This window comes from Mobula hypostoma, chromosome 9 (assembly GCF_963921235.1).
Source record: "Mobula hypostoma chromosome 9, sMobHyp1.1, whole genome shotgun sequence".
Taxonomy (NCBI): Eukaryota; Metazoa; Chordata; class Chondrichthyes; order Myliobatiformes; family Myliobatidae; genus Mobula; species Mobula hypostoma.
This window is the reverse complement of record NC_086105.1, coordinates 26,807,282-26,879,370: the sequence shown is the minus strand read 5'-3', so window position 1 is coordinate 26,879,370 and position 72,089 is coordinate 26,807,282. Positions and strand designations below refer to the sequence as shown.

The 72,089-nt window shown below is 40.9% G+C and overlaps 2 protein-coding genes across 4 annotated transcripts in view; one reads left to right on the top strand and one right to left on the bottom strand.

The window, feature by feature from the left end:
• Positions 1–1,442, bottom strand: part of kcnq1.2 (potassium voltage-gated channel, KQT-like subfamily, member 1.2) — a 409,546-nt gene extending 408,104 nt beyond the window's left edge. The window contains 3 exon segments of the mRNA XM_063059641.1: positions 453–685; positions 772–962; positions 1,394–1,442. Coding sequence (XP_062915711.1) covers positions 453–685; positions 772–828 — 290 coding nt within the window. The 5' untranslated portion in view covers positions 829–962; positions 1,394–1,442.
• A 33,450-nt stretch (positions 1,443–34,892) lies between these two features.
• On the top strand, positions 34,893–65,811 carry mrps35 (mitochondrial ribosomal protein S35). Of its 3 annotated transcripts, none has more exons than XM_063057920.1 (9): positions 34,967–35,053; positions 37,206–37,255; positions 39,447–39,558; positions 40,743–40,910; positions 41,267–41,327; positions 46,034–46,173; positions 56,493–56,602; positions 59,063–59,132; positions 64,456–65,811. In XM_063057920.1, the coding sequence occupies exons 3-9, from the start codon at positions 39,493–39,495 to the stop codon at positions 64,732–64,734; spliced, it is 894 nt and encodes a 297-aa protein (XP_062913990.1). In that variant the 5' UTR covers positions 34,967–35,053; positions 37,206–37,255; positions 39,447–39,492; the 3' UTR covers positions 64,735–65,811. The 3 variants fall into 3 exon arrangements, with proteins under 3 accessions (XP_062913988.1, XP_062913990.1, XP_062913989.1); XM_063057919.1 differs by having other exon boundaries at positions 34,979–35,053; positions 39,444–39,558; XM_063057918.1 differs by lacking the exon at positions 39,447–39,558 and having other exon boundaries at positions 34,893–35,053.
• Positions 65,812–72,089: the final 6,278 nt, after the last annotated feature.

The window sequence follows — 72,089 nt, the reverse complement described above, 5'->3', positions numbered from 1 at the left end:
GTGGAGTTTCCAGTATACATATCAAGCAAAACAAAATATTAATTTAAAACTTTGGACAAGAAAACAACTTACAAACGTAACAGATTATTTAGTGCAGTATACGCAGTTATAAAATTACGGAAAATTCAATTTCACTAAATGTTGGAAACACACTTGACGGTCTTTATTCTCTTATAGGGCATGTATATGTTTGAAAAAGTATCTGTTGGGAGGGATAACAGACCATAACCGAAAAAAAAACAGAAGGGATACAGTGCTGCCCGAAATTCTAGTCTGACTGGATCCAAACATTTATTTTCGAAGGGGATTTATTTACACCAAAAACTTATATCGAACTCTTTTCCATTTGTTTTAGTTTCCCATAAATTAAACGAATTCCTAGCACAAGTATGTCATGCGCCGCGTAGTGATGTGATCTGTTTCAAATATACAGTATCACAGTTAATACTTACACAGAGAAATGATATAAAAAGCACTTCCAACCGCTGGGTCTTTCTAAGAAGTTGTACACATCTCCCTGCACGCTCGTCTTGGTCAAGTATGGTCGGTAAAAGCGGGTCGACGAATTACTTTTGACCGTCTCCGTGCAGGCAATGGGTGCACCATTTTTCCGAAGAGGAGAATTATTCACGTCAGCCTCGGGATTGCAAGGAATACCCGATCTATTATAAACAGTGGTGTCGTCCTGCTCAAATGAAACCAGAGAACAGCAACTGTCAGACCACTTTCTGCCCACTTCTAAAAAGCCAAGATATTTTTGGTTGCACTCACCTGTGCTTGCAGACTGTACATGGGAAACCCGTCAGCTTCATCTTTGGAGTACGACATGCCGTCCCTTTACCTTTGATCCCCAGAACATTTGTTAATTCAAGACAATAAATCGTTTACCTCCCGACTACACGTTATAACAGTGCTGGTTTGGAATCGTCACGAACCAGTCTTTCAAATCACACCTCCGTACCCTGAAAGAGAGATTTTAAAAATTAAAACAAATCTTACTTCATCCGCCAGTGATCACACAAGCAATTGAAAGGTCAGAAAGTGAAACGAAAGCAGCTGTTTCATTAAAGATTGGAATCAGATAAAACCTTAATCCGAATCGACGAGAAGAAAAGGACAACGTCGAAGACCTGACTACCAAAATTACATACAATTCACATCTTCTGTAAACGGATACGCTTTAACAAATCACTTAAATAAAACAAGCAATACATTCTTCAGGGGCGCGAGATACAAGTATCTGCGTGTGAAGAAACATTTCTCGTTTTGGATAACAGCATTTGCAGCAAAGCGCAAGTGTTTGTTTTAGATTATCTAACTCCGTTTTCATTTTTAAAAAAACAGCCGACTCTGTAAATTGTTATTCAGCGCGCACTTCCCTCTTTCACTATACCTTCTTTCAAAAGAGTTGGAAGGGACGCGAGTTTTCTGTCTCCGTCTCCGCTCGTTAGAGATGAGACCGACGATCCCATCGACAGCGAGGGGCGAAGTGCGCCCAGACCAGGCGCGCCCGCTCGCCGTCGGCACGCGCACGGTTGGTGGCTGGAGGCCGGCACGCGCACGAGCGAGCACCCGTTCCAGTCATCGACTCACGGCCCGCGCGGCAACAGGTCGGATGGTGCGCGTGCGCATCCCCTGGGTTGACGGGCCGTTCTGACAGCTCGGGGACAGAACTCCAGGGAATCCCGAATCCGTCCCTGGGAGCACACCTGTTGCAAACGCCCGCAGGACAAGAGTTCCGGCGGGAAGTTTGTTCATGCAGGTACACCTTGAAGATAGGCTTGCCGATGCAATTTGGACCAACTTCTGACTTCGAGTGCATTAAATAATTGTGAAGTTTGAAAAAGACTTTAATTGGGTTCAGAATCATAGTTTATCTTTTTGAGTGTAAATCTGATTCCGACGATCTCTCTCACGTTAGCCCCTGTATGACGAGTGATTCGCTGCATGACCAAAGATTCTGCAATCAGCGGTCTAGCCAGGTGAGAAGTTAAAACATGCAATTCCCAGACCGAAGAGCGATGATGCGGTTCCGGCAATAGACATCCAAATTGAACAGTAAAAGATGAAATCAGCCAAGATTTATGGTACAGGTATTGATTTCATTGCTGTAATTCCTGCCGGAAGCCTGTGTAATGTGCTCAAATAATTGTCGGACAAGACAGTATGGCAACTATGTTTTCTCTTGCCTTTACAAAGGATTTTGTTCTGTGATCCGAAAATAAAATTTTAAAAAACCGTGGCACGAAAAAGAAGTGCTGGAATGTGAAGCAAAAACAAATCCACGGAACATGTCGACGGGGCAAGCAGCATCTGTGGAGGCAAAGGGGTGGTTGATATTTCGGGTCAAGATCTCGCATCGGACTGAGAGTAAACAGGAAAAATAGCCAGTGAACAGAGCTTGATACGGGTAACATTAGAGGCGCAATAATCCGAAATGAAAATCAAAAGGAAAATAAACTTCGAACACTGGAAATCTAAACTAAATAGCAATTATGTTAAATATAATTGACTCAAAATATTGGCTGTTTTTTAATCTCTGTATCTGCTGCCTAAACATCTGAACATTTGTGAAAGGGGAAAGATTTAAAAGGGACCTGAAAGGCAACATTTCACGCAGAGGGAGGCGAGTACGTGGAATAACCTGCTATAGGAAATGTCAGGTACAATCGTATTATTTAAGAAGCACTTGGATATGTAGGCGGAGGGTTGGGGCACAGAGGGATACAGGCAGAAGTTGGGACAGCTGGCATTGGCTGGATGGGCTGAAGGGCCTTTATGCCTGTTGTACTGCTCTATAACTCTAATGCTCATATCTGAATTTACTGAACTAGCCATTGTGTCTGAAGTCCGTAATATGTCTGATCCGATTACTCTGATGCTGTGTCTTGAGCCCAGATCGAGCTGCAACGGTAATGGGGTCTCAACCATTTAAATTTATATAACTTGTTGTTGGGTCGGGAGGGCTTGGGTTATAAGGAGAGGCTGGATTGCTGGTTTGTTTCTCTGGAGAGGAGGCTGAGGCTGGCTTTGCAGGGGTTTATAAAATCATGAGGTGGATTAGGTGGATATGTCCACCCCAGGGCAGGGGAGTCTAAAACGAGAGGGCATAGATCATGAATAGGAAAGGTACAGAGGGGTTTGGGGTTAATGCAGGCAAATAGGATTTGTTCAGGAGGGCACCTTGTTCAGATTGGGTGAATTGGGCCAAAGGGCCTGTTTCTGTGCTGTAAAAACTCTATGAAAGTTGTATAGAGGGTATAAAAGTCTACAGTGATATAGGTAGTTGTGAGTGGGTAAATATCTAACATGTAAGTACATGTTCAGCACAGCATTGTGGGCTGAAGGGCCTGTATTATGCTTTCTATGTTTCTGTGTTTCTTTCTGAACGGAATATAATGTAGGAAAATGTGAAATTGCCCATTCTGCCATGTTGTGTATGTGGCCTGGTTACACAACAATGCTATTAATAAAAACGCTGGAGACGGGAGCTAAGTTTCATGGTTCTTTACTGGCATAATCCAAACTCGACACACCCGTACAGGTCAATATGCGCCTAATAGCGCATTCAACAACATGTCACTAAAACATAAAGTAGTCCCTTATTATACTGTAGGCTATACGATACACTCCTCCCCTTTTATTTTAATAGTGTATCAACTCATTTTTTAATGGGGCACTATGCTAAACAAATATCTTTACCCTTAACATACAAACACCGACCATTTGTTTACTTAGTAACTTAATAATATCAAATTATAACAAAGTAATGTAACAATATTAAATTATAACAAGCCTTTGTTTAACTTTTGGTCTAAGTTCCATTTATAACTCAAGTCTCTGTGGGGGGGGGGTCTTCTCTGCCTCTCTGGGTAACGTCTGTCACTAAACTTGTTTGTTTTAATACAGATTTCCATATAAAAGTCATGAAAAGTTGACTTCTGAGCATAGGGAGTTAAGAAGATGTGTGCCTCCAACTTGCTAAGAGTTCTAGGCAGCAGATCGCCTCCGTATAATGAAGACTCCTCTGTGCAGCTGTCCTAGTTATATACGCATCTTTGTGCTATCACTTGTCTTCCTTACCCATATCTCATTTGTTCCAACCGAGCTAATTACACAGCCAATCTTCGTATTCTCCTTAGATTCCAAATAGATAGCCTAAACTTTATGATACCATCTCTTATCGTAATATAACTTTCCATCTTCTATTCGTGCTTCATGTCCTTGTGCTGGTGATCCAGCAGGAGTGCTGGGAAGATGCTCAGGAGAAGACAGAGATGCTGGTCTTTTCGGAGATTTAAGCTTATTTCGAGTTCACAAATCTCCCATTATCTGTTCATCTGTTAAAAAGTAATTTAACTGCTCAGGTGCAGGTTTTCGTCTTTTGTCTGTAATTGGAACAGAATCATTAGGTCTCCTCCTTAGTTTCCTAGTCATTATTGGCTTTACCTCCATAGAATCTCCTGTGAGTTCCATTGTTAGCCTTTCATTCTCAATCATCTTTTTTCTTTTCTTCGAACTCAACCTTTTTATCTTCAAATTCCTTCACTGCTGCTTTCTTCTCTAGAATAATTCCTTTCCACTTGTTCTGTCTCCAGTTGCAGAAAAAGCTCTGCATTTCATGTTCTTCCCTTGTACTGTTGATCTAGTTTCTTCATCCTTTTCTAGTACTCCTGCAAAGTGCCTTCCTGTAACTGCTGTAACTGTCTTTTGAGAGATGTCAATTTCTCCTGGGTACATCTGCTCTTTTACTTCCAGGTAGTCTTCATCATCCTGCTTATTGGCAATATCGCTCTCACTTGCATTCTCTGTATCTTCATCCGAGTTGAGGCTATGGATACTGTATTCGTCCTCATCGTCAATGCTGTCTAGCTCCTTCTTGCCGTTGTAACAGTCAACAATGGGTGAGAGGAGATCTGTGGACATCTTCCCCACCGAGCTGCCCTCCTTTGTTGACACATCTAGTGCCTTGATGGTGTGCCAATCCAACTGGATTTTCTTGACCCATTCACGTCCCAGCAATGGTGGTCCTCCATTTTTCAGTACATAGAGGTTCAGCTGCTGTGTTTTGTCTCCATAGGTCACTGTAGCTTTAATTTTACCTTTGGGATGCATTTTCTGTCCCGTGTAAGTCTTTAGCAGTAGTTTAGTTCATTTCAGAAGTATGTGAGAAAACAGTCATTTATAGTTGTGTACAGAGATCACTGTTAAAGCTGAGCCTGTGTCCAACTCCATTTTCAGTCTCACGCCTGCCACTTGTGGAGTGATCCTTCAATCATCTGTCTCTTTCACACTGTGAAGCTGCAGACAAGACAATTCACTTTTGTCTGAGTCATTTTCATCAAAACTGCTTTCTTCAATTTTGTGTACATTGTTGTGTTTTCCTTTCTGGGTTTTTCTGTATTTTGTCCTTTTTCTGCTGTTTACTAGCTTTGCATACTCTGCCAGGAGTGGTCCTGTTTGCCACAGTTTCTGCATTGTTTGTCTTTAAACCAACAGTCATCAGGGTCATGTGACATGTTCCCACAACGGTAACATTTCTTTCCTTCATATCTGTTCAGTGACATTTTATTTGTAGCATATTCCAGAGATTTTTGTTGTATCTCTGAAGCACCCCGTGCTGCTATTTCCATTGATATTGCAATGTCCAGTGCCTTCTCTAATGTAAGGTCTCTTTCACACAGAAGCTTCTTCTGTGTGGTTTCACAGTGCATGCCACACACTAACCTGTCCCTCAATGCGTCCGATAGACCAGCTCCAAATTGACAATGTTCTGATAATTGCACAATTCAGCACAATATTCAGAAATGCTTTCATTTTTGCTCTGACTCCGTTTGTGAAATTTAAATCTTTCAGCAATGACCAGTTGTTTGGGGTTTAAATGCTGTTGGAGAGTGTCTACTGTTTGCTTGAACGTTTTGTCAGCTGGCTTTTCCGGGGTTAACAAGTTCCGTAGCAGCCCGTATGTTTTTGCTCCCATAATACTGAGTAAGACGCTGGCTTTCTTTTCATCATAAACACCGTTAGCCTCACAATATAACTCCACTCTCTCAATGTAAGTTGCCCAGTCTTCAATGCCACTATCAAATGCTGTAATGGTTTCAATCATCGCCATCTTTGTTATGTTAATTTAGCCCCGTTTTCCTCTTGTTTTCTTTTTGACTCACGTCCTTTTTGCTAGCACCACGAGCGCACTCCGTCTATATGTATGTGTCGCTCCTTTTTATCTATTGCTATTACCCATTTTTGCTATTGAGAAATGAACCCGGTCAGGTGTCAAATCTCTCAGCGGGAGAGCATTTTGGAGATAGTGATCATAATTCTATCTCCTTTACAATAGCATTGGAGAGAGATAGGAACAGACAAGTTAGAAAAGCGTTTAATTGGAGTAAGGGGAATTAAGAGGCTATCAGGCAGGAAATTGGAAACTTAAATTGGAAACAGATGATCTCAGGGAAAAGTACAGAAGAAATGTGGCAAATGTTCAGGGGATATTTGTGTGGAGTTCTGCATAGGTACGTTCCAATGAGACAGGGAAGTTATAGTAGGGTACAAGAACTGTGGTGTACAAAGGCTGTAATAAATCTAGTCAAGAAGAAAAGAAAAGCTTACAAAAGGTTCAGAGAGCTAGGTAATGTTAGAGATCTAGAAGATTATAAGGCTAACAGGAAGGAGCTTAAGAAGGAAATTAGGAGAGCCAGAAGGGGCCACGAGAAGACCTTGGCGGGCAGGATTAAGGAAAGCACCAAGGCATTCTACAGGTATGTGAAGAGCAAGAGGATAAGATGTGAAAGAATAAGACCTATCAAGTGTGACAGTGGGAAAGTGTGTATGGAACCGGAGGAAAGAGCAGAGGTACTTAATGAATACTTTACTTCAGTATTCACTATGGAAAAGGATCTTGGTGATTGTAGTGATGACTTGCAGTGGACTGAAAAGCTTGAGCATGTAGATATTAAGAAAGAGGATGTACTGGAGCTTTTGGAAAGCATCAAGTTGGATAAGTCACCGGGACCGGATGAGATATACACCAGGGTACTGTGGTAGGCGAGGGAGGAGATTGCTGAGCCTCTGGCGATGATCTTTGCATCATCAATGGGGACGGGAGAGATTCCGGAGGATTGGAGGGTTGCGGATGTTGTTCCTTTATCCAAGAAAGGGTGTAGAGATAGCCCAGGAAATTATAGACCAGTGAGTCTTACCTCAGTGGTTGGTAAGTTGATGGAGAAGATTCTGAGAGGCAGAATTTATGAACATTTGGAGAGGTATAATATGATTAGGAATAGTCAGCATGGCTTTGTCAAGGGCAGGTCATGTCTTACGAGTCTGATTGAATTTTTTGAGGATGTGACTAAACACATTGATGAAGGAAGTGCAGTAGATGTAATGTATATGGATTTTAGCAAGGCATTTGATAAGGTACCCCATGCAAGGCTTATTGAGAAAGTAAGGAGGCATGGGATCCAAGGGGACATTGCTTTGTGGATCCAGAACTGGCTTGCCCACAGAAGGCAAAGAGTGGTTGTAGACGAGTCATATTCTGCATGGAGGTCGGTCACCAGTGGAGTGCCTCAGGGATCTGTTCTGGGACCCTTACTCTTTGTGAATTTTATAAATGACCTGGATGAGGAAGTGGAGGGTGGGTTAGTAAGTTTGCTGATGACACAAAGGTTGGGGGTGTTGTGGATAGTGTGGAGGGCTGTCAGAGGTTGCAGTGGGACATTGTTAGGATGCAAAACTGGGCTGAGAAGTGGCAGATGGAGTTCAATCCAGATAAGTGTGAAGTGGTTCATTTTGGTAGGTCAAATATGATGACAGAATATAGTATTAATGGTAAGACACTTGGCAGTGTGGAGGATCAGAGGGATCTTGGAGTCCGAGTCCATAGGATACTCAAAGCTGCTGTGCAGGTTGACTCTGTAGTTAAGAAGGTGTACGGTGTATTGGCCTTCATCAATTGTGGAATTGAATTTAGGAGCCAAGAGGTAATGTTGCAGCTATATAGGACCCTGGTCAGACCCCACTTAGAGTACTGTGCTCAGTTCTGGTTGCCTCACTACAGGAAGGATGTGGAAGCCATGGAAAGGGTGCAGAGGAGATTTACAAGAATATTGCCTGGATTGGGGAGCATGCCTTATGAGAATAGGTTGAGTGAACTCATCCTTTTCTCCTTGGAGCGACGGAGGATGAGAAGTGACCTGATAGAGGTATATAAGATGATGAGAGGCATTGATCGTGTGGATAGTCAAAGGCTTTTTCCCGGGGCTGAAATGGTTGCCACAAGAGGACAGAGGTTTAAGGTGCTGGGGAGTAGGTACAGAGGAGATGTCAGGGGTAGTTTTTTTACTCAGAGAGTGGTGAGTGTGTGGAATGGGCTGCCGGCCGCAGTGATGGAGGCAGATACGATAGGATCTTTTAAGAGACTTTTGGATAGGTACATGGAGCTCAGAAAAATAGAGGGCTATGGGAAAGTCTAGTAATTTCTAAGGTGTGGACACGTTCGGCACAACTTTATGGGCCGAAGGGCCTGTATAGTGCTATAGGTTTTCTATGTTTCTATGTTCTATCTCCCTTCTGGGGCAGGCAGACCCTAAGCCCCTGGGGGTCAGCACCGGCTGTGGTCTCGCCTGGACGTGCTGTGGCTCTTAGTCTCCCAACGTTCCCGACCCTGGCTGTGCTCCCACTTCCTTTTGGACTCGCGGCCTCGCTCTGCCTCCTTTTCCCGCTCCTTGGCTTGTTCCTTGCGCTCTTCCTCCGAGTGTCGTTATCAACTAAAACACGGCATTCTGATAAGATGTAGGTTCATTCACCTCGTCGCCAATTTGTTGTGTATGTGGCCTGGTTACACAACAATGCTATTAATGAAAACACCGGAGATGGGAGCTAAGTTTCATGGTTCTTTACTGGCATAATCTGAACTCAGCACACACGTACAGGACAATACACGCCTAATAGTACATGCTCAATATGCGCCTAATAGCGCATTCAACGACGTGTTACTGAAACATAAAGTAGTCCTTTATTATACTGTAGGCTATACAGTACATGCCAAAAATATATATGTATAAATAGTGAGAGACTGCAGCGATGCGAGATAAGTGCTAGTGTCTTAGTGCATGATTTTCAAAAAGCTAGCATGTAGATACTGCAAGTAATTAAGAAATTTTCAGAATGTAATCACTTATTGCTAGGGAATTTGACTGTAAAAGTAATGAGTTTATGCCTTAAGCAGAAGATGGCGGCGCAACGCAGCGCGTGCGGCCGTTCCAAATGAATATCAATATGTGTAACTAGGGGTGCCGTGCATCAATCCGGATTTGATGGGGACAGCCGTGAAAGCGCAGAGGAATATCTGGCGTAACTTTTGAAATGCCTGCTTCACTGCCGCTGCTACTGTGCGATCGAGAATCTCCGGAGACGAAGGCCCCAAATCCTCGGCTTTGCGTATCGCCTGTTGCCAGGGCCGGGGTCGAAACGCTCGGCAGAGATGGTGCTCGGTGCTCAGTGTCGAATAGGTGGTCGGAGGCTCGGAGTTTTTCGGACGGACTCAGAGTCGGACTGTGGTCAGATGCTTCCGGGATGCTGCATTGGCAAGTTGGCGGTGCTGGGGGTTTACCGTCTGCGTGACATGATGGGACTTTCGAGAGTCTCTGAGATTTTTACCATGCCATGGTCTGTTCTTATCAAATTACAGTATTGCTTTGCACTGTTGTAACTATATGTTATAATTATGTGGTTTTTGTTAGTTTTTAAGTCAGTTTGTCATGTGTTTTCGTGATATCATTTTGGAAAAACATTTTTATTCTTTCTTAATGCATGTATTACTAAATGACAATAAAAGGGGACTGCGTGTCTCCATAATCATGTCATAATATTGCCTTTTTTATATACTTTTTCTATTTCCTGTTGTAACATCCTGGCTACTATTCAGAACCTTGTATATAACTCCACAAGAGACTTTTACCCTTGCAGTTTCTTAATTCTGCCCACAAGGATTCTACATCTTTTGATCTTATGTCACTTCTTGCTAAGGATTTGATTTCATTTTTTTACGAACAAACCACCTAACCTGTCTGTCTTTTCATTAGGATGTGTAACACGGAAGCTGTGATCTTCTTTCAGCCACAACTCTGTGTTGCCCAAATGTCATACCTGCCAGTTTCTAACTGCACTATAAGCCAATCTACCCTGTTTTGTATAGTGTTTGTATTCAAATATAACATCTTCAGTCCTATATTCACTGCCCCCTTCTCAAAATTGTCTTCATAGTTACTGAAATTAAATTCTTATCCCTTTGTAAACTTTGTTTTTTATTACTCTAGAGACTTCAACAACCTCCCCTGTTCTTTCTTTCACTTGTGCTTTAGCCATGGGTGCAGTGCTAGCCGGAGCACACCCGGTATATCTTTAAGAAAAAAGCCAAAATAAACAAGCTAATTAATTAGGTGCCACCCAGCACATAAATGTTGGCCCAGATCAGAGGCAATTGCTGATTTCACTTGCTCTTCGCGATGTTCACTCCTCTTTCCAGGGTGCTGGAGCCTTTAGCTGTTCCATTGTTTGGTCAATTTAAACGCCAGCCCAGACAGGCTGAAAAGACAGGGCTGTCAGGATCGAGGTGACATATTGACTCCACACAAACTTCTAATAAAGTATAGGTGCTGCCGTGCTTTCTTTGTAATGACAGTTACGTGCTGGTCCCAGGACAGATCCTCTGACACTTTTCAGAGAGAGAAACGTCAATCCTTAATGCAGAAGAATTTAAAATTATTGACCCTCTCCACCTCAGTTCCTCTAATGAAGACTGGCTTCTGGGTGGCACCTAATTAATTAGCTTGTTTATTTCGGCTTTTTTCTTAAAGACGTGCTGGGTGTCTTCCGGCTAGCACTGCACCCTGTTAATGGGATAATATTAAAGACCATCCCACAGTCCACAGGGTTTAGAGGAGCACCTTTGTAGAGTGTTGCAAGGAACATAATGTTGTGATAGTAGGTGATTTTAACTCTCCACATGTTGACTGGGACTCCCATACTGTAAAAGGGCTGGATGGGGAAAAGTTTGTCAAGTGTGTTCAGGAAAGTTTTCTTAATCAATACATAGAAGTCCCAACTAGAGGAAGTGCAACACTAGATCTCCTATTAGGGAATTTATTTATTGAGATACAAGATGGAATAGGCCCTTCCAGCACTGTAAGCTGCGCCACCCAGCCCCCAATTGAAAGCTAACCTAATCATGGGAAAATTTACAATGACCAATTAACCTACTATCCGGTATGTCTTTGGACTTTGGGAGGAAACCAGAGCACCCAGAGAAAACACACGTGTTCCATGGGGAGGATGTCAAAACTGAACTCCAAACCTTGATGCCCCAACCTGTAGTAATGTGAGTGGACATGGAGAAGATGTTTCCAATAGTGGGAGAGTCTAGGACCAGTGGATAGGGGACTGAACTTATGCTCACAATATTTATTGCTTATTTATTTATTTATTTTTCTTTTTTTTTGTATTTGCAGTTTGTTGTCTTTTGCACACTGTTGTATGTCCATCTCTGGTGTATGTGGCTTTCATGTATTCTGTTGTATTTCTTTGTATTTACTGTGAATGCCTGCAAGAAAATAAATATCAGGGAAGTATATAGCGACTTACATGCACCTTTCTTTATTAATCTTTTTATTAATTTTCAAGCTCATAAGCATAATAACAATAGTGATACAAAGAGATTGGAATTACCTTATTGTTAATAAACATATACAAAAAAAGACTACAAATAGTACAAGTGTAATAGACTTCCAAACTCTTGATATAGTTAATCCTGAAGAAAAAAGAAATAAAAAGTAAAGGATATTGCAAAGAAAAACCCCAAAAAACAAAAAAAAAAATTTAAAAAAGAACTAATGGCTAACCCCCAAAAAAAGCAAACAGAACAAAACAAGGCTGAACCAATATATTAGATCGAATACATTCTTTAATGTCGTCAACTCCGCTCCTCTAGTCATATATTCTAAGTTAATAAAAAGGATTCGGAAAAGGTCAAACTACATCATATGAAAATGTTGAATAAATGGCTTCCAAGTCTCTTCAAATTTAACCAAAGGATCAAAAATGACACTTCTGATTTTTTTTCTAAATTTAAACATGATATAGTTTGGGAAAACCATTGAAATGTAGTAGGGGGTTAGTTGCACCTTAATAATAAATTTACTTTGAACTTTGAAACATGATATTGCTCAGATGCAACCTGTCTTTTTTGAATACATTTTTCTTGCCAAGGTCTCAGGAAACTAAAAGCCTCCCTCCTGCACCATATCTCTACTTGCACAAAGACCTGTCGTACTCATCTATTTTTACTGACTAAATTCATGTGTCATTGGAAGTTATCCAGTGATTTCTACCAGTTTGTTTTCTAGATCCTTGAACTGTCACTGAAGGACAATGTAGCAGTCACAGTAGTCAAGCAGCTAGCACGATGTTATTATGACATGGAGTGTTCAGAGTTCATTGCCGGCACCACCTGTAAGGTGTGTGTACATCCTCCCCGTGGAATGTGTGGCTTTTCCCCAGGTGCCCTGGTTTCCTCCCACAGCCCGAAGGTGAGTCATTGTAAATTGTCCTGTGATTAGGTTAGGGTTAATTGGGTTTATCAGGGGATGCCGGGGTGGCATGTTTCTCAGGGCCGGAAGAGCCTGTTCCGTGTTGTATTGCTAAATAAATAAATAATAACAGTAGCATTCTCCTTCCCTGTGTAACCCTGAGGTTCGGCCAGCATATGTTTGTCTAGGGTAAGACAGCCTCTGGCCCAGCCAAACTGAGAAATCTCTTTTGCGCGGATGCTGCGTGATGTGCTGCCCCGGTTACAAATCCAAACAGCAAAATATCAGACAGTACACCGTATGCAATTAAACGATTGAACTTCATAAATCTTAATCTGACTATAGGGTTAGTAAAGAAAATAAAAAGAAAAAGGGCCCATTTTAAGGGAACAGTCTAAAGTGCATGTTGGAGCTCACGGAATCGTCCATTCGACCCCTATCGACCTCCTCCAAGTGTCGCTGACCGTTGGACCCTCACTCTGAGTCCGCTCTGTCTGCCGGTCTACCAACTCTTTCCATTCGTATCTTCCCTCTTCATCTCTCGCAGACAAAAGACCGCAAAATCCCTGCTCCCAGACCCACAAGAAAGAACAGCATGCCTCTCATTGGCTAACATACATTCCAAAGGCACCGGTATCTCTAGTCATAACCCAAACATTGCTGCTACAGAGAAACCATTACCTTAGCAGTGAAACCTTACAGAGGCCATTACACTCAGAGTGAAACTTTACAGAGCATTACACCTATATCATTGGAGCACACAGACTGTTATTTTCATTCTTTCCACTCATCTGTCTGGATGAGCTGTAACAGTTTTCTCATATATTCCCTTAACTTAACACCAAGACGCCAACATATTCACTGTGATGCATTTACATATATGTTCCCCATTTACATATATGTTCCAACATTTGGCTGAAAGTCTTCCTTACACTTTATCATATGGCAACAGGCCCAGGCGTCATCATAGACACCAGCACTCAGTGATGAAATGGTACTAAAGTGTCACACTCCTGGAGAATTCCAGTATTGCCTGCTTCTGCTTAAGTTTCCAGGTGGCATCTATCTGTTACTCTGAATTCTACCCGGCTGTAGAATGATCATCTCCTAGTTCCTGCAATCCAGGAAGCATTTTTTAATCCCTGCAGAGGCTGTTAAGTTCTTTTGAAGCGTAGAAAAGTGCATAGGGGCAGGCAGCTGCACGCACTTTTTGCACGCACAGCCTTGGTTACCTGAACAACACCGGGACAAACTGCACGCTATAGGTTGCACCTGTCTCTTCTTTCCAATTAGAGTCATAAAATAAAGTCCTTAGATATTAGGTGATTGTTTATATAATTGATTATAACTATGCCAAACAGCAGAGCTTTTTTTTACTTCATCCTCAAAGCAAACAAATGAAATGTTAAATTGTTTACTTAAATTTAAGAGCAAGCACTGAAACCTTAATCAAAAGCTTAATTCTAGATATTTATGTACTTAACCTAAATAATAAATATGAAATACAGAGCACCCTAACCTCTGTGTGTGTGTGTGCTCAACCTAAGCATTTATTTCAAAAGGCCTGACCTTAGTTTCTCTAACTCAGATTTTATATTGTTCAAGAAATCCTTTCACTTCTCGCCATCAAGTTGCTTCAATCACCAAAATGTCAGCTACGTTCCGTTTCCAACTCAGCCTGGTTACCTCTGAGCTAAAGAACCAAAAGGCAGCACTGGTTTCAGGATTCATGACCACTGTTGCAGTGTCATTTGCTATCCTCGTAGAATCGCTCATAATTTCCATCTTTCTGTACTGTTACTTATATGAATGTTACAGTTAAATCTATCATTCATAATCACATTCCTAATTTGGAGATAACAGAGAAGAAGAAAATTAAGTAACTTGTGGAGATAAAAGTAAGAATTTATGCAGGAACATTGATGTAGAATGCAAAACAAATCATAGCACATCAAATTTAATCCAAGCCAGTCAGGAACTGTGGGTTTTCAAAAGCACAAACTGTGTGCTGATATGAGGCATAGGGACTTGTGTCGTATGCATAATAGTAAAATCCTGTTTAAATGGTGCAAAACACACGCATACACACAATGAGTGTATATTTGTGGTCTTCTGCTGCTGTATCCCATCCACTTCAAGGTTCCACGTCTTGAGCGTTCAGAGATGCTCTTCTGCATACTACTGTTTTAGCACATGTTATTTGAATAACTGTAGCCTTCCTGTCACCTTGAACCAGTCTAACCAATTTCCTCTGACCTCTCCAATTAAAAAGGCATTTTCGCCCACAGAACTGCCGCTCACTGGATACTTTTCTGTTTTTTGCAGCATTCTCTGTAAACTCCAGACTGTTGTGTGTGAGAATCCCAGGAGATCAGCAGTTTCTGAGATACTCAGACCACCCCATCTGACACCAACAATCATTCCACGGTCTAAGTCACTTGAATCAGATTTCGTCCCCGTTCTGATGTTTGATCTGAACAGTAACTGAACCTCTTGACCATGTCCTTTATGCACAGAGTTGCTGTCACATGATTTGCCGATTAGATATTTGTATTGAGGAGGTGTACAGTTGTAACTAATAAAATGGCCACTGAGTGTACATTAATTATTGTTTAATTAAGAAGGACTTATACTTTCTGTGCCTGTCACAACCACAGACTATCATGGAGTCTGATTACCCTCGCAAGTGGGCATCTGAAAGGGTTTAGTAATCTTACTCATTCCAGCTAATTAGGGTTTCTTTGTGGTTGTATTTAACTCCCTTCCTTTCGTTTCAGTCCTGTTGAGTCTTGACCAAGGCATAGCAATGGTAATGCTCCCTGCTTACCTTAGTCCAAATTGCAGGAAAAAAGACAATTTAGATTTATGCTTTTAATTGGTATTTTGGTTGGTGTTAGTTTAGTATTAAGTTACTGCTTCCAAGCTGCAGTGACAGCGTTAGATGTTAGATGTTTTAGTTAGCAGCCCTGAAGACCCAGCATTTATTCTTTTTTCCTTTTTTCTGTACCATTCTTATCAAAACTCAGTGAACTGTTCATTCTGCCACTGTGTCCCTCCCTCTGCACTTGGGACTTCATCAAGCATGGTGTCAGCAAGAATTGACCATTAAAATGGACCCAGTGGAGAGAGAAAAGCCCTAAATTTCTTCGGGCAGGTAGGAGAGAAGTTTAAGTCAGTAGAGGCTCAGGTGGTAAAAGTCACTCAAGCATTGCAGCTACAACTCGCAGAGCAGTCAGCCTAGCCCAACCCAAAGGTTGTTAGTCAGCTGGAGGAGTTAAAAGCAGTGGAGCCTGGGTTGGCAGAAACAGCTCGTGCAGTGTGACAACTGCTTTCAGAGTGGCAATTCAAGTCCAAATGGGAAGAACAGATGTCGACACTCACAGCAACACACCACAGGAAGTCAGAATAAGGTGGCAGAGATGAAGGCTGCCCAGCAGTCAGATTCAGACCCAAAGTGGGGGACTTCCCAGTGTAATATTTGTCCCTGCCACTGTGCACCCCAGGTTGGAGAGAGGTTACTCTTCCTATCTGGTTGGCCACCTGGGTTTTCAACGGACCCTGAATTTATAAAGCAATGATTTTGGTAACCGCCTCTGTCCCAGGATGTCCACAGCTTCGTCACGGCTTGTCCCATGTGTGGCCAGAACAAGGTATCAGCTCAGTGCCCTGTTGGTCTGCTCTGCCTGCTGCCTGTGCCTCACTGCCCCGGTGCCAACTCTTGGCGGATTTCATCACGGGACTTATCCGCCAGATGGAAACATCACCATTATGGTAGTTGTGGGCTGGTTCTCTAAAGCTGCCCACGTCAGCACATGAAACTGCAACCTTCATAATTCAGGCCGCACAGTTTCCCTCAGGATCTAGAGGCTGATCGAGGACCACAGTTCACATCTCACTTTCGGAAGGCTTTCTGTTCTCTTTTGGGAGCCACAGACAGCCTCTCATCAAGTTTCCACATCCAATCTAATAGCCAGACTAAGAGAGAGTGAATCAGGAGCTGAGGACAATCCTGCATTATCTTGTCTCTTCTAACTCCATGACTTGGTGCTCCCAACTGGTTTGGACAGATTGCCCACAATAACTTCCAATCATCCTCTGCTGGTATGTCGCCTTTTGAATGCCAGAAGGGATTCCAGTCTCATTACAGAGGCCTCACTCTTGTTTCAGTACATACTGCCACAGTCAGCCAGCCTTAGTCTGTAGTAATCAGATGTGTCTCCAGCAGTCTCACCTCAAAGACCTCACTTAACTACAACTGCCCTAAGCGATACGTTGCCTTATGGCAAATTCCACAGTCCTGCCTCTTTGTCCTGCAGAGGACAATGTAAATCTCACTGAATTTCAATAAGGCAGAGTCTCTGGAACTCCCTAAAAGTTTCGTTGGGGACAGTTAGCTGCTGATATCAAGGACGTATATGCAACACTCCTGGCTAATAATTGCACAAGTGCCACCTCTCTTAGACAACAGGAAGTTGAGTCCTAGTTGATTTGGGAGGAGGATGATGGCCACAGTGCAGATTGCCAACATTTCGGCAGTAATGTCATTGATGATCTGGCTCGTGATATGTAGTGCTAAGACTATGTTAGTAGCCAGTTTCTCCAGCAGTGCTGAGGCCATGTTAATACTTTCACAAGTCAGTTTGGAAGGTTCCCAGAACAGGAATACTGCAATGCTAAAACACTCGGTCTCCATAGTCCTTCTATAGCAGCCCCACACACTAGGATGCAGAGAGAAATTGGGCAGGTGGCAAAGTTATGGTGCTACATATGCCAAATAACAACAGCAACAACCCCTCCATGGATTTGGTTCAGGACAAGCTTCCACTTTAGAAGGGGTGCTCCTAGCAGTCAGTGATAAGCCTGTCAGCCACGTACCTAGTAAGTACCATAAAAGGGATTTGGAGGGTCACCAGTAGTATAGACATTACATGTACTGTTACCCAAGTCTAGTCCCATCTCTTGATGGTTACAGTAACATACTTCACCCCCTACCCCATGTAGCAGCTTCGGAGTGGAGGGGGGGGGTGCTCATTAATGCAACTGTAAGTTGGTTGATGTCAGGCCTCCACACAGTTGCATTGGCAAGAGTCATTCCTACAATGGGCAGTGCAGTCTGTGCTCCTTTTACAGTTCTGATTTCTTTATTGAAGTCAAATGGAATCAAACTCACTGCAATTCTAGGGGATAAATGCATTGGCAAACCACATTCCAAATGTATAGATGCTCTCCAGAGCACACCCAACAACCTGACTGTTCATAACTAAGGTGAAGAAAAGTGTTCGGAGTATTAGTGTTGTGGGATACTTCTGCATATAGACAGAAAATAGAAGTCCTAATTACCCAAAACATATAATACATATTGGTTACTTCCATCAGTCTTTATCATCAACATTCTTGTGGCCACCTGTTCCCTGGTTAACGTGCCAGGCACGTATCCACTTTGGCTTCTTCTGGACCTTTGAAGTAGTACAGTATATGTGGTCATCAGCACTTGGAGTGGACCTTCCAGTGGAGCTCCAGATAATACTTTTATCACTAGGCTCATACCAGTCCCCTATCTCCTGGCTGGTAGGTCTGACACTCTGCAGCTGGCGTGATTCCAGGCTTCAAGTACCTATTGATGGGAACTTCTAAGAGTCTGTGTAAATGCTGTACAATACTGCAACATGCTTTTGCTCTTAATATGGATGTCCATCTGTTTCATTAAAAAGGGAGGGGTGACTGGCAGGTGTATAGATATGAGATAGTTTTGGACATCCCCAAATAGAGATAGGCCTGCTACACAGTTTGGAGTGCAGCAGATTGTGATGAGGACCAGTTTAGCTTTAGCTTGATCTCACTGAGCAGTTTAGCTAACCTATTTTTCAGCTGTCCTGTGAGATTGAGAGTGATAAGAGCTGGTGAAATAATGCTCACACTACAAGGCTTTCGTCAACTCATGTCACTTCACCAAAAGGTAAGGACCGTTATCACTTGAGGTTTTCTCAGGAATCCCAAACCTGGGAAAAAATTTTCATAATAAAAATTATCAACAGTTCGTCATCATTTCTCTGAGTTGGATAAGCTCTTAAACAAGGAGATAAAAACAAGATAACAAGTGCACAATCACAACATTTAGGTAACTGCATAAAATCCGTTTGGAGATGCACAAATAACCTCTGGGGGTGGGCCCAGCGGCAGTAGATACTGGCAGTGTCTTTCAGGATTATGTCTCCGCCAAATCATACAGTTGTTGCTACTTTCTTGCTATGGTTGAGAATCTCTCATCTTTGATTCTACCCATCATCCTTTATAGCATTGTACATAGTGTGCTTTAGACCATAAAGTATTTTTCAGCTGCTGACACATCACTCAGCATTTTTACGAGTTCAAAGCATGTGGAAAGTGTTGTCAGCTTGATTGCACTGGAGTGCTCTGCGGCCCTAAGGATCTGCTGTTGCTGCCTTTGCAAAGGAGTCAGCTCATTTGCTCCCTGCAGTTATTTCATCCTTCCCATTAATGGAAGCCTCATAGTTTATAACAGGCCGGCTGGTGGCGCAGTGAGATCAGCGCCGGACTCCGGAACGAAGGTTCCCGAGTTCAAATCCAGGTCGGGCCACCCCTGAACACGCTTTCCATCCGTGCCGGGTTGAGTGTTGAGCTAACCACTCGGCCTCGTCAAAAAATACAAAGGTCAAGTCAGGAACATTCATAACGTGACCCGGTTAATCCTGACACCACGTGCCAGACAAGGATGGCTGAATGTCTGGTAAGACACGCTTAAAAAAATGTTTATAACAACAATTGTAGGAAGTGATTGAAAAGCAGGTAAAGGTTGATAGTTCATCGACTGTATTTTTTTCCACAGATGCCACCTGGCCTGCTGAATTCCTCCAGCATTTTGTGTGTGTTGCTTGGATTTCCAGCATCTGCAGATTTTCTCTTTGTTTGTGATAGTTCACTGTGTTTTATTGGAATTCCGAAAGGTAAGAAGTCCGTGCAGTTTAATTGTCCGCTGTCACGTGCTACTCCTAAGGCAAAACAAGATTCAAGTGCACCGGCTGCAAGCTTTTGTTAAGGCAAAATGGTTCAGCTGCTTGAGCAGATCAGGAGGGGAGGTAGCTGTATCACAAACAAAAGAAAATCTGCAGATTTGCAGATGAGGGGTCTCAGCCCAAAGCGTCAACTGTACTCTTTTTCATAGATGATGCCTGACCTGCTGAGTTCTTCCACCATTGTGTGTAGGAAGGTAGCTGTGCCACCTCAGGTGTTATATGATGCGCACACTAAAATATTCCACTATATTTTTCGGCATCAGATCGGGATAAAAAGCCATCAAAGAGAAATACATCAGGTGGCATTTACCAACGGGCAGAATTAAAATCGTACAAGTTCTTAAAGTACAGTTCAAGGACGGATTTTTTAATGTAACCTGTGTAGTGAATGGTGCTGGTGGCGGAGGTGGCGGAAAATGTTATCAAAGTTGGCCCGAGGGTGTCTTCGAGCCCAGAGATCAGGCTATCTACAACAAAAATATACCGCACACAGACATCCCCATGTCCCATTTCCATTTTTGTTGGATCAAAGAACTGTAAAACCCACACATTTAGAATAGGATTATATAAAACAACGATATTGTTCAAAACAAAAGTGGGTCACATGAGCCATATATGTATAAACCAGGCAATGTTAAAACCCGAAATTTTGTGAAATTTTAAGAAGTTAATCTGGTAATGATAAGCCAAAATGTGGTCACTGTCAATCTAGTTGAATGTAAAACAAAGTTACAATTTAAAATAACATTCAGATTATATATCAAAGTTGCTGGTGAACGCAGCAGGCCAAGCAGCATCTATAGGAAGAGGTGCAGTCGACGTTTCAGGCCGAGACCCTTCGTCAGGACTAACTGAAGGAAGAGTGGACAGTTGATAGGCAAAAGGGGATACGAGAGGATCATGGGACAGGAGGTCCGGGAAGAAAGACAAGGAGGGGGGTGACCCAGAGGATGGGCAAGAGGTATATTCAGAGGGACAGAGGGAGAAAAAGGAGAGTGAGAGAAAGAATGTGTGCATAAAAATGAGTAACAGATGGGGTACGAGGGGGAGGTGAGGCCTTAGCGGAAGTTAGAGAATTCTCTAACTTCCGCTAAGGCCCCACCTCCCCCTCGTACCCCATCTGTTACTCATTTTTATGCACACATTCTTTCTCTCACTCTCCTTTTTCTCCCTCTGTCCCTCTGAATATACCTCCTGTACACCTCTATCAAAGCATCTCTCATCTTCACTTATTTTTTTCAAAATGCAGTAGTTCGCTTAACCTATCTTCATAGATACGCCTTCCAGTCCAGGCAACATCCAGGTAAATCTCCTCTGCACGATCTCTAAAGCTTGCACATCCTTCCTATAATAAGGCTTCCAGAACTGTGTCTGTGGGATGGAAGCTGTCCTTGAGCCTGGTGGTGTACGTTTTCAAGTTTTTTTTTATTTTGATGGGAGAGGGGACAAGTGTGCAGGTCTGGGGTGAGGATGGTCTGTGACTATACTGTTTGTTTCGATGTACGCGTAATAATAAATCTGAATCTGAATCTGCAGGTCAGGCTGCTCTCCATGGGGAGAGTAAAGAGTTAACGTTCTGGACAGACTCTTCATCAGGACTCATTCCAGTTCTTGAAGAACATTATTGGCCTCAATCATAGACTCTTTATTCCTCTCCATGGATGTTGCCTAACCTGTTCAGTTCCTCCAGCACTTTGTATGTGTTAATGTGGATTTCCAGCATCTGAGTTCAACCCAGATACGTGTGAGGTGGTTCAGTTTGGTAGGTCAAATATGATAGCTAAATATAGTATTAATGGTAAGACTCTTGGCAGTGTGGAGGATCAGAGAGAGGGATCCTGGGGGTGAGTCCATAGGACACTTAAAGCTGCTGTACAAGTTGACTCCATGGTTAAGAGGACATACGGTGCATTGGTCTTCATCAATCGTGGGATTGAGTTTAGGAGCCAAGAGGAAATGCTGCAGCTATTCATAGTATGCAGCACAGGGTTGATGTTCACCTTCAAATCCACGTATTTGCGAACAGCTTCGGCCTTCCTTTTCTTGATCACCGGGACAATGGTCATGAACCAACCACTCCACTCAATCTTTGGGAGAATGCCAGAAGCCTCCAAACTCTGCAGTTCAGCATCCACTTTGGGACATTGTGCAGAAGGCACTGGGTGCACATTATGGAATCTTGCTGTTGCTGCTTCAACCAGTGCATTTCTGGCCTTCATGCCTTTGAGTTTACCAATACCCTTCTCGACACTTTCCCATTAGCATTGAGTAGCTGTGACGGTCTCTGTTTAGTGCTTCCATTTGGGCTGCAGTGACCTGTTGATGATACTTTGAGAGCTTTCATTGTTTGCCAGTCTACTTGGATTCTTCAGAACCATTCACATCAGAAAAGTGCCCCTCCACCTTTCAGCACAAAGCTCTAACTGCTGAGTTTAACCTCCATGCATCACATTTGCTTTCAGTTTGCCTTTGGGAGACACTTTTTCGCCTGTGCAGGTCTTTGGCATCACTGAGGTCTTTTCTTATGGCAATCTGTTGTCGGCAGCCTCTGAACTGATAGATAAACTGTCCCTTCATCCAGCTCCATTTTCAGTTTTACACCAGACGCATCTATTGTGATCCATGTGATTTTTGTGATCTACTTCAGTAATACTTTGCAGTTCGAGGCATAATAGCTCATCTTTGCTGGACTCTGTGCTGTCTGATTCTGTTTCACATTTAGTTACTTTACGCATTGGCTTATTTTCGTGTTTGAAACTTTTCACTCGATGCGGTGTTCCTCTTTGGTCCTGCTTTTTGGCTGACTTGCACACTTTTTGTGTAACCTTGTCTGTGATATTTCCTTCAAACTTTCTCTTTGAACCAACGGTCATTTCCATCATGGGAGGACTTGCCAAAACGACAACATTTTTGGAATTTTGCACCATTCAGGGAAATTTTGTGCACTTCACATTCTAAACTCTTTTCCTGTCATTCTGCTGCAGTCTCTAACAATATTGCAATGGGCAATGCCCGTTCTTAGGTTAGGTTGCTTTCTGACAGTACCTGACAGTGCTTTGACTATGCATGCCACAGTAGTGCAAAAAAATAGAAATAAAAAAAGTGGTGAGTTCAATGTCCTTTTAGGAATCGGATGGCAGAGGGGAAGAAGCTGTTCCTGAATCACCGAGTGTGCCTTCAGGCTTCTGTGCCTCCGTCCCGATGGTACAATAAGAGAGGACATGTACTGGTTGGTGGGGATTCTTAATGATGGATGCCGTCTTCCTAAGGCACTGCTCCTTGAAGATGTCTTGGATACTATAGAGGCTCGTACCCATGATGGAGCTGACTAATTTTACAAGTTTCTGCAACTTGTTTCGATCTTGTGCAGTAGCACCCCCCTGACCCCACCCCCCCCAATAGCAGAAGGTGATGCAGCCAGTCAGAATACTCTCCCAGTACATTTGTAAGCTTTCGAGTGTTTTCGTTGGCAAACCGAATCTCCTCAAACTCCTAATAAAATAAACCCGCTGACTTGCCTTCTTTAGAGCTGCATCAATTTACGCACATGTTCTACATATTCATTAACATCATTGTCTCCTGCCCAACACTTTTTCATGCCAATCTACAGTGTGAGGAAAACGTTTTCTTAGAGCTCCAACACGAGGAAATCTGCAGATGCTGGAATTTCAAACAGCATACATAAAAGTTGCTAGTGAACGCAGCAGGCCAGGCAGCATCTCTAGAAAGAGGTACAGTCGACGTTTCGGGCCGAGACCCTTCGTCAGGACTAACTGAAAGAAGAGCTAGTAAGAGATTTGAAAGTGGGAGGGAGAGGGGGAGATCCAAAATGATAGGAGAAGACAGGAGGGGGAGGGATGGAGCCAAGAGCTGGACAGGTGATTGGCAAAGGGGATATGAGAGGATCATGGGACAGGAGGCCTAGGGAGAAAGAAAAGGGGGGGAACTAGAGGATGGGCAAGGGGTATAGTGAGGGAGACAGAGGGAGAAAAAGGAGAGAGAGAAAAAGAAGGTGTGTATATAAATAAATAACAGATGGGGTACAAGGGGGAGGTGGGGTATTAACGGAAGTTGGAGAAGTCAATGTTCATGCCATCAAGTTGAAGGCTACCCAGACGGAATATAAGGTGTTGTTCCTCCAACCTGAGTGTGGCTTCATCTTTACAGTAGTGGAGGCCATGGGTAGACATATCAGAATGGGAATGGGATGTGGAATTAAAATGCGTAGCTACTGGAAGATCCTGCTTTCTCTGGCGGACAGAGCGTAGGTGTTCAGAGAAATCCCTTCCTGCCTATGTTCATGACAGTTCTCACGCTCTGAAACTTTTCGATGATTTTAAGTTCCCTGGCCCCCACCACTTTATTTTCACCATGGATGTCCAGTCCCTATATATTTCCATCCCCCATCAGGAAGGTCTCAAAGCTCTCCACTTCTTTTTGGATTCCAGACCTAATCAGTTCCCCTCTACCACCACTCTGCTCCGTCTAGCGGAATGAGTCCTTACTCTTAATAATTTCTCCTTTGGCTCCTCCCACTTCCTCCAAACTAAAGGTGTAGCCATGGGTACTTGTATGGGTCCTAGCTATACCTGCCTTTTTGTTGGCTTTGTGGAACAATCTATGTTCCAAACCTATTCTGGTATCTGTCCCCCACTTTTCCTTCACTACATTGACAACTGCATTGGTGCTGCTTCCTGCACGCATGCTGAGCTCGTTGACTTCATTAACTTTGCCTCCAACTTTCACCCTGCCCTCAAGTTTACCTGGTCCATTTCCGACACCTCCCTCCCCTTTCTAGATCTTTCTGTCTCTATCTCTGGAGACAGCTTGTCTACTGATGTCTACTATAAGCCTATTGACTCTCACAGCTATCTGGACTATTCCTCTTCTCACCCTGTCTCTTGCAAAAATGCCATTCCCTTCTTGCAATTCCTCCGTCTCCGCCACATCTGCTCTCAGGATGAGGCTGTTCATTCCAGGACGAAGGAGATGTCCTCCTTTTTTAAAGAAAGGGGCTTTCCTTCCTCCACCATCAACTCTGCTCTCAAACGCATCTCCCCCATTTCACTAACATCTGCTTTCACACTATCCTCCCACCACCCCACTAGGAATAGGGTTCCCCTTGTCCTCACTTACCACCCCACCAGCCTTCGGGTCCAACATATAATTCTCCGTAACTTCCGCCACCTCCAACGGGATCCCACCACAAAGCACATCTTTCCCTCCTCCCCCCCCCCCAGCTTTCTGCAGGGATCGCTCCCTACACGACTCCCTTGTCCATTCGTCCCCCTCATCCTTCCCCACCGATCTCCCTCCTGGCACTTATTCTTGTAAGTGGAACAAGTGCTACACGTGCCCTAACACTTCCCCCCTCACTACCATTCAGGGCCCCAGACAGTCCTTCCAGGTGAGGTGACACTTCACCTGTGAGTCGGCAGGGATGATATACTGTGTCCGGTGCTCCCGATGTGGCCTTCTATGTATTGGCGAGACCCGACGCAGGCTGGGAGATCATTTCACTGAACACCTACGTTCTGTCCGCCAGAGAAAGCAGGATCTTCCAGTGACCACACATTTTAATTCCACGTCCCATTCCCATTCTGATATGTCTGTCCACAGCCTCCTCTACTGTAAAGATGAAGCCACACTCGGGTTGGAGGAACAACACCTTATATCCCGTCTGGGTAGCCTCCAACCTGATGGCATGAACATTGACTTCTCAAACTTCCGCTAATGCCCCACCTCCCCCTTGTACCCCATCCATTATTTATTTATATACACACATTCTTTTTCTGTCTCTTCTTTTTCTCCCTCTGTCCCTCTGAATATACCCCTTGCCCATCCTCTGGTTTTTCCCCCCCTCCCCCTTTTCTTTCTCCCTAGGCCTCCTGACCCATGATCCTCTCATATCCCTTTTGCCAATCAACTGTCCAGCTCTTGGCTCCATCCCTCCCCCTCCTGTCTTCTCCTATCATTTCGGATCTCCCCCTCCTCCTCCCACTTTCAAATCTCTTACTAGCTCTTCTTTCAGTTTGTCCTGACAAAGGGTCTCGGCCTGAAACGTCAACCGTACCTCTTCCTAGAGATGCTGCCTGGCCTGCTGCGTTCACCAGCATTTTTTGTGTGTTGCTTGAAATTCCAGCATCTGCAGATTTCCTCGTGCGTGTGTGATCAGTGTCCATTGGAATCCTGCAGAGGTCTTCTTGGCGAGTGCATTTATGGGAGCCACGATGGAATAGAAGTTTCTGATGAAGCGATGATAGAAGTTTGCAAACATCATGAAGCGCCTCACCTGTTTGACTGTAGATGGTTTGGGCCACCCTGTGACTGCCTAAACTTTACATGGATCCATCTGAACATTGATAGAGGTGAGGATACAGCTCTTCTGGAACTCACATTTCTCTGGCTTGGCATATAGGTTGTTATTGAGGAACCATCTGAAACATACCAGACGTAATCCTGGTGAGAGCAGGAAAAGATAAAAATGTCATTCAAATACACAAAAACAAACCAATTCAACAGATCCTGATTGTATCATAGACCAGGGTCTGAAAAACAACTGGGACTTTTCCCACACCAAATGGCATCACAAGGTACTCATAGTAGCCAGTGGAAACGTTGAATGCTGTCTTCCACTCATCTCCTTCGTGGATGTAGACCAGGTTGTAAGCATTGTGTAGATCTATCTTGCTCTCTGGAGATGTTCAAATACAGATGCAACCAGGGTAGTAATTCTTCACTGCAATGTTGTTGAGAGGCTGATAATCAATGCAGGGATGGAGCTTGCCATGCTTCTTGCTCACAAAAAGGAAGCCTGCCCCTGCTGGTGAGGTTGATAGATGGATAAATCCTAAGGCCAGTGCTTCCAGGGCCACCATTTCAGGAAGAGAGTGAGAATCGAACCAGCCCCGGGGAGGACTAGCACCAGGTAAGAAGTCACTGGTATAGTCGTATGGCTGGTGTGAAAGCAGACAGATGACCTTCTTACTGAAGACCTCAGTAAAATGTCAACCTGTTCAGCTGGAACACCAGACAGGTCAACGCTAGCATTTGGCACAGGAGAGGATATGCCGACAGAGGTTTGTGCTGCACCCAGAAAGGTAGAGAGCCATTCTGGTCCCAACTCTTGGAGTGCTTTTAAGGACCAGTCAATCTGTGGTTTGTGTCGAGATAGTCAGGAAAAGCGAAGCACCAGCCGTGGTTCAGACAAAGCAACAAAGTAGCAAGAAAGCTGGTCTCTGAGGTTGCCTTCTGACACAAGTTGGAAGGGATACTGTGGAAAGGTAGATCTTGCCAATGCCCATGGCTGACTATCCAGAGCCTTGACATCAATATTCTCTTTGAATTGTTGAGTTGGAATTACCATCTTTAAGCCAGAGAGATATACCTGAAGTTCCTAGCTGCCCTGGAGTCAATAAATGCCTGAAGCTCGTGAGTCTGAGACCCCCACGACAAGGAAGCTGGGAACATTACACAATTAGGGGAAGATGCTTGCAGGGAGCATCAACCCATCATGCTCGTGGGTATCCTCTTTTACTGTGCGCCTAGGACATGATGCCTGTAAGTGTTTTGGAGTGCAACAGCAGAGGCAGCAATCTGCTCTCTTGTGCCTATCTTGTTCCTTCTGAAATAAGTGCATGCCTTCACCTGCACATCCTCCTCTGCTGACTGAGTATTAGATGATCAAAGTTCAAAGTAAAATTTATTATAAGAAGATATCTACATCGCCACATAAAACCCTGAGATTCTTTTTCAGCAGGCATACTTAGCAAATCTATAGAACAGTAACTGTAAACCTCCGAGCAGCACTGTAGATTAGAGGGTCTTCTGTTTCACATTAGCACCTAAAGTATGACATGGCACCCTGCATCCTTTTCCAGACACCCCCCCCCCACTTTTAAATTAATGATCCATAAAGAGATGGGTGACTGTGTGTGCATTGGTAGTGAGACTCCAACCGTACAGCAAGCATCTGACAGACAGACTCTCTCCAACAGCCAAGAAAGATCTTTGAGCTTTTTGGTGAGTCTTGTTGGTGAAGTGTTAGGGCGTATTCTGGGGTTAGGGTATATAGCAAGCATTAATTTCTGCTGCAACCAGTCTTTAGACTGGAATGTGGATTGCAGTTTGAATTTAAAATGCAGCTCTGAACAATAGCCTTCCTGGAGCAGCAGGTTGGGATTGATCACCTAAGGTGTCTGCATATGCATGATTGCAGTTAGAGATATGATGAGGATTAACATTCACTTTGGTTGTCTGGGGTGTTGGAGGTATTTGAAAATTATACATATAATTCAAAGGAAGCATTGTGGATACATTGTAACCGTAGAATTGTCCTACCATTACCTTTGATCTTTAGCATATAAAAATGTCATGTAATATTGGGTCCAGCAGACCTCTTCTTCCGAGATTGTCTCGAATATGATGCCTGCTGCTCGTTTTGCTGAATAGACCTCTATATCCATCAAAGTTGCTGGTGAACGCAGCAGGCCAGGCAGCATCGGTAGGAGGAGGTACAGTCGATGTTTCAGGCTGAGACCCTTCGTCAGGACTAACTGAAGGAAGAGTTAGTAAGAGATTTGAAAGTGGGAGGGGGAGGGGGAGATCCAAAATGATAGGAGAAGACAGGAGGGGGAGGGATGGAGCCAAGAGCTGGACAGTTGATTGGCAAAGGGGATATGAGAGGATCATGGGACAGGAGGCCCGGGGAGAAAGACACGGTGGGGGGGGGGAACCCAAAGGATGGGCAAGGGGTATAGTCAGAGGGACAGAGGGAGAAAAAGGAGAGTGAGAGAGATTTTTATACACACATTCTTTTTCTCTCTCTCCTTTTTCTCCCTCTGTCCCTCTCACTATACCCCTTGCCCATCCTCTGGGCTCCCCGCCCTTTCCTTTCTCCCCTAGGCTTCCTGTCCCATGATCCTCTCATAACCCCTTTGCCAATCACCTGTCCAGCTCTTGGCTCCATCCCTCCCCTTCCTGTCTTCTCCTATCATTTTGGATCTCCCCCTCCCCCTCCCACTTTCAAATCTCTTACTAACTCTTCCTTCAGTTAGTCCTGACGAAGGGTCTCGGCCTGAAACGTCGACTGTACCTCTTCCTAGAGATGCTGCCTGGCTTGCTGCGTTCACCAGCAACTTTGATGTATGTTGCTTGAATTTCCAGCATCTGCAGAATTCCTGTTGTTAGACTTCTATATCCACCAGCTTCAGTGTCTCGCCAGTGACTGTAACGTAGACAGTCTGCTCAGGAGAGCTCAGTGTACTGCAGGTTATTCCCAGGTTACGGCAAGGCTCCATTTCTGTAAACTGTAACCCGAATAGTTCGCAAGAGAAAAATGTCACCATGACCTGAGTTCCCAGGCAACAGAATATGCCTGCAGCACCATAGCAGCCAGCAAATCCATAATGCCCATCTCCCAAACAGTCATTCAAATTTACAGGCTGTGCATAAGTCAGGTTTGGTAATAGGAGGCATTATGGTGAAAGGTTATTTTTGTGATTGGAAGCCTGTAACCAGTAGTGCACTGGAGAAGTAAGTGATGGAACCCTTTTGGGTTTTTTAGTATATTAACAACTTAGCTATTAATGTAAGAGACATGATTAATACATTCACAAATGACACAAACATTGATAGCGTTTTTTAAAGCATAGAAACATAGAAAATAGGTGCAGGAGTAGGCCATTCGGCCCTTCGAGCCTGCACCACCATTCAGTATGATCATGGCTGATCATCCAACTCAGAACCCTGTACCTGCCTTCTCTCCATACCCCCTGATCCCTTTAGCCACAAGGGCCATATCTAACTCCCTCTTAAATATAGTCAATGAACTGGCCTCAACTGTTTCCTGTGGCAGAGAATTCCACAGATTCACCACTCTCTGTGTGAAGAAGCTTATCCTCATCTCGGTCCTAAAAGGCTTCCCCTTTATCCTCAGACTGTGACCCCTCGTTCTGGACTTCCCCAACATTGGGAACAATCTTCCTACATCTAGCCTGTCCAATCCCTTTAGAATTTTATACATTTCAATCAGATCCCCCCTCAATCTTCTAAATTCCAGAGAGTACAACCCTAGTCGATCTAGCCTTTCATCATATGAAAGTCCTGCCATCCCAGGAATCAATCTGGTGAACCTTCTTTGTACTCCCTCTATGGCAAGAATGTCTTTCCTCAGATTAGGGGACCAAAACTGCACACAATACTCCAGGTATGGTCTCACCAAGGCCTTGTACAACTGCAGTAGTACCTCCCTGCTCCTGTACTCGAATCTTCTTGCTATGAATGCCAGAATACCATTTGCCTTTTTCACCGCCTGCTGTACCTGCATGCCCTCTTTCAATGACTGGTGTACAATGACACCCAGGTCTCGTTGCACCTCCCCTTTTCCTAATCGGCCACCATTCAGATAATAATCTGTTTTCCTGTTCTTGCCACCAAAGTGGATAACCTCACATTTATCCACATTAAATTGCATCTGCCATGAATTTGCCCACTCACCTAACCTATCCAAGACACCCTGCATCCTCTTAGCATCCTCCTCACAGCTAACACTGCCGCCCAGCTTCGTGTCATCCACAAACTTGGAGATGCTGCATTTAATTCCCTCATCTAAGCCATTAATATATATTGTAAACAACTGGGGTCCCAGCACTGAGCCTTGCAGTACCCCACTAGTCACTGCAAGAAGCTACAGAATGATATTGATCTGTGAGTAAAATGGGCAGAGCACTGACAAATGGAATTTAATTCAGCTGAGTATAAAGAGATACACCTTGGAAGGACTACTATGGGTCAGACATACACAATGAATGGTGGAGTCTTCAAAAGTACAGAGGAAAATGGGGTCCTCTGTGTACATGTCCAAGGATCTTTGCAGGTAAAAGCACAGGCAGGTAATTCGGTAAAGAAAGCATGTGACATACTTGCCTTCAGTAGCTAAGGTACGGCGTACAAGAGCAGGAAGATTATGGTACAACTTCATAAAGTATTGGTTAGGCCATAACTACAGATCTGATCACTACACTATAGGAGGGCATGATTACATTAGGCAGGGTGCAGAGGACAGTCAGCACAATGTTGCCCAGGATGGAGTTTTTCAATTATGAGGAAGGACTGGACTGGCTGGGTTTGTTTTCCTTAGAGCAGAGAAAGCTGATGTCTGATCTCATCTAAATATACAGAATTACGAAGTGCATAGACAAAGAGTAATAAAATTTTCCCCATTGAAACGGTATCTAAAACTAGAGGATATATGTCTTTGGTAAGAGGCAAGAAGTTTAGAGGAGATCTAAGAAAGGGCTTTTTCACCCAAAGGATGGTTGAAAACTGGAATGAAGTGGTGGTGGAGGCAGGTACTGTCATAACATTTAAGAGGTATAGTACAAAAACTGCTCTGCAGCGGCCAGGAAGGCTCTATGAGTAGTCAACCTGCCCGACACACCACTGGCACCTGCCTGCTCGCCATCAAGGACATATATACAGAAAGGTGCTGGGTGCAGGCCAGCAACATCATGAAGGTTCCAACCCACTCTGCTCCTGGACTGTTTGTCCCACTCCCATTAGGGGGGAGGCTGCATAGCATCCACGACAGGACAGGACCACCACACTCAAAAGCAGTTACTTTCACCAAGCGGTGAAGCTGATCGACACCTCCACCCACTAGCCACCCCACCATCACTTTATCATTTCCTGTCACTTATGGACATACAATTAATCTATGTATATAAACAATTATATATTGGTATTTATATTTATTGCAGGAACTGGCATAAGCACCGGCCTGATGGGTCACAAGGCTCGGGACAGACTTTAAAAATATTTATTGTGTTTTTTTATTATTGCATTCTTTATCTTTTTGTGCTGCATCAGATTTGGAATAACAATTATTTTGTTCTCCTTTACACTGTGTACTGCAAATGGCATTAAGCAATCTTGAATCTTGACTTGAAATGCCAGGGCACAGAAGGTACAGATCAAGTGTTGGTAAAGTGGATCAGTATTGAAAGGTACTTTATGGCTGGCATGGAAACAGTGAGCAAAGGCTTGCTGCTGTGAGGTATGACTTTATATACATGTGCTTATAGCCTCCTCTACAATGGGAAAACAAAGTCACAACTTTGCCAGAAAACTCCAGTTTAAATTGACCTTGCCCGTCAATTTAAATTTCTTCCCAACTCTACCTTTATTTCTCTGTCTTTCCACACTCCAGTTTTTCCATAAAGGTCAAATGTAAATTCCAGGAATATCATCACCTTCCAATTTGGCATATTACAACTCTCAGGAATTCTGTAATTACACTGAATTCAGCGATTTTAGCTAACAATTTTTCTAGTTCTAATGGAAGGTCATCAACCCAAAAGATTAACTTTGTTTCTGTCTTCACAGATGGTGCCTGATCTGCATTATCTGGTTTTATTTCAGATTTCTATTATGTAATGTTTTGCTTCTGCAGTTTGTATCTGACTGTTCTGGCAATTTTTAAAAATCTTGATCTCTTTCTCATTCTAATCCTGTTGTCATTCACATTCCTGCAGTCAGATCCACTGCAATTAACCCTCTCTTACAGTTGCACCACCCTCAATTTTGTTAGTCAGACCCATCACAGAAATTCCTTTTGGTCTCTCTATCCCTTCTTTTTAATCAGTCATGTTATAGAAGACTACAGCACAGATACAGACCCTTCAGCCCATCTAGTCCATGCCAAACGATTAATCTGCCTAGACCTATTGACCTGCACCCAGACCATAGCCCTCTGTACCCCTCCCATCCATGTACCTATTCAAATTTCCCTTAATTGTTGAAATCAAATCCTCATCCAAGATTTTCACTGAGAGCTCTCATTCCACACTCTCACCACCCTCTGAGTGAAGGCATTCCCCCTCATGTTCCCCTTAAACATTTCACCAATCACCTTTATCCATGACCTCTTGTTCTAGTCTCATCAAACCTGAGTGGACAAAGCCAGTTTCCATTTTCCGTATCAATGCCCTTCATAGTTATTTATGCCTCGATCAAATCTCCTCTTAATCTTCTACAATCTAGGTAATAAGCTCCTAACCTATTAAACTTTTCCCTGTAACTCAGGTCAAATCTTGGCAGCATCTTGTAATTTTTTTCTGCAATCTTATTGATGTTTTATCTGTAGGTAGGTGACCAGAACTGCATACAATTCTCCCAAATTACACCTCATCAACATTTTATACAACTTCAACATAACATCCTGACTCCTGTACTCAATACATTGATTTGTGAAGGTCAATATGCCAAAAGTCTTTTCTGCAACTGAAACCATGTTTGATTTCTAACTTTTCTCAGTTCTGACAAAAAGTCATCATCAACTGAAATATTAACTGTTTGTCTCCATGGCCACAGACCTGTCTTTATTTTTATATGTGTCCTCCTAATCAATTGATTTTAACGCAACAATTCTCATATACTTTTAGGGACACATTTCTCACTTAGTACCTCTCTTTTTGGTCCTGAATTGCTACTGAATCTGGTTAAATAAATCAATAAGGACCATGATTCCCAATTATACCTTATTCTTAAATGTAACCATACTTTTACTTTCTGTATACTGGACTTACTGGAATGTTGTTCTCTCATATTCTTACTCTTAACAGATTGTTGAAGAATGTATTCCCAAAGGTTTTATTCCCAATCATTTCACCTTCACTCTCCATACTATCTTTGAGTTATATCACCCAGCAGCAAGAGGCCACTGGGTTCCAATGTACTTTCTGCATTATTCATTTGAATAAAAGACTGGTAAAATTCTCAAATTACCTGTATGAAACTACGCTTTTGCAGATCTTGATTTCATACAGGTAATTTGAGAATTGGCTCACATCATGGTTAAAATTATCAGTTTGTGTGTCTGCACACAGAAACACAAAATGCTGGAGATATTCAGCAGGTCAGGATTTGAGTTAGATGCCATATAACAATCTAAATTTATGGCACATCCGTTTGCTTCCTATCAGTTCTGCTGCATCGAATTGCCTCCAAGTCTGCTCCATCAATGGCCATACATTAGCTCATTCTCCGCTTTCTGGCCCAGACTTCATCACTTTTGAGACTTCAGTTCACACTGCAATTCCTTCTCCCACGAAGGAAATTATCACTCGGTAGTTGAAGTATGAAGCCCCCTCATATTCCAAATTCTTCTAAATTCTCTCATTCTTCTAATCTCCAATGATTAGTGCCTTAAGACCACAAGAGTAAAGAAGAGAATTAGGCCATTCAATCCAGAGTCTACTCTGCCATTCACTAACGGCAGATTTATTATCCCTCTCAATCCCATTCTCCTGCCTTCTCCCTGTAACCTTTGACAACCTTATTAATCAAGAACCTATCAACCTCCGCATTTAATATACCAATGATTTGGCCTCCACAGTAGTCTCTGGCAATAATTCCACAGAATTACCACTCTCTAGCTATATAAATTCCTCCTCATCTCTGTTCTAGAGAGATGTCTTTCTATTCAAAGCTGTGCCCTCTGGTCCTAGACTCTCCCACTAATGGAAGCATACTCTGCACATCCACTCTATCCAAGCCTTTCAATATTTTGTAGGGCCCAACCTGAAGAACCATTCCTCCAAGGGCAGCATCCCCAGAATTGGCATAGACTTTCCTGAACTGCTTCCAATGTACCCATATCCCTCCCTAAACAAGGAGACTAGAAGATTAGGTAATTTGGGCACAATCCATCTGTAATTATTGTAAAAGTAATAGAATTTGCTGTAATTTATTCATTTGGAATGAACTTAGCTAACAAAGGGTGAAAGATGAAAAGTTTAGGGGGAACATGAGAGGAAACTTTTTCACTCAGAGGGTTGTGAGAATGTGGAATGAGCTGCCAGCACAAAGGGGGCATGTGAACTCGATTTCAACGTATAAGAGAACTTAGGATAGTTACATGGGCGGTAGCGATATTTAGGGCAATGGTCCAGTTCAGGTCGATGGGAATAGGCAGTTTAAACAGTTTCGGCATGTAGCTGGGCCGAAGGGTCTGTTTCTGTGCTGTACTTTTCTATGACTCTAAGTTCTTTGTGAGTATGATGATAGTTTCCACAATTTCCAGCTCAGCTTCCTTCTCAGTAACGTGATCTTACTGCAACCCCAATCTCGAATCTGCTGGCAGAATACTAAATAAACCCACACATGGATTTATCTTTCCTCGGCATGACTACATAGTACTACGTTTCCCAGGAGCCAGCGCGTACACGCTGAATTTCTCCTGCAGCTCGGCCCCGTCCCGCCCGCGTCGCCAAGTGCACTCTGGGCCGTTGGAGAACTGGAGGATGGCGGCTGTCCCGGTAACACGATGCAGTTTGGGCTCATTAACTGTCATGTGCCGGGTAAATCGTTTCAGGCCCGCTGCCTTTTATTCCACGGCGTTTTCGGTAACCTCTTCTCCTCCGACCGAAGGTAATGGGATAACATTAGGCGCAGTAAGAGAGGTGCTGCGCCTGGTAAAAACCGGGCCTCAGTCGTTCAGTGTGTTACTGGGGTTCCGTTTGTAAACTCTATAACGTTTTTAACTTAATAAAACTTACTTTGAAATAAAGAAGTAAGTCTTTGAGTAACGAGCACCGGGCTGTGAATAATTCACATTCTGTTTTCATGCCTTGCAAACCAATTTACACTGTTCACCATGACCTTGCTGACGAAAATGCTAAAATGGGTTGGGAGTTACTGTGTGGTTCGTTCCTCTCAGCTGCCCTCCCAGCAGTGGCATACCCGATATCATTAAATAAATGCAGCCTATTCATCTTAATTGGAACTAGATAGTAGATTTTTAACATACTAAATTTAGCAAGATGGTTGCGAAACCGTAGGGATGGGAGTGTGTTCTGACTCCAGCCTTATTACCTGTGCTGAATTCATTTTCATGTAGTCCGAAGTACAATAAAATGTTGATAACTTCTATTGATTAGAATTATGTAGTAACTAATGCAAGTGTATACCACAGTAAGTATTCGTTAGTAATTATTTAAAACAAAATTCCATGTGGCAGATTATTCTAAAAATTAAACACAAGATCATTAAGAAAATTGCAGATACAGTTAACAATAGGCAATAATGGTGGAAAGCAAAGGGCTTAGATTTAAATTACTTTTAGTGGTGTGAGTAAATGACTTTGACTTAAATGTACAAGCCACAGTTCAGGAATTTGAAAATGGTACAGTACTGTGTTTTATCTAGAGAAAGAAAGTTCTGGTTAGGTGGACACAGTAGTGGCAAATGGAATTCAATCCAGAAAAGTTGTGGAGAATAAGTAGGACAAGGGATGCCCTATTTACTACAATGTTATGCGAACTGCTATGCTACCCTATACATGTAGAGGATACTTTCCCTTTATGAACTGAAGCTAAGAATATAGGAGCAGAGAAGTCATGCCATAACTGTGTAAAACACAGACTTTTCACCAGCAACTTTGATGTATGTTGACTATTTTGCATAGCTGTGTTACAACATTATAGAATTATCTGATAAAGCTAGAAAAGGTGCAGTGGTGATTTGCAAGAGTCCTGCCAAGGCTGGAGAATTATAGCCACTAGAAAAGACCATCTCAACTGGAAGCTGCTTACATTAGAGTAAAGGGGACAGAAGACATTTAATTAATTAGGTTGTGTATAAATATGACTGAATTAAAAATAAAAACTTGTTTCTCCTAGGAAAAGGAAAAATAAAGGGGAAAGATGGTAATTTTAAGTTAATTGGTAGAAGGATCGGAGGGAAAGGATGAATGATGGTCTGTAACTCATTGTTCACACCCTGTTTACTATAGGGTGTGAACTTGAAGGATCATAATTAATAACAAGGCTGTGATTAATAACTAGGAGAGGGAGATGGGTTTCACCTAGCAAGTTAGTATTATGTATTATTTCTGTACTATTATGTATTTTCTTTATATGTAAACTCTGATCATCAAGTGGGTAGTTGGTATGCTTAAATGAAGTACATAAATTCACAATGTTTGGTGTGCACAATCAATTTGGTGAACAGTACACACGTTGAAGTTTGAAGGTAACTGATTATTTTTAAATTTATTCTTTATCCTGATATTTTTGGATGGATTGATTATTAATTCTTGAGTGATCGAAGTCCACATATAATGTGCAAAGGATCAGAAATGTTAGATCCTCTTTGTTCAGTGTCCACTTTGCCAAATGTGCACAGGTGATCCCTTTAATCTGTTCACATTTGAAGAACCTTATGTAAGGTTCTACAAATTCTTAGCCTGTTATTGCTCAGTATGTGTTTCTAAGCTGTGCCCAAAGTAATGCAACTATTTGTTATATTGAAATAAACCATTTTTTATGAATTGGTCATTCTTGTATCTCACCAAAACATGATCTGTTCGTGCAAAAAAAAAATCAATTTCTTAGCAAAAGTTAAATTCCTCTATTCAAGTCATGAAAAATATTGATGGAAACAATAGCTATTGTTTTTGTTTCCTTATTTTTTTCCTTTTATGATTGTTATCGAAAATAAGAACATTTGATATATTTCTAATGTAGCTCAAGAAAGGTCCAGTTATTTTCAATGTCATTCTAATTTTATCAAATCTCTCCAGGTGCAATAGGAGACCACAGACCAACTCCAAAAGAAAGACAAAGGAGAGAGGTAACTACTGCACAGTTCTTCAATGTTTAAAGTTATTTAAAACCCCTAAGTGCTTGAAGCACAGAAATGAAGCAGCTGAACTTTCTTTATATTCTTATTTTTTTTCCTTTTGAAAGCTGGTTTTAGTTCCTTTCTAAATTATAGAATATTTGTCCCAGTGGTTACTTTATCCTATTCTTTAAAAGCATATGAACAAGGAGAAGATTTAAAATACTTTTCAGATCAGTTTTGTATGACCACCAGGGAGAGTAGATGGAGTAAGGCCAGCCAGGAACATAATGGAACTGCAAGTTAAGTGCATTAATTTACAACATCTTGCCTAAGACATTTTAATTTAGCTTTTTCAGTGAGTATGAAGCTGCCTGTGCTCACTCAAATTCCATGCACAACACTTATCTGGAGAAAATTCCTAAAGTTAGTCCTTGCAGTGTGCTGAGCTGATCAAGGCCAACCTATTGTGAATACCATGCCATATTCTGAGAAATGCTTTCACAGCTGATTAAATCATGGGGAAAAGAAACTGCTAGATCTCAGACTGTGAAGAATATTCAATAATTATTAAAAGTTTATCAGGCTTTTGATTAATTAGTTTATTTAAAGAGAAATCATATGGAATGTTCACCATCACAGCTAATTTTTTCTATTGTAATGAGTGCAGTCACTGAATCTTTTAACATACCATACCTGTTAGACCACAGAAGGATTCAAATCAGAAATTTCTTGAGCATTCACATGTTGGGTACTAGCATTATTTAGAATGGCATGTTCTTGGTGCTTCCTGCTCAGTTAGCTGTTTAATACTCCACCACTTACATAACTAGATGTAGGTTTGATAAGCTTGGATTTGATCTGTTGTGAAGTTGCTTATCTCTATCATTTGCATTTTATTCTGTGTCACTATTTGCATGTCATATTGTACTTCAGCTTCATTAGACTGGCACCTTCTCATTTTTAGGATGCTGCAATGTGCACACTCAAGCTTATATCTGATCCAGAGGTTACAAATACTTTTTTGCTAGGGAGTGGGTTAGAGACTGATCTGGTTAAGAGGTGGAATTCGAGGGGTTTGATCTTAATATTCCATTGGTAGGAATTGTTGCTTATTCAAATTTTGATGCCAACCAATTGGTCTGACGATGAAGAGTTAATGGAGCAAATAAAAGAGCTGGTGTTACAAGCATGTGGAATTAAACACTGCATGTTCCAGTGACAAGAGCAAGCCAAGTAATATCTGTGCTTGTGGATACTTTTGCTTATTGCCCTGGGTTAATTCAGTTAACTAGTTTAAAATGATAGAGATTTAGTGATTTAATTTTCTGTTCACTACAACAAATGCTGTGTTGGCCCATTGTAAAACAAGTACTCTAAGCATTTGTTAGGGTACTGTAAAATATTATGGCAGTTATATATTAAAGCAAATAGGACCAAGTTTGTTTTTCCAAATGCCCACAAAATAACAGTTGTACAATATCTTTAGGAATAGATTTTGCACTCAGCAACACAGCAGTGTTCCCTGCTGATGAGTTGCAGAAGGGTTCATATTTGACTTTAAGGTTACAAGTGAATTTTGTTGATGTGGATTGCACCTTTTCCATTTATTACTTGTTGTCAAGCCCTGGTTTCAAGAAAGTTCTGAAGTGCAGCAAGCAGACTGAGTAGCAAAAAGTGGTGAAGAAGTTAATTGGCTCACAAGTTTTAAGTAAATTTTCAAAAATTATCACAAAACCTGAAATAAAATACAATACACATAAGAAAAAAGTTAGAAGCTGAAATATATTTTAAAAATGCAAATTAGGAAGCATAATTTTGAAATGACTGAAGCAAAGTCTAAAAGATATATAAAGATTACATTTTAGGGCCAGGAAGTTAGATTCACCGTAATTTTACTTTAATGTGTTATTTAAAACTTAATTTTCTTCTCGTGCAGTAAAGCACATCATTTTAGGCTTTATAGAGCAAGACTAGTTTATAATTATCATTGTTAGATTATGTTTGACCAAACAGCACACATTGTGGAGAAGCACAGAATCATTAACATCATCTGGGTTTACACACTTAACTGTGCATAGTACCACAGAACTTCTTAGCTTTATAATATGATGAAGAAATACGAAATCTTAGCCATGCTTTTTGTATTATGTGTTTTTAATGTAATTATTTTTACTGTAATTATTCTGTCTTAATCCAGCAGATATTATCTAGTCACTGAACAACATGGCTACTTGAACAGGTCCAACATGTGCATCAATTCATTCAGTTGTTCAAAAGCTCTCTCTCTCTTGCCACTATACTGTGAGCACAAGGTACATTCTGTTATTGGATCATTCTCAGAAATTTAGACCATAGGTCATAGCAGCAAAATTAGGCCATTTGGCCCATTGAGTACTCTGCCATTCAATCGTGACTGATTTATTGTCCCTCTTAACCCCATTCTCCTGCCTTCTCCCTGTAACCTTTGATGGCCTTACTAATCAAAACCTATCGACCTCTGCCTTAAATATACCTAATAACATGGCCCATGCAGTTGTCTGTCGGCAATGAATTATACAGATTCACCACCCTGTGACTAAGAAATTCCTCTTCATCTCTGTTCTAAAGGACTTCCTTCTGTTGAGACTGTGTCCTCTGGTCCTAGGCTCCCCCACTTTATGAAGCATCCTCTCCATGTTCACTCTGTCTAGGCCTTCCAAAATGAGATGACCCTACATTCTTCTGAGCTCCAGCAAGTACAAGCCCACAGCAATCAAATGCTTCTCATATGTTAACCCTTTAATTCCCAAGATCATTCTCACAAACCTTTGGGCTTTCTCAAATGCCAGCACATCCTTTCTTAGATAGCTGAGAATTGCTTACATTATTCTAAGTACTATAAAGCCTCAGCATGACATCCTTGTTTTTATGTTCTAGTCCTTTCAAAATAAATGCTAACATTGCATTTGCCTTTCTTACCACCAACTCAACCTGCAAATTAACCTTTTTGAAGGGCTGCTGCACGAGGACTCCCAAGTCCCTTTGCATCTCTGATTTCTGAATTTACTCCTTATTTTGAAAATTGTTTATGCCTTTATTCCTTCTATAAAAAGTTCTGTAAAATCACCACCCAGACGAAACCTTGATTATCTGAAAGTGCACAAAAGTCTGGGAATTTGGTCTTTATGGATATCAATGCCTCCAAGCTCCTCTACAGGTCTTGTAGGTTCTTGGCTTTGAATTGTTTCTCTGTTCGTCATGTTTTCTGGATCAAAATTCTGGGTGTCCTCCCTAATCGTGGTATGTGGAAGCACTTTCTCCAAGTGTGCTGTCATAGTTCAGGAAGACAGCTCAGTGCCAAGTCCTAAACTTTTAAGGAAAGACAACTGACATCCACATTCTGAAAATCATGAAAGAGTCTTTTGATTAGCATTACATACCATATCTAGTGATAATTCTGTAAGAATCTGATGTAAAATGAACAATTTTACAAAGAAATGCATACTTTACATTGTAGCCCTCATTTCCAAGAACTGAAAAGATGAAAGTGGACCAAAACTGGTGGAATGTGTACCCAACTGCTGCAGCATTCAAACCTTCCGCTGTGCCTCTTCCTGTTCGTATGGGCTATCCAGTAAAGAGAGGCATACCACCAAGCAAAACAGGAAACCTGGAGCTCATAAAAGTAGGTATAGTCTGGTCGAATTCAATTGTAGCACAATGTTTTGAATATGCTTTGAACCATATTTTGAGAGGAGCCTTTCATTCTGTAGATAATATGTGATAACTATTACTGGAGTGTAGGGACCTCTATACTAAACTAGATGCTTTATTTGTATCCTGATTCATTTTTATCATTGTGCTCCATGAGTACCACTTGTGGTTAAGCAATATTTTTGATTGTGTATTGCTTCCCAAGCTGCATTTTACACTGATTTTTCTGAGGATCACTTTTCCTACACACAAGATGATATCAATTTACAACTTTAAAATATACAGATAAAAATATAAGGATTTTCCTGTTTCTAATTTTTTTTTCAGATTCCAAACTTTTTGCATCTCACACCCCCTGCAATAAAAAGGCACTGTGCAGCTTTAAAAGGTAGGTATTGTATTCTGTTTGGGTATCATAGTATGTTGAATATCTAATATGCAGTAAGTTGTTGTAAGGGATAAGTTAATTCATTTAGAATTGCTCTTCCTTTGCAATGATCATGAGTGCCAAGTTACATATCAATTCTACAGGTAAATAATATGAAGTTACAATGAACCATATTTAAATAGTGCCTGCTTAATCACTAGCTTTGTCTGTTGCTCAGTTTTTAAATAATCTGATTTACTTGTAACTATTTTGCTTTGCTTGTGTGTAACTTTGCTATTGCCTTCTGGTTTATGATTCCACTAGGTTTATTATTCCGCTGCGGCTGACAAGCTATAATGATCCTACATTGTTGTTAATGCTTTGTATTCTTTTCAGTGGATTTTAGTCTCACATTGCTATGTATAATGTTTTAAATTCTCCATTTGGTACTGTTAATCTTTAATTTCCACATTACTCTGTTACATTAAGGAGCATTAGTAAAGGAATTAACATATAGTTGAAGCTAGAAGTCACAAAGAGAAATCATGTTTTTGTCTCACTGTAAATGACTTGCAAGAGTTATTTAAAAAAATCTTTCTGGAATGATATTTGATGACAACATTCTGGAATGTTCCATGGTTTGGTCCCCAAACCCAAGGAAGGATACACTTGCCTTCTAGACCTTACTGTGTAAATTAACTAGATTGATTTGTGCGATGAGAGGTTGTTCTGTGAGAAGATGTGCTGATCCACACACCAACACATGTTTTAAAAAAAGTGTAAGATAATGTTGTTGAATTAGATTGTAGATGCTGTGTCGATGCTCTAAAATCTAAAACAAGGGGACGTTAATCTTCAAATAAAGGGCAGCTATTTATTGCTGAGATGTGAAATCCCAGATCATGTGTATCACACCAGTGTGCTGATTTTAGGCTGAGATCAAATTTTTAGACATGATGGCAATTACGGTATATGTAGATGAAGAGAAAATGGAAATGGTTGAAGAGCCATGATTGTATTGAATATCAAAGAATGTAAAGATAAAATAGTAGCACTGTGCTGTTGTTGGCTCATCCAACGTAATGAAGTTACAAATATACACTCAGTGGCCACTTTATTAGGTACCTCCTATACCTAATAAGGCGTACGTTCATGATCTTCTGCTGCTGCAGCCCATCCACTTCAAGTTTCAATGAATTGCATGTTAATAGAAACATAGAAAATAGGTGCAGGAGTAGGCCATTCGACCCTTCGAGCCTGCACCGCCATTTATTATGATCATGGCCGATCATCCAACTCAGAACCCTGTACCAGCCTTCCCTCCATACCCCCTGATCCCTTCAGCCACAAGGGCCATATCTAACTCCCTCTTAAATATAGCCAATGAACTGGCCTCAACTGTTTCCTGTGGCAGAGAATTCCACAGATTCACCACTCTCTGTGTGAAGAAGTTTTTTCCTAATCTCGGTTCTAAAAGGCTTCCCCTTTATCCTCGAACTGTGACCCTTCGTTCTGGACTTCCCCAACATTGGGAACAATCTTCCTGCATCTAGTCTATCCAATTCCTTTAGGATTTTATACGTTTCAATAAGATTCCCCCCTCAATCTTCTAAATTCCAACGAGTATAAGCCTAGTTGATCCAGTCTTTCATTATATGAAAGTCCTGCCATCCCAGGAATCAATCTGGTGAACCTTCTTTGTACTCCCTCTATGGCAAGGATGTCTTTTCTCAGATTAGGGGACCAAAACTGCACACAATACTCCAGGTGTGGTCTCACCAAGGCCTTGTACAACTGCAGTAGTACCTCCCTGCTCCTGTACTCGAATCCGCTTGCTATGAATGCCAACATACCATTCGCCTTTTTCACCGCCTGCTGTACCTGCATGCCCACTTTCAATGACTGGTGTATAATGACACCCAGGTCTCGTTGCACCTCCCCTTTTCCTTATCGGCCACCATTCAGATAATAATCTGTTTTCCCGTTTTTGCCACCAAAGTGGATAACCTCACATTTATCCACATTAATTTGCATCTGCCATGACTTTGCCCACTCACCTAACCTATCCAAGTCACCCTGCATCCTCTTAGCATCCTCCTCACAGCTAACACTGCCGCCCAGCTTCGTGTCATCCGCAAACTTGGAGATGCTGCATTTAATTCCCTCATCTAAGTCATTAATATATGTTGTAAACAACTGGGGTCCCAGCACTGAGCCTTCCGGTACCCCACTAGTCACTGCCTGCCATTCTGAAAAGGTCCCGTTTATTCCCACTCTTTGCTTCGTGTCTGCCAACCAATTCTCCATCCACATCAATACCTTGCCCCCAATACCGTGTGCTTTAAGTTTGCACACTAATCTGTGTGGGACCTTGTCAAAAGCCTTTTGAAAATCCAAATATACCACATCCACTGGTTCTCCCCTATCCACTCTACTAGTTACATCCTCAAAAAATTCTATGAGATTCGTCAGACATGATTTTCCTTTAACAAATCGATGCTGACTTTGTCCGATGATTTCACCGCTTTCCAAATGTACTGTTATCACATCTTTGATAACTGACTCTAGCATTTTTCCCACCACCGATGTTAGGCTAACCGGTCTATAATTCCCCGGTTTCTCTCTCCCTCCTTTTTTAAAAAGTGGGGTTACATTAGCCACCCTCCAATCCTCAGGAACTAGTCCAGAATCTAAAGAGTTTTGAAAAATTATCACTAATGCATCCCCTATTTCTTGGGCTACTTCCTTAAGCACTCTGGGATGCAGACCATCTGGCCCTGGGGATTTATCTGCCTTTAATCCCTTCAATTTACCTAACACCACTTCCCTACTAACATGTATTTCGCTCAGTTCCTCCATCTCACTGGACCCTCTGTCCACTACTATTTCCAGAAGATTATCTATGTCCTCCTTAGTGAAGACAGAACCAAAGTAGTTATTCAATTGGTCTGCCACGTCCTTGCTCCCCATAATCAATTCACCTGTTTCTGTCTGTAGGGGACCTACATTTGTCTTAACCAATCTTTTTCTTTTCACATATCTATAAAAGCTTTTACAGTCAGTTTTTATGTTCCCTGCCAGTTTTCTCTCATAATCTTTTTTCCCTTTCCTAATTAAGCCCTTTGTCCTCCTCTGCTGGACTCTGAATTTCTCCCAGTCCTCAGGTGAGCCACTTTTTCTGGCTAATTTGTATGCTTTTTCTTTGGAATTGATACTATCCCTAATTTTCCTTGTCAGCCATGGGTGCACTACCTTCCCTGATTTATTCTTTTGAGAGCAGTACTCTTCTGCACATGCATGGTTATTTGAGTTATTGTCGCCTTCCTGTCAGGTTGAACCAGTCTAGCCATTTTCCTCTGACCTCACTCATCAACAGGGTACTTTTGCTCACGGAACTGCCACTCACTGGATGTTTTTTTTTGTTTTTCACACCATTCTCTAAAAACTCCAGACACAGTTGTGTGTGAAATTCCCAGGAGACCAGCAGTTTCTGAGGCACTCAAACTACCCCATTTGGCACCAACAATCACTGCACAGTCAAAGTTACTTGTATCAGATTTCTTCCTCATTCTGATGTTTGGTCTGAACACCTTGACCATATTGCATGTTTTTATGCATTGACTGATTAGATATTTGCATTAACAAGCAGGTGTACAGGTATACCTGATAAAGTGGCCAATGAGTGTATGAACATTTTTTTGTGATATCTATCATTTGTAATTTTCAACACTTCGCTAAGGTGTAAATAGCATGTACTGAGTAATTTGTCTTTTTGTTCTTCAACCAATGTACTTTCAAAACTGATTTATTTGGATTAATAATTGTGTGATAATTGTACTGTTTAGAATCAGTGAAATAATTGAAAATGTGAATTTTAAAATGTAATAAAGTTAGCTCCTGTTTGTCAAAATGTTTTAAAACAACATGTCATTATGTACATCGCTCTTCAAAGCTGAGTAAACTAATAAGGTGCTTTATTAAAACCATAAGAGTATCCTTATTGTTCCAGTTTGATGGTGTGCATTTACTATAATGCTTACGTGAAGCAGGACAAATAGTGATGCAGCAACCCGGGTTCAATGCTGAGCATCCAGAAGGGCAATCCTGTTTATCCCATTCTCACCCTGCATCTTTGTTCCTTATCTACTCACACATACCTGCCACTTTCCCTTGGATTCTGTTTTCTATTAAACTACACTGAAGAAGTAATTTACAATTGCCAGTCAACCTTCCAGTATATTTGTAGGACATAGAAGAAACCCAGCTCAGTGGAACATGCGAACTCAGCATACACAACACCTCTCAGTGGAACATGCGAACTCAGCATACACAACACCTAAAGTTATGATAAAACACGTTTTCACCACCATACTAGTCTATTTGTTTTACTGTTTAATATAAAACACTTGCAGCTGTGTCATCCGTCTAGTCCAGATCAAGTCCAAATTCCATACTGCTTGCTGTAAAGTTGATTCTAGTGTTCAAAGAGATATTAAAATAGATTTTGTTTCAATGAAGGCTTCCACATTTTGTACCTTCACTGCAAAAAATATTAGTATAGACCAGATGATCTTAATTTTATAATGGCAAAATTTTTATTTGTAGTTGTAAAAATAGGCAGCTTATAGCTAATAATAGTTAATGCAGTAGAATTACAATATTAGTTGCTTAGTATTAAGCGTACTAACTATTTTGCTTTTTACTCTTTTTTTTTCCCCCGCTATCAGATTTCTGCACTGTATGGCCAGCAGCACTTGATAATGACGAAAAATGTGAAGAACATTTTCCTATTGAAATTAAAACAACTGATTATGTTGCAGCAGGACCTTCTGTCCGAAATCCAAATGCTAGAGTGGTTACCTTGACAGTAAGTATAACCATATAACAATTACAGCACGGAAAGAGGCCATCTCGGCCCTTCTAGTCCATGCCGAACTCTCACTCTCACCTAGTCCCACCGATGTGCACTCAGCTCATAACCTTCCATTCCTTTCCTGTCCATATATCTATCCAGTTTAACTTTAAACGACAACATCGAACCTGCCTCAACCACTTCTGCCGGAAGCTCGTTCCACACAGCCACCACTCTCTGAGTAAAGAGGTTCCCCCTCATGTTACCCCTAAACTTTTGCCCTTTAACTCTCAACTCATGTCCTTTTGTTTGAACCTCCCCCACTCTCAATGGAAAAAACCTATCCACGTCAACTCTATCTATCCCTCTCATAATCTTAAATACCTCTATGGAGTTCCCCCCTCAACCTTCTACGTTCCGAAGAATAAAGATCCAACTTGTTCAACCTTTCTCTGTAACTTAGGTGATGAAACGCAGGTAACATTCTCGTAAACCTTCTCTGTACTCTCTCTATTTTCTTGACATCCTTCTTATAATTTGGTGACCAAAACTGTACACCATGCTCCAAATTTGGCCGCACAATGCTTTGTACAATTTCAACATTACATCCCAACTCCTATACTCAATGCTCTGATTTATAAAGGCCAGCATACCAAAAGCTTTCTTCACCACCCTATCCACGTGAGATTCCACCTTCAGGGAACTATGCACCATTATTCCTAGATCCCTCAGTTCTACTGCATTCTTCAATGCCCTACCATTTACCATGTATGTCCTATTTTGATTAGACCTACCAAAGTGTATCAGCATTAAACTCCACCTGCCATCTGGCCTAAATCTCTCTGCAAGGTTTGGAAACCTACTTCATTATCCACAACTCCACCTATCTTAGTATCATCTGCATACTTACTCATCCAATTTACCACCCCATCACCCAGATCATTAATGTATATGACAAATAACATTGGACCCAGTACAGCTCCCTGAGGTACACCACTAGTCACTGGCCTCCAATCTGACAAACAGTTTTCCACCACCACTCTCTGGCATCTCCCATCCAGCCACTGCTGAATCCATTTTACTATTTCAATATTAATACCTAACGATTGAATCTTCCTCACCAACCTTCCGTGTGGGACCTTGCCAAAGGCCTTACTGAAGTCCATATAGACAACATCCACCACTTTACCCTCGTCAACATTCCTAGTAACCTCTTCAAAAAATTCAATAAGATTTGTCAAACATGACCTTCCACGTACAAAACTGTGTTGACTGTTCCTGATCAGACCCTGTCTATCCAGTTAATTACATATACCATCTCTAAGAATGCTTTCCATCAATTTACCCACCACTGACGTCAAACTCACAGGCAGATAATTGCTAGGTTTGCTCTTAGAACCCTTTTTAAACAATGGAACAACATGAGCAATATGCCAATCATCCAGCACCATCCCAGTTTCTAATGACATTTGAAATATTTCTGTCAGAGCCCCTGCTATTTCCACACTAACTTCCCTCAATGTCCTAGGGAATATCCTGTCAGGACCCGGAGACTTATCCACTTTTATATTCCTTAAAAGTTCCAGTACTACTACTACTTTAATCACCATAGTTTCCATAACTTCCCTGCCCGTTTCCCTTATCTTACATAATTCAATATCCTTCTCCTTAGTGAATACCGAAGAAAAGAAATTGTTCAAAATCTCCCCCATCTCTTTTGGCTCCGCACATAGCCGTCCACTCTGATTCTCCAAGGGACCAATTTTATCTCTCACTATCCTTTTGCTATTTATGTAACGGTAGAAATCCTTGGGATTTATTTTCACCTTACTTGCCAAAGCAACCTCATATCTTCTTTTAGCTTTTCTAATTTTTCTTAAGATTCTTTTTACATTCTTTATATTCCTTGAGCACCTCATTTACTCCATGCTGTCTATATTTATTGTAGATCTCTCTTTTTTCCCGAACCAAGTTTCCATTATCCCTTGAAAACCATGGCTCTCTCAAACTTTTAGTCTTTCCTTTCAACCTAACAGGAACATAAAGATTCTGTACTCTCAAAATTTCACCTTTAACTGACCTCCATTTCTCTATTACATCCTTCCCATAAAACAAATTGTCCCAATCCACTCCTTCTAAATCCTTTCGCATCTCCTCAAAGTTAGCCTTTCTCCAATCGAAAATTTCAACCCTGGGTCCAGATCTATCCTCCTCCATAATTATATTCAACCTAATAGCATTGTGATCACTGGACCCGAAGTGCTCCCCAACACAAACCTCCATCACCTGACCTATCTCATTCCCTAACAGGAGATCCAACACTGCCCCTTCTCTTGTTGGTACCTCTATGTATTGCTGCAAAAAACTATCTTGCACACATTTTACAAACTCCAAACCATTCAGCCCTTTTATAGTATGGGCTTCCCAGTCTATGTGTGGAAAATTAAAATCTCCCACAATCACAACCTTGTCCCTACTACTAATATCTTCTATTTCCTTACAAATTTGCTCCTCCAATTCTCGCTCCCCATTTGGTGGTCTATAATACACCCCCATAAGAGTTACTGCGCCTTTCCCATTCCTCAATTCCACCCAAATAGCCTCCCTAGACGAGCCCTCTAATCTATCCTGCCAGAGCACCGCTATAATATTTTCTCTGACAAGCAATGCAACCCCTCCCCCTCTTGTCCCTCTGATTCTATCACACCTGAAGCAATTAAATCCAGGGATACTTAGTTTCCAATCATACCCCTCCTGTAACCATGTTTCACTAATAGCTACCACATCATACTTCCAGGTATCAATCCATGCTTTAAGCTCATCCACCTTTCTTACAATGCTCCTAGCATTAAAATAAATGTATTTAAGAAAATTTCCACCTCTTACTCTCTGTTTATCATTAACTGTGCAAACAATTTTACTATTTTCTTTTTCTTCCTTCTTCCCTGCATCTGTTCCTACACTCTGGTTCCCCTCCCCCCTCGTATCTAGTTTAAATCCACCGGAGCGCCTCTAGCAAACCTACCCACAAGAATATTTGTCCCCCTCCAATTCAAATGTAGACCGTCCCGCCAAAACAGGTCCCACCTTCCCTGGAAAACTGCCCAATTATCTATAAATCTGAAGCCCTCCCTCCTGCACCATGTCTTCAGCCACGTGTTGATGTGCCTTGATGTGCACTATCTTAGTATTTCTAAACCCTCCTGCACGTGGCACTGGTAGCAATCCTGAGATTGCTATCCTGGAGGTCCTGTCCTTTAACTTGGTGCCTAACTCCCTAAACTCACCTTTCAGGACCTCCACATTCTTCCTACCCACGTTATTGGTCCCTACATGGACCACGACATCCGGCTGCTCACCCTTCCTCTTGACTATACGGAGAACTGGATCCGAAATATCGCGGACCTTGGCACCAGGGAGGCAACAGACCATCCGCGATTCTCGATCTCTTCCACAGAACCTCTTATCTGACCCCTAACTATCGAATCCCCTATCACTACTGCTCTCCTCTTTTCCCTCCTTCCCTTCTGAGTTGTGGGTCCCATCTCGGTGCCAGAGATGCAACCACTGCAACTTGTCCCTGGTAGGTCGTCCCCATCAACAATATCCAAAACGATGTACTTATTATTGATGGGAATGGCCACAGGGGTGTTCTGCTCCTTCTGTCTCTTCTCCTTCCATCTCCTGACAGTCACCAAGCTACCTGTCTCCTGACTCTTAGGGGTGACTATCTCCCTGTAACTCCTCTCTATTTCTGCCTCTGCCTCCGGAATGATCCGAAGTTCATCCAGCTCCAGCTCCAGTTCCCTAACTCGGTTTGTCAGGAGCTGCAGCTGGATGCACCTTTCGCAGGTGTAGTAATCAGGGACGATTGTGCTCGCCCTGACTTCCCACATCCTGGAAACAGAGCACTCAACCGCCCTAACCGCTGCCTCCATTACCTACTCTTAAGGCAATTAGATTTATTAAAGGAACTTACCCGGCCTTACCACACTTGGAGTGAAGCTCTTCCTCAGCCTCTGCTCACCGAAGCCTCAGGAGCCAAAGCCTTCCTACTCTGTCTCCCTCTACTCCGTCGCCTGCTCCATTAATCTGCTCTCTTTTAAATACTCCTGCCTCACGGTCCGTCTTACACGCACTTGCGCAGTCGTGCCCTGTTCAACTGCCGAAGAAAATGACTGACTTCCACAAACTGCTCTCTTTTAAATACTCCCGCTACCTCACGGTCCGACTTACACACGGACTGCGGACGTGATGAATTGCTAATAGAAAGGACCTATTGTATATTATTTAAGGTTATGTCAATTCTTCCACACAGTGAGCATTATAAAACCCCTTTCTCAGTGAAGGCTTGTTGATTGTAGCCCAGAAGAGAATGAATTTCTGACTATTTATCTGCTAGGGTAACAGCTAAATTTCATGTTTTGAGAGCTACTTTACTGAATTCACAAGCAACATGTGGATAAAATGGATAGTTTCTGGGTAATTAGTTCATTCCCTGTATTTTCAACTCATGAAGTCTCCTGTTGGATATAAATTTGTAGTGTAGAAACCAGGCTGATAATATCTTCCTTTCGCTGAAACATGCTATTGCTGGAAAAACAATCCTGATGTGAATGATTTTGTTTTGTTCTCCTTGCCTCTGGCGATATATCTGATATTTCCCACATTGCATACTGGAATTTTAAATACAATTCATAGAAAAGAAGACATTTTATTCTAACAAAATGTAATCCTGCTTTGATAATTTTGTTTTGTGAGGATAAAGTACTTAGCTTCAAACAAGTCACTGAAACTTGCAAAATATAAATATGTAATGTAATCAGTTGTTCTACCTATATTAATATAGTGAGAAACTCTAAATCAATTCCTCAAAGGACGAGTATTGCAAGGTTGTATTATAGTGGTGCTAGAAAGTTTGTGAACCCTGTCGCATTTTCTGTATTTCTGCATCAATATTACCTAAAATGTGATCAGATCTTCACATAAGTCCTAAACTAGATAAGAGAACCCAATTAAATAAATAATAAGAAAAACATTATACTTGTTGATTTAGTTATTGAGAAAAATGACCCAATATTACAAGTATTTGTTGGAAAAAATACGTGAACCTTTGCTTTCAGTAACTGGTGTGACCCTGTTGTACAGCAATAACTTCAACCAAGTGTTTCCAGTATCTGTTGATCAGTCCTGCACGTTGGCCAGGAGGAATTTTAGGCTGTTCCTCCTTACAATACTGCTTCAACTCTGGAATGTTGGTTGCTTCCTTGTGTGAACTGCTTGCTTCAGGTCCTTCCACAATATTTCTATAGGTTTAAGGTCAAGGGTTTGACTCGGCCATTCCAAAACACGAATTTTCTTCTTTTTAAACCATTCTGTTGTGATTTACTTGTCTTTTGGATCATTGTCTTATTGCATTATCCAACTTCTATTAAGCTTCAGGCAGACTTGCTACCCTGACATCGTCCTATAAAATGTCTTGATGCAATTTTGAATTAATGATTGCAAGCTGTCCAGGCTCTGAGGCAGCAAAATAATGCTCCTTTTCCAGGCTTCACAGTTGGAATGTGGTTTTGGTGTTGGTGTGCTTTTTCCTCCAATCATAGCATTGTGCATTTCTGCAAAAAGTTGAACTTTTGTGTCATCTGTCCACAGAACATTGTCCCAGAATTGTTGTAGAACATCCAGGTGGTCTTTTGCAAACTTGAGACGTGCAGCAATATTTTATTTGGAGAGCAGTGGTTTCCTTTGTGGTGTCCTTCCATGAACACCATTTTTAAGTATTTTTCATGAACAGAGACTTTAGCAAGTCCTAGAGATTTCTGCAGATCTTTTGCTGTTGCCCTTGGGTTCTTTGTCACCTTCTTCAGCATTGTACATTGTGCTCTTGATGCGATCTTTGCAGCTTACCGTCTCCTAGGGAGAGTAGCAACAGTACTGAGCTTCCTCCATTTGTAGACAGTTTCTCTTGCTGTGGACTGATGAACACAGGTCTTTAGAAATGCTTTTGTAGCCTTTTCCAATTGTATGCATCTCCACTAGTCTTCTAAAGTCCCCCGAAAGTTGTTTAGATCGATGCATGGTGCTCATAAACAGATCTACCTTGAGAACAGCAGGCTCGGTCAGTCATCTGACTTTGTGTGCCTTTTTTATAGGGCAGGGCACCTCTATAACCCCCACCTCCAATCTCATCTCATTGATTGGAGTACCTGACTCCAAATAGCTTTTGTAGAAGGCATTACCACAAAAGTTCACATACTTTTTTTCCAACATCTACAGGTAATATTGGATAATTTTTCTCAATAAATAAATGAACAAGTGTAATGTTTTTTTTCTGTTGCTTACTTAATTGAGTTCTCTTTATCCAGCTTGAGGACTTGTGTGAAGATCTGATGGCATTTTAGGTCATATTTCTGCAGAAATAGGGAAAATTCTACAGGCTTTACAAATTTTCTAGCACCACTGTATGTGTTAGGCAATTTGGGAAGGAATTGGCTAAATACATAAATGTGTGCTTAAAATGACATCATATATAAAGTGAGTTTTCAAATTCATAAGACAGTGTCTAACTTGTTAGCAGAAAAAGTTGAAAAACAAAGTACCAGTGTCATTAATATACCAAATACCAGAAAAGGAATGGTTTAGATGGATTTAATATAAAGAGATCTGAAGAAAGTGAAATAGGATTCTCCTAAAATAAAGAAATAAAAAGGACAGCCTGCATGGATAATTTGCTTTTATGCAGTATTGTTAATGAAGAAAGATGCTCAGAACCCTTAGTGGATGTATTCTCAATAAATGAGAAAGCACAATAAAATGAAGAACATTCATTTTAAAGAGGATATCACACATGTGCAGAAGTTGATTAATTGAAGGAAATAATTTCAGAATATAAATTGCAGGTGCTGAAAATGGCTATTAATGACAAAACTAAGAAAAGTGGCTATTACACAATAGGCTGGAGTTGAAAGGAAAGATTGTGGTAGTTGGTAATGGTGCTGGGAGGTGCTAGAGGAATTTAAATATGAGAACAAGAGGACAAAGAGGCATCTGTCAGCAAAGACTGAGAAATTAACCATATTCTACTGTCACATTGTCAGTATTCTCTTGGTAACGTTGCCCATAACAATTCAGTGGCCTGTATGGATGATAAAAGATCTAAAATAGAATGCCCAGTTAATGTGATGTGCAGCACATTAATATATAAGAAACAAACACAGGAATTTTTATTCAGTAAAAAAGGGTGAGAGAAGTTCACAGTCATCTATAGTTTACATTTTAGGAAGATAAATACTGCCTTGAGGGAGCATGTGTTCTGTTTATTCAAGTAAATGCCATGACACAAAAATTGTACAAAAAATTCTGAGTATGTTACCACTAGTTTCTTTCCTTGCTTTCTAGTGCTGTCTTTGTAGCCTTAAGCTTGCCTAAGTGATATCACCAGTCAAGAAATATCCAAATTTAGTCATCTGAGAGATGGTGAATCTCATTAGTCAAAAAAAATGATAATTATCATTAATCCTCTGATGAGGTAGCATTTCTTCCGACCCTTCTGCTTCACGTTGGTAAGAAGAGGACATGGCCCACATGGTTGGGATTGTTGATGATAGATGTTGCCTTCTTGAAAAAGTGCCTCTTATAGATGCTTTCAGTGACAGAGATGATTCTGCTTGTGAGGATCTGAGGTGTGTCCACTGCACTCTGCAGCTTCTTGCTTTGCTGTGTATTGCAATTGCCATACCAGCCAATGATGCATCTAGTCAAGATACTTACAACAGTGCATCAGTAGAAGCTTGTAAAATAACGTAGATGATGTTAACCACCAAACTCTTGAGGTGCCTTTCAATAAACATGGGAATCACTAGAACTACCACATGCAAACAAACAGCATTTCAGTGCCAAGAAAATAGCGATTTTGTTCATATGTTCCTTTAAGGCAGGGGTTTCCAATCTGGGGTCCATGGACCTCTTGCTTAATGGCATTGGTCCATGGTGTTAGAAAGGTTGGGAACCCCTGCTTTATGGCCAAGTTGATGAGCTCTTGAGTTGTTTCTAACTACTGCAACTGTGAAGAAACCCAGTTAGAGCCTTTTAGTAAAGTCCACTCATTCTGAAATAATGCAGTGAGACAATTAGTTCTTTTGTTTTAAATAATGCTGTTGATTATCCTCTATTCTTTTTAACCGCCATAAGTTTCCTTCCTAGTGCAAGCAGGTTGGCAGCTTCTGGTAAAGATGAAAGAGTTAAGATGTAACTTGAGCATTTTTGTGCAACCAGAGATCATGAAATCATTCATCAAAGTCCATGGGGGAAATGCAGCCACCTGAATCTCCATCCCCAGTTAAGGATCTCTGATCTCAAGCACCCTGGAGCTGATTTGTTCTTTAATCTTCTGTTTAGTAAGCAGAAAGCACAAAAACAACACAATCTTCCTAGTGCTGCTGGCCTGCGGGAAGTAGATGCTACAGTAATTTTCCAGCCGGAACTTGTTTCTAAATGTAATTTTTTTTGTTTATTATGGTTGCACTTTGGATTTTATTTTCAAGATTATTGCCCATCCCTAATTTCACTTGAATAGGTGGGAGTGAATCACAATTTTAATAGGTAGAATTAGCTTAGTGTTCACCTCGTTCCTCCTTTTCCCATCAGTAATCCCATCCACTTTTTCTTTTCTCACCATATCCAGCTGTAAAACTATAATATATTTATTGAAACTGATCTACATACATATTTTATAGAAAAAAGAAGCAAAGTTTTGGAAAATGGATTCTCATCATGGTCACAAATAATTTAGTAACCATTTCATTTCAATGCTGATAAATTGGTCTTTCTAACATAATGAGCCCTGCAAAACTACAATAGTGATTTATGAAAGCAGGATTAATGAAATTCAAAATGTTAATTTCTATTTATCAACAGGGACAGGAGACAAGGTGCCTATTTGCTCATATCCAGTTTCAAATAGCAGTGCTGTTCCCTCCAAAGACCATTATGAGCAACTAAGGATATTGTGTTTAAGGTTATTCCTATATACATTGAAACGGTTGACTTGAGGATTGGTAACTTTATGGCTGTATTGCTATAACTTCATTACACATAGGAGCAGAATTAGGTCATATGGCCCATCAGTCTACTCCGCCATTTGATCATGACTGATTTATTTTCCCCTCTCAACCCTATTCTCCTGCCTTTGCCCCATGTTGTTTGACACTCTTACTAATCAATAACCTATCAAACACCACTTTAATGACTCCACAGCCCTCTGTGGCAATGAATTACACAGAATTACCATCCTCTGGTTAATGAAATTCCTTTTCATCTCTGATCTAAAGAGGCATCCTTGTTTTTCTGATCTAAAAGGACATCCTTTTATTCTGAGGCTCTGCCAGATGATCTTAGACTCCCGATACTGGAAACGTCCTCTCCATGTCCACACTATACAAGCCTTTCAATATTCAGTGGGTTTCAAAAAGATTTCTCCTCATCCTTATAAACTCCAGAAGGTACTGGACCATCAAACGCACTTCATGTTAAACTTTTCATCCCTGGGATCTTTCTTTATAAACTTCTCTCTGGTGCTTAGATATGGAGCCCAAAACATGCTTTTGACTTCCTTACCACTGGCTCAACTTGCAAGCTAACCTTTCGGGAATCCTGCACTAGGACTTCAAAGTCCCTTTGCACCTCCAATTTCTGAATTCTCTTCGCAATTAAAAAATCATCTACACCTTTATTCCTTCTACTAAAATGCATCAAGATATACTTCACTGCACTGTATTCCATCTGCCACTTCTTTGCCCATTCACCCAATCTGTCTAAGTTCTCCTATAGACTCGCTGCTTCCTCAACATTATCTGCCCCTTCACCTATCTTTGTGTAATCTGCAAACTTGGCCACAAAGCCAACAACTCATTCATCCAGGTTATTAAGATATAATGTGAAAAGTAGCGGACCTAATAAGAACCCCTGCAAAACAACACTAGTCACCAGCAACAAACCAAAAAAAGGCCCCCTTATTCCCACTTTTTGTCTCTGCCAGTCATCCAATCTTTTATCCATGCTATTACCTTTCCTGTATACCATGGGATTTTATCTTGTTTAGCAGCCTCATATGTGGCACCTGTCAGCAGCCTTCTGAAAATAGGTAATAAGAAGGTTTATAAAATACTGTTTTGAAACATTGTTGGATCATGGATAGGCACCAGATGGTTTCATTATCCTCTTGGGGAAAATAATGGCTTTGCTTATCTCCTTTCATTTGGTAATTGACCATTATAATTCTAGTATTGTTCGTGGAAATATGTATATATATTTTTTTTCTTCATATTTTATAGGTCAGACTTTTGAATCTCAATTTGGATGACCATGCCAAGAAGAAACTCATTAAACTTGTAGGAAATCGATATGACAAAAATACAGATATGCTTACCATTACATCTGACAGGTACAGTAACATGAAACAGATGTCGGTTATAAGAAGAATTAAGGTTACCAAGCACTTAATCACTGTCTTCATTAGGAAACAACAAACCCTTAATGCATAATGGTGAGATTAGAGTCCTGCAGCTTTTTTCACAGTGAAGTATAATTGTTCAGTGCTACATAGTCAAAACATTGTAGTTTTTGATTGCTTTTTCAGTTTCCATGCTGTGTCTGCTACAGGATTATCTAATGTATTGAACTCAGTATAATGAATTGGGAAAGAAAAAAATCCACTAAAATAAATTGTAAAATTAAAAATAGTCAGTGGCTCAGATGCCATCTGTGGCAGGATAAACTTATAATTTCAGATCAGGGACAATGTTAGAAATGTTGCGGCTTTTAAGCAAGTACAGAGGAAGGAAGGAAAGGAATAATGCAAGAGAAGTTTGTAAAGTACCTGATTAAAGTCTTCACTTACAACACGCTGGAGGAACTCAGCAGGTCGGGCAGCATCCGTGGAAAAGATCGGTCGACGTTTTGGGCCGGAACCCTTCGTCAGGACTGTAGAGGGAAGGGGCAGAGGCCCTATAAAGAAGGTGGGGGAGGGTGGGAAGGAGAAGGCTGGTAGGTTCCAGGTGAAAAACCAGTAAGGAGAAAGATAAAGGGGTGGGGGAGGGGAAGCAGGGAGCTGATAGGCAGGAAAGGTGAAGAAGGAAGGGGAGAAAACACAATGGGTAGTAGAAGAAGAAAGTCTTCACTTATCATTTTGCTGCACTCACTCTGATCCCTCTATTTCCAGCCTCCGACACACACTTCTAATGTACCTGAATTGAAGTCCAATAGTCAGCATTTTGTCTTCTAATTAAGATACATAACGGCCTTGCAGATTCAACATTGAGTTCAATAATTGCAGATTGTATCTCCTTTTTACAGACACCAATTTCTGATAATTATTTTGCTTTTGTCATTTTAAACATCTCCAGACCCTCTTGTTAATTTTCATTCCTACATTTTTGCATCTCATCTTTAATTACTCCTGTATATTACCTTACCACAGACAACTTTAGTTTCTGCTGAATATGGTGGGGATGCTATGTTGGTGCTGGAATGTGTGGCAACACTGGTGGGCTGCCCCAGCACATCTTTAGTTTGTGTTGGTTATTAAATCAAACAACACATGTTACATAGGTTTTGATGTACATGTGATAATTAAGTGAATCTGAATCTTTTTGTACTCCAGCCAACCTTCGCCTGGCAGTCTGACACCTTCCTTACAATACTACTTTGCTTAAAGCCTCTTGTGTCTCATTTATTATTTCTACTAACAAGATGTTGGCTTGAAATTTCAACTCTGAATTTCTCTTCACAGAAGCTAAATGACAATTTGAATACTCCCAGCATTTTCTTTGAAGGAAAAATTGCTATCCCACTCTGTTCGCTTTGATTTCTACATTCCCATAGAATATTTGATTTTTCTGTGTGTTCCAGCTCTGTGGAATTACTTTTGCCCAAACCATTGTAACCTGTCTGAAAGAATCTACATGGTTCTGATATTATTTCTTTCCCTCTATAGTTACCTCAGGAGTGTTCTAAAGTTGCGTGGTTAGCTATATGTTTTCCTTATTCATATGATGCCCCTTAAAGATTTTTGTTTCTGGGGATCCACCTAGTGATATCTAGTTCCACTTCTCTTATCATCAGTTCACCTCCATGCTGTCAAATTATTTGAGTGATATTAATCAGTGGATGAACTGTAACCCTCAGCAACCTTATGTTAGCAATTCTGAAGCCATCTTACTTCATTCTTGAGAGAAACCATTCATTCTTGCCTTGATTCTCACTGCTCTCTAGTTGCTTATTCAGAGCAAATATGATGATGCTAATTTTTAATCCCTTGTTCAATTTCAAAATGCTTTGTTTCCTATCCATTATTTAAACTGTTGACTTCTACCTTTGTTTTAAACTCACCACAAGCTTTCTTCAACCACCTTTACCACAAGTACAGTACATCATTTTCCTGTTCTAAGACATTTATTACGGTTATTTTAAGCTGCATGTTTAAAATCTGGTTGCTGTTCCCTTCCAAGCTCCACTTCCCCCATCATTCTTAATCTTTTTAATTTGTTACTCCCTCCCAATGCCTTGATTTTTTAAAAAAATTATCATCATTCATTGATTGATCTTTCCACATCATCATGTCTTGGCCTTCCCAAAACTTGGAACCTGGATAACCCCATCTTCTTTCACATGTTTTAACTCGTCTGCCCAACACTCCTGGACATCACTGTGTCTCTACCATGGCTTAACTAGATGCTGAAATTGCCTTTGCTTGACAAGTTGCAAACTTTCAACTGAGGAACTGTATACAGAGATATTTCAGTATTCAGTGGATAAAGGAAAATGCTTAATAAGAATGTCTTGTGTTGCTTAAATTATGTTTATATCTGTATGTTGGTACACATATTGAATACTTCTCTTGCAGGTGCCCGCTGAGGCGACAGAATTACGATTACGCCCTGTACTTACTCACTGTTTTGTACCACGAATCATGGGTGAGTGAACATTTATGAGAACTGCGCAATATTTGATATATGGTGTTTATCGTTATTTTCAATTATTATGTGTTTTTCATGTATAATTTCTGAAATATTAGTTTAGTTAAAACAGGAGTTATCATGCATCTATTAAGGCTGAATAACTTAAAGGTAAATATCAAGATTTCCAAAGCATCAACCTGTGCAGGCTGGTCTTTTCTTCCTCCTTATGATATGTTTTAAATTAATTATTTTACACTTTCAAACTCAATGTTTAAACACTAATTTTTATTATTGCTTTAATAAGGAAGCTATTGAGCTGGTGGCAAGTGGAAACTTCCAATGCTAGCAGAGTACAAATGGTGAAAGATTAGGAGATGACTTGTTTATTAATGGGAGGTAAACCCGCACTGTTCTGACTATAATGTTACTCAGCTGGGGAGGCCAAGTTACCTGATATATTTTGTTGTGTATTTTATATTCTGAATACACAGGAAAGCCTTTGGTTAAATGTCTGCCTTTCTATTACCTTTCAGAATCAGCATCAATAGTTAATGGACGTGTCAATCAGTTGTAATTGTGCTTGATTTTTGTGAAATATTAACAAGCACTGTGGCATATTTGATTTTCCATGGTCAATACACTCTCTTTTCAGATAGCTTAAAGATAATGAGGCTTATTGTTACAGGAGTTTCACCTGTCTAATACACTTTCATGAGCATGAGTACTGTTAAATAATTGCACTATTTAGACATTAGTTATTGTAGTAAGCTGTGCAGTAAGAATCAATACAATCATAATCCTGAATTGATTGCCTAGTTAACAAAATACCAACATGCTATGGTGAGTGTAGCTTTACTGCGTGATGAAAAAATGCAATGTAAGAACATGGCCCACATATCATTCTCTGAGAGACTGGTTTTCTTGGTGATATTTCATACATGGGATAAACACATCATCATTTGCAAATATCAGGATTAGTTTACTACATATATAAAACAGATACTCATTTAGACTTTTTCCTTAAGCTATGATTTACACCTAGTGATGTAAATTCTGAATTGATGATTTCTAAAGTTAAATATGTTCAGTAATGCTATCCTTAACAAAATATGGTTATTTACAGCAAGCAATTTATCCGATGAGAGTTGTTAGGGAATGTAAAGAAGCCCATTATGACCAGGTGCTTCAGCTAGATATTCAGTATTGAGGTATATAATTAAACTACAGTTTCCTATTTTAGTGTGCCAAATGTACCAAAATCAATAGAGACTCCATGGGCAATTATTTCTCACATAAATATTTTACTGCAGACATCCTCAGTGCCTAGAGTATTAATATGCTAGGGCATTTCAAAGTAAAGGAGGAGGTATTGTTGGTCTCTTAAACAGCATTAAGGTGTATCAGTCCCCAGGGCCTGATGGGATATATCCCAGGTTATTGAGAGAAGCAAATGAAGAGTTTGTTGGGGTCTTGACCAATATCATTCTCCTCTGGCCACACTCGAGGTCCTGGAGGACTGGCAAGTAGCTAATGTAGTTCCATTATTCAAGAAGGGAACCGGGGATATTCCTGGAAATTATAGACCGGTGAGTCTCACATCAGTGGTAGGGAAGTTACTGGAGAGAATTCTTGGGATTAGTATTTATGAGCATTTGGAAAACTATATCCTAATTAGGGAGAGTCAGCATGGCTTTGTGCAAGGCAGGGCATGTCTTACTACCTTGATAGAGTTCTTGACAAGGTGACTAGGGTGATTGGTGAATGTGGATATTGTCTACATGGATTTTAGGAAGGCTTTTCACTAGGCTCCCATTGGGAAGCTCATCCAGAAGATAAAGATGTATGGGATCAATGGTGAACTAGCTGTTTGGATTCAGAACTGGCTGACCCATAGTGGTAGTGGTCGAAGGGACTTCGAGCTGGAGGTCTGTGATTAGTGGGATCTGTTCTCTGACCTCTGCTGTTTGTGATGTATATAAATAACCTGGATGAAAATGTAGATGTCAGGTTAGTAAGTTTGAGGATGATACGAAGGTTGATGGTATTGTTGGTAGCGTAGATGACGGGTAAGAAATATAGCAAGGTATCGATCAGTTGCAGATATGGGTGGAGAAATAGTAGATGGAGTTTAAGCTGGCCAAATGTGAAGTGTCACAGCTTGGTTGGTCAAATTTAAAGAGACAGTACACTGTTAAAGGCAAGACCTGAACTGTGTTGAGGAGCAGAGTGATCTTGAGTTTCAAGTTCCTCACTCCCTGAAAGTGGCTACACGGGTTGAGGCAAGAGGGGTAAGTTCAGAGGAGATGTGAAGGGCAGGTTTTTACACAGAGAATGGTGGGTACCTGGAATCTGCTGCCTGCGGGGGTGGTAGAGGCAGACATTTAAGAGATGTTTAGCTAGGCATATGAATGTTGTGAAAAGAAATTGAAGAATGTGGATATTGTGTTGGGAGAGGAGATTAGTTTAGTTGGCCATTTGATTACTAATTTATTTGGTTCAGGACAACATTGTGGACCAAAGGATCTGTTCCTGTGCTGTACTGTACTATGTTCTAAAATCAGACCTATGTTTTTATTAAAATATGGGTAGAAACACTTGCTTCTACCCGTGCTTGGGCCTGAGCACTGAGTACAGTGGCAGAAGAAGAGGATTATGAGATGCTTTCTGACTGGGAATTTGCACTGCTTAGTGAATACTTGGTTAAAGGGACAATTTTAAAGATATGGACTGAAGTTGTCCATGTAAAATGTGCTATTTCACTTACTTCAATGAACTGCTATAAGTAAGTGTAATTGTACAAAATTCTGTCAGTATTGTTGGGCTAGCTAATGCTCAACCTGAGCCAGGCTCCATTTGATCCTCCTTGGCCGTGATAACAATTCACAGTCCCAAATGTCAAAAAGAGCTCTAAACATTGTTTTGCATAGCTGCCCTGAAAAGTAGACTGGTTCACAAACCAAATCAAGATTTTGGGTAGTGGATCCTAATATCCCATCCCATTAGTATTAAAATGTCAAGGGTCTTTTCACCTGTTGCTAAATTTCTCCAGTAGATTTGATGATAATTAAAGAAAAAAAACTGACCAATATAAATTAAAATAAGCTGAAGAACTAGAACCATTTAATTCACGTTTCCATCTGGATTAGCAATCCTGTTCAAATTATTGGGGCTCTTCTACGTGCCTGTTTTCAATTGGTGAAGCCAGATACAAAGTGCATCCACCCCTTAAAATACTGTTAAATTCCAACCCTGGGCACCAAATACGGTGGCAAAGCAAGAGACAAGATGTGCTGTTATCTGATCACCAGCATTTTCCTGACTTGGACACTGCAATACACAGAAGTGGAAATCAGGAACATGTGAAAGGCCCTTTGCCAATAGTTTTATTCCGAACCAGTAGCAATGGGTAAATATGCTTTAGTCCATGTTAACCTGATGTAATATCTGGTGTAATATCATATCAATGGCATATTGTATGTTGGGTTACACATTTTTACAGAAAATGTAATGCAATAGAAACCCTAATCTATTCACAAGATACAGATTGCAGTGTTATTGTGGTATAAATTACCTGTTGAGATTTTCTAATAGCATATATGCTGCCCCCAGGTGGTTCAGTAACTTTGTTTTCCTTACAACTCCTTTTCAATAGTGGTGGCACAGTGCAGAGGTGGCAGTGCTGTTTGTTGGTATTGGTATATAGTCACGGCCATGACGCTTGCAACAACAGTTGGCTAGCTGTAGTGTGCACAGTGATGGTGCATACAGGACATTTGCACCTGCGATTTGCAACATAAAAGTAGAGAATGAGTGGGAGGTCAGTTAGTTGTTCATCTAACTTCCAACCCTGCTTTTACACTCACTGTTAGGTCCAGGGGCATTCCATAAGATCTGAGCTGAGGGACTATTTATATTTTTTAAATCTGGTTCCCTGGCATTTTCCAGTTTTGATTTTTTTTTTAATTGAGCTGTCAGAAGGTCATCAGATTGGTCCACAAGTAGGTTTCTTGTTTTCACAGTCCCCTACAACTCATGAAAGGACTGCAGCAGCTACTTTGGCAGTCTGCTGGGAGCTGTGCAACTGTAAGTGTTTAGTTTAGCTGCTGACTGGTGTGAAGTGTTGGCTAGCATTGGCATGATCCAAACTGTTGTAAGGATGATTTGTTCTAAATATCTCTCCAGCTCTATGATAGATTTTAGGAAATAGTTTCAAATTAAAATTAAATTTCAGACCTGGACAAATCTCTTTATAGTTCAGAAACTTCAGCTTTCTGGATTCAGTTTCAAAGTTGCAACCAGGTTTTATGGATGGTGGAGAAGATTTTCAATGTACTATGTATGAAACAGGCAATGGAGATGAAAATCAGTTGACTCCTATAATGAATGGGGAATTTGTATATCCAGTTTTTACCCAAGGAATTTGTTTAAAATGTAAAATAAAATTTAAAAATGTTAAAGGTAAAAATCTATGTTCCAGAAATACTCTTTAGATAGGCACGTGGATAAAAGAAAAATGGAGTCTACGTGGGAGGAAAAGGTTTGTTTGATCTTGGAGTAGGTTAAAAGGTCGCCACCACATTACTATGCTGTACTGTTCAATGTTCTATGCACAAACACATAATCCAAACAATTTAGGCAGTTGAAAAATATTATGCACTTCAAAATTTGTTCTTGGCCTGGAATTTTAGCAACCAACTCATTCTGTGCAACATGCGACCAAACTATTGTCAAATAAAAGCACAAATCTACAGCACATCACTGGCCATTTAGCCCACAATGTTGTGCTGACCTACTCAAGAGGGTGCCTGGAATTTCCCAATTGCATAGCCCTCTATTTCTCTAAGCTCCATGTATCTATCTAAGAGTCTCTTAAAAGACCCGATTGTATCTGCCTCTACTACCTTCGCTGGCAGTGCATTCCACGCACCCACCGCTCTCTGTGTGGAAAAGCTTACCTCTAACATCCCCCCTTGTGCCTATTTCCAAACAGCTTAAAACTGTCCCCCTCATGTTGGCCATTTCAGCCCTGGGCTCTGGCTATCCACACCATCAATGCCTCTCATCATCTTATACATGTCTATCAGCTCACCTCTCATCCTCTGCTGCTCCCAGGAGAAAAGGCCAAGTTTACTCAACCTATTCTCATAAGGCATGCTCTCTATTGCAGGCAACATCCTTGTAAATCTCCTCTGCACTCTCTCTATAGTATCCATATCTTTCCTGTAATGAGGTGACCAGAACTGAACACAGCACTCCAAGTGGGGTCTAACTAAGGTCTTATTTAGCTGTAACGTTACCTCATGGCTCTTAAATGTTACTTTTTATTCCTCTTCCCCAGAAAACAGAAACATGGGAATCTGACAGAACTGAAGCAGACATGGATGAATTTATGTGGGAGAATAGTCAATCTGAGAAAAATGCTTTGGACACAGTCTTCAGGATGAAAGAAGCTGAAAAAATTCCTTCAATCTCAAAAGAAGAAATTGTTAATTCACCAGAAGTCAAAAATTATAAGGAGTCTGTTGTGAACATTAAAAATGAAGGGGAAACGGAAGATAGCATTTTGCAGTACAAAGAATCCGTGAAAAGACTGTTGAGATTGCATGCTGCAATGTGATCTATAGGATGTTACAGATGACATGACCAATTTATATTTGGTTAGAATATTGGTTGTGCAGACTTAATCATTAAACTTGATGACATGACATATTCATGTAAATGGTCTTGTCTTGAGAAAATGTTAGATTCCGAGTCTGTAAACAAATGTACTTTACAATTGTATTTTAATTGAAAATATTTGAAGTACAGTATGAATAAAATGTCAACTTTTTTGTTAATGTACAATCCATACACAATGCTGCACTCATTGCTTCTGCCCTAAACTTTTGCACCTGTTATTTTTCTTTTCATCTTTTCAGTTCTTTCTCTGTTATCACACTCCTAATGCATGCCTTCCATTTTTATTTAATGTATGTAATTGTGCTTTTCCACTTCTGACAAGTTCTTTGCAGTTTTTGTACATTCAAAACAGGGTGGCATGGTATTGTGGTTAGCACAATGTTTTATGATATCAGCAACCCAGATTCAATTCCCGTTAGTGTCTGTAAGGGGTTTGTACGTTCTACCCATGACTGCATGAGTTTCTTCTGGGTGCTCAGTTTCCTCCCACAGTCCAAAGACTGGTTGGTAGGTTAGTTGGTCATTGTAAATTGTCTCATAATTAGGTTAGGGTTAAATTGGGATTTGCTGGGCCGTGCAGCTCAAAGGACCACTCCGTGCGGTATCTCAATAAATAAATTAAAACAATGTCTATTTCTTGCTCACACAATGGTTATTGAAATTTGTGAAAGGTTTGAACATACTACTGAATGGTCATCAAACTAAAATATTCGCTGTGCATGGATGCTCTCAGACCTGCTAGTTATTTCCAGTACTTGCCATGTGTATATTTGAAAATGCTGTGAATTATAAATGAATTTGTTTTCTTCACTTGGGTGGGACGCCATTCAGGTTTTCAGGCGAAATCCTCCTCCACCTTCTATTTTGCAATTTCCTGCTGTTTGTACATTAATGATAGCAAAATGAAATCGAGAGCATTCTGCTGCATGTGAAGCTATGAGATTTTAAATTTAGGTTGTAGATTTTTCAAGTTTGTGTAAATTATTCTATAAATAATAAAGCTTTCATTTGGAATTGGAAGATTGTATCATAAAGGAATCGTTATTAACACGAAGTGAGGATGACATACTATGAATATTGTTATGAATTTCAATTGTTTTTAAAAATAATTTAGAGTTATTGAACCGGAGAAAGTTACAAATGTTGTGCCAAGCAAGCAAGGATACATCTGATACTATTCACCATCAAAATGATTTTTAACTGATCTCCACTTTTAAAGTATCTCCACTTTCAATGTTGATTTCTGTTTTTATTAATGGATTTCATTAGGGAAGGCTAACCACAGTATTTGCTCTTGCATCTGTACATTAAGGTTCTCAAAACTGAAATTATTTTATGAACTGGTCAAATTTAGCATTCTCCTTTTCAAATGTATGTCTTTTATCAGGGAAACACTCAATTTCAGTAAAATGGATTATTTAGAACCACAGCTACAAATAAGAGAACCAAAAGAAAACTTCCACCATTCAGCTTCAGATTAAGAACCAAAGCTTTCTCTTTAGTTTGAATGCAATACAGAATTTAATCTTTTCATTTGTTTGAGAAGTTGAAAAACATTCTGAAGATGTGTGACTCTTCCACTTATCTCAGTTATTTATTTAGCCAGGATGGAGGCTATTCGAGCTTGGTTTTTCTGAAGTTACAGCCTGTTTATTTTGTGTAAGATGATACCTCAAAAGCAGGTGTGCAGGAATAGTGCTTCTAAATAGAGATGACTAAGTTTTTTTAAGTAAAGGGCAACCAGGTAATTGTGAATAGCATGCGAAGTTTATCAAATATTTTAAAGTTTACAACAGAAAGATTTAAGTATTTGTCATAAGTAATAGCTTTCCTACATTGTATATATATAAAAATCTCAAATATAAATCTTAAGTTCCTGTGCTAAATACCACCCAGTTGATACATTCCTATTCAAATTCTGGATTCTGGTAATGAAAAATACTGTACTTCATTGTTACAGTTTCATTCTTTGGAGGATGTCAGAAATCCAACATGGTAACAGCTCAGCTCCTGTCAAACCTTATGTAACAACAAAATGATCAACATATTTGAGGAAAGACATTCTAGCTATTGAGGGAGTGCAGCATAGGTTCATGAGGTTAATTCCCGGGATGGTGGGACTGTCCAGAACTAGAGGCCACAGTTTAAGAATAAGGGTTAGGCCATTTAGAACGGAGTTGAGGAAAAACTTTTTCACGCAGAGGGTTGTGGTTCTGTGGGATGCTCTGCCTCAGAAGGCAGCGGAGGCCAATCCTCTGGATTCTTTCGAGAAAGAGTTAGATAGAGCTCTTAGAGATAGCGGAGTCAAGGAATATGGGGAGAAGGCAGGAAAAGGGTACTGATTGTGGATGATTACAGTGAATGACGGTGCTGGCTCGAGGGGTGAATGGCTTACTCCTGCACCTATTGTCTATATACCCTGCATGTTGTTCTTTCCTTATTTTCTCCAACTTTAAAAGCCACTTCCCACAAACAGGATAATTAAACATGTAGTTGCAAAATAACTTCTTTGGAAAAGCTTGGTATTGAAGTTGTCATGGTGATAGGTAAGCAAAGTAACCATTGTTACTTAGTTTATTGAGAAAACAGGAAGGTAGTTTCAATTACAGTGTTGAATTTTGCAGCATGATGGTGCAAGAAACTTTTTTTCATTCCTATAATGGATTGCATCTGGATGCCTTGCTCAAAGGTGATTAGTGGTTAGCACAATGCTTTACAGTTCAGATGGCCGGGGTTCAATTCCTGTCATTGCCTGTAAGGAGCTTGTACGTTCTCCCCATGACTGCATGGGTTTCCTCCGGGTGCTCTGGTTTCCTCCCACGGTTGGTAAATTGCCCTGTATTAGGCTACGATTAAATTGGGGATTGCTGGGTGGTGCAGCTTGAAGGGCTGACTCAATGCTGGATCTCAATAAAATCAATAAATAAAGAAAATCGACCAGAAGAGTTTGAAAGGTTATTTGAGTTTTCGGATATATAATATTTTCTTATATGTTCTGACTTACGTTTTCTACATGGAAATCCCAATTCTGTTTGTGAAGTGTTAATGCGAACACTTCTACAACATTAATAGTATTTTCAGGTATTTTGGAGAAGTATGTGAAAAAGCATTCCTGTAATTCTAGGAAAAACTATATAGCTTCTGGGGCTTATTTTCATTATATCCATTCAAGTTTGTCAAATACCCCATACCATACTCAATAACCTTTATGAATCTTACTTGAAACTCATAAATGGCAGCCAGTTATGTTTGCAATTCTGGTATTTGGCTTTACTTGTGTCAATTAGCTTTGCAGAGAAAAACAGATTTCACTTAGTCTCCTGTCTCATTCAGTCATTTATTTTTCCCACTGACCAATATTCTTCAGACTTTGTTTTAAACAATTCTGTTATTATTTATGAGAAATTATGTATTATTTTTCTTGAAGACTGTTAATTCTTTGTGAAATTTGTGGCACAGAATGCTACTATACTTTAACAAGACTCCACAAAATACCCATTTAATGTCTGAGGCTAATAATTGCAAGCTCTTCAAACATTGTGTAAGATTGTAAATATTGAGTATTTGCATTTATAGCTTAATTTATTTTAAAAGTAGATATTTACCATCAGCCAGGTGTGTGGCTTTTCCTTTTAACTGTCATGAAAGTTTTTTGTGGACCATAAATGAAAAAAATCATTTTAGAGATAAAGCACATTCTACCTCAGTAGTGACACATGATTTAATTTCCTGTTTTCATTTAAAGATATGGATGTAATTTAATTGATGAAGCCCCTGTTGCTCAGTTTCTATCATTTGTCTGCTCTATAATTTTGCTCTTTAGTATTGGGCCTGATATTAATGTTACTATCTACAATGGTAAATTATCAAGCACTGATAGCTATACATTAAAGAGTTACAAAACAGGGTAGATCAAACACATTAAAAGCGAAGGGTTCAGATAATATAAAACAAATGCTGGCATGTTTGTGTTTTATCTAGATATTTGTTATTGTTTACATATAAACTATGCAAAAAGTGTGAATTTTTTCAGTATTTAAAATTATCTCAAAACATTGACTATTTCTTTCCCTTACTGATGCTCAACCCACTGAGTTGCACCAGCAGATTGTTTGTTGTTCCACATTTCAGCGTCTACAGTCTCTTGTATCTCCACTTTAAGAAAATAGTTGTTCAGAATCAAAGTAACATTCCTCCTTTTTTTCAAATACTGGGTAAAATACAAACTACAGCAAATGTTCTCAATACAAAGTGGAGTCATTTTCCCAGGAAAAAATTGATAGTAACATATTAGTTGCATAAATTTACATGAGTGATCACCAAGATTTATTGGCAATAGAATTATAAAATCCACTCCTGCTGGCTGTTGACTGTTCGTTATATGCAGCCACTTGTTTTAACTGTCACAAGTTTAAATTCAAGTTTAATTGTCATTCAACCATAGGAGTACCCATGAATACAGTCAAATGAAACAATGTTACTCTGGGGTCAAGGTACAAAATACAGTGCCAACAGTCATACACAGCATAAGGTGCACACAGCTCATATAAGACAGCAGTAAAATACAGTCGCACAAAAGAAATAGTCCAAGTCCCTGAATCCAAGAATGTTGCAGCAGTCTGCAGTGGAACACAATGTGGCTCATCTCCTGCTAAGTGGACATGGGGGGAGGTGAGGTGCAGTATGGACACTACCACGCTGCCTCCAGCACTCGGGTGGAACGTCCAGCTCTGATGCCTGCCCCTGGGTGGCTGCAAACAGGCAACACTGCAGCATGAGGCCTAGTCCCGGCTATGAAAAGGACTGAGGCCACGCAGCTCCCCCTCCATGGATTGGGTTTACAGCATTCCACACCACCGATATCCAACAGGGTCTTGTGATCAGAAGAAATGTGATTAAGATGATCACTCGCTGTTACACTGCACAACTTCTTCGTACACTGACACTTCTCTTGTCACAGGCAGCATCACGGCCCATGCCAAATCCAGCTCCTTTAGTTTCTCCGCCAACAAGCAACTTGCTGATGGGGTAGACCTGCAGTACTAAGTTCTTGATGTCCAGTGAGGTCTCACAATAGTAAAATCATACACTTAAGAAGGCAAGCAACACACATAAAAGTTGTTGGTGAACGCAGCAGGCCAGGCAGCATCTATAGGAAGAGGTACAGTCGACGTTTCGGGCCGAGACCCTTCGTCAGGACTAACTGAAAGAAGAGCTAGTAAGAGATTTGAAAGTGGGAGGGGGAGGAGGAGATCCAAAGTGATAGGAGAAGACAGGAGGGGGAGGGATGGAGCCAAGAGCTGGACAGTTGATTGGCAAAAGGGATATGAGAGGATCATGGGACAGGAGGCTCAGGGAGAAGGAAAAGGGGGAGGGGGGAACCCAGAGGATAGGCAAGGGGAATAGTGAGAGGGACAGAGGGAGAAAAAGGGGAGAAAAAGAATGTGTGTATATAAATAAATAACGGATGGGGTACCAAGGGGAGGTGGGGCATTAACGTAAGTTAGAGAAGTCAATATTCATGCCATCAGGTTGGAGGCTACCCAGATGGAATATAAGGTGTTGTTCCTCCAGCCTGAGTGTGGCTTCATCTTTACAGTAGAGGAGGCCGTGGATAGACATATCAGAATAGGAATGGGATGTGGAATCAAAATGTGTGGCCACTGGGAGATCCTGCTTTCTCTGGCGGACAGAGCGTAGGTGTTCAGCGAAACGATCTCCCAGTCTGCGTCAGGTCTCACCAATATATAGAGGGCCACATCGGGAGCACCGGACGCAGTATATCACCCCAGCCGACTCACAGGTGAAGTGTCGACAATAACACATTTGGTTGACCCCATAGAAGCTGCTGTGTCTGGGCGCACTGCCACCATATCAGAAGGCAAATAATACAAAGGTTACATTTTGAGTCTTTGAATGGCAAAGTTATGGATTCATAATAAATTCAAAAAATCTGAAAATAAATGTTAGGTATTGTCTGGAAGATGTTGTTCCAAGTGTTTCATATGTTCATGTTTTTGAAGAACTACTTAGTGAGAGGTAAAATGAGAATTGAGAAATGTGTTATTGAAATGCCCAAGTACTTGTCCACCTGATACCTCAAATAAAACCTGATTCTGGTAAGTCAAATGTTATACAAAGTGAAAATTCCACAAAAACCTATTCAGCATTCTGTTTTATTCATACAATAGGAAAGTGTCCCCATCATCTCATCATCTATGAAGTGCCACTAATGTGGTATGCAAAAGATATATGCTTATTTAGGTATTCTGAGATGAGGTCTTCTTAGTTGGAGAGGGAGACTTCCTTATAAGGTCCGCTTTTCTGCTATTCCCAAGTATTTTTAAACAATTACTTACGAAGAGTTTGAGGAAAGAATGTAACTCAATCTCAATTAACTTCCCAGCTGTATAAACAATCTAGTTGAGATAAAAACAGAAAATACAGGTTAAAACCTATCATATCAGCATCTATGGAAAGGGAAACTGAGTGAATGTTTCAGGTCCTTCTTCAGAACTGGGAACGTGAGAAAACAAGTTAGTTTGAAGTTGTACAAAGGGTGGGGAGCGAAGCCTAGGATACTCGGAGTAACTCTGAATCAAGTGGGAGCAGGCCTGCTGGGGTAACTTCAGAAATTAGGGAGCCATCTAGTTGAGAGGTTAATGATGACAGTTAGAAAGAGAAGAAAAAAAAGACATGTAAACACTGTCACATGCTGTTGCTGAGTCCTGAATTCAAAATGGGAATGCTGGAAATTTCCTGCAAATCCTGCAGCATCTGCAGATGGAAGAAGTGATTTAAAATTCCATGCAGGTGACATTACGGCTGACAAAAGATGTTGCAAAGTGCATAGATGAAAGAAGAAATTATGTTCCTTAAGTTTACATTAAGCTTCATTGGAAAAGTGCCGAAGTCACAGAAAGATAGGATTGGGTACAAACTTAGAGTGCCGGGCAACCAGAAGCTCAGCACCGATGTTACCAACTCAACTGATATAGTCTGCAAAGTAATCACTCAGTCTCCACTAAGAATCTCTACTGTAGCAGAGAGCAATGAATAAACGTCACCAGGTTCAGATATGGCGCAAGTGCAGAGTGAGAGATACTGAAGAGGGTCAACATTTCACTGACTCTAATGCAAACAGTGTTAAAGGGAAAAGAAAACAATAAACACTAGGCCAAACAATGCCATTAACTAGGCACTCGAATGGAAAACGAAGCTTACAATGCAGCTGAAAAGAAGAACTAAGAATAAAACAAATGCCACTAGTCTTCAGAGTCAGTTGACTCGACA

Excerpts from the sequence above, each read along its gene's own strand:
- mrps35 (XM_063057918.1), top strand. The coding sequence starts at position 34,927 with ATGGCGGCTGTCCCGGTAACACGATGCAGTTTGGGCTCATTAACTGTC. Across the intron at positions 37,256-40,742 it reads AAGAAAGACAAAGGAGAGAG|CCCTCATTTCCAAGAACTGA; the intron begins GTAACTACTGCA and ends TTTACATTGTAG. Across the intron at positions 40,911-41,266 it reads GAAACCTGGAGCTCATAAAA|ATTCCAAACTTTTTGCATCT; the intron begins GTAGGTATAGTC and ends TTTTTTTTTCAG.